Below are 72,089 nucleotides of genomic sequence, written 5' to 3' on the forward strand. Positions count from 1 at the left end.
CATTTAACAAGAGACCATCATCATACACAAGGGTCAACAACCCTGATACCGATATCCGTTCACCTATGGTCAAGGACCCGGCTGGCTGTAACACTAAATAAAGGACTCCATCGGACTACTCTTCCTCTGGAGATTCCCACATTCCTCTGTTACTTTTGCACACTGTTTATTTTTGTCTGCGATTTACTGAATTTATGTTTTACTTTTGAGTGCATTGGGAATACCTGTTAGTCTTGTTCTTTGGTAGTTCTCTACAAAACATTGAGTGGTTCCAGGGCTCTCCACTCACCCAGGTGCACCACTCCACTTGCCATACCCTATCAGTGTGTCTACTTTAGGTTGAGCACCCATTGTTCTTTCCTGACTAAAAGCCTTGAGGTTCCCACTCTCTTATTTAGATTAACTTCAAAACATATTCGTATTCACATAAATGTGAAATTTTGTAGGTGTTCTCCTACTTTTGCAGGTATGCCCTCTTCAACTACAAATCTACTGCTAACCCTTTCGAGAAGGCAGAAATTCCAAAATACATACATAGTTTCCAAATCTAAGCATCTAGAGGCACAAAATTATGCAGAAGCCCACTGAAATTATGTGATGGAGAGGACTAAATTATGTGGCAGGGTTGGCTAAATTATGTAGCAAGAAGAGGCAAATCATGCGGTGTAATGCGGCACATTTTGTGATAGTATCATTCGATTATTTTGTTTATAGCACATGTTAACACTGGGCTAAGGCATCACTGCAGTAGTATCAGTTTGACACCCAAATCCAGCAGGAATAAAAATAGTTTTTTATTCCTTCATATGACTGCGATGGTCTTCCACTGAAGAAGACATCTGCCTACTTCACCGTCCCTGTTCCTTGCACCAGTGGCATAACTAAGCTTGAGGGCTGCCCATGAAAAGTACATGAAGCCCCCGCCCCACTCCAGACCCTGTCAGGAGCTCTCAGACCCGCCCATGGACAGTGCCGGAGGGAGCTCCCTGGAGCTTGGGGACCCCCACACGCGGATTCTACTGAGGCCATTGCTTTGCACCTGGATGTAATCAGGACCCTTTATCTACCATCTTTCCCCGTATATTTTAGGATAGGTATTAGAAAGTATTTTTTCAAGTCCCATAAAATAGGGATGTATTCTTGCAAACCACCATCAAGTGTCCTTTCACTGAATTTGAAGCGAATCAAAATTCATTCATGACCAATGGAAGCCCTATAGGTCAGTCTAAAAATGTACTATTTTCTTTCAGGTTTGGATAATTTCATGGCAAGGTGTTATTTGATGGTACATCCACATTGAATGTATGTAACACAGTATGTTGTATGACCACATTGTTTGCAGTTTACAGTGTGGCTTCCAGTGTAAACATTTCTACATGCTTCCAGGCAGATTTCTGAAGGTTTTTTTTCGATATTAGGAGAGAGGTCTAGCCCACCTCCAAAGTGGATCAAAATTCTTTGTGCACTTCTGAAGAATGATTGCTGAAAGGATTATCACAATAAATCAGGTTTAGAATAATCCATTATACACATGTATGGTCCTTTTGTAGGGGTACCCTGTAAAAGTTCTTATTAGCAACTCATCATGCAGTTGTTATTCTCTGGCCTACTTTATCAAATATTTCTCTTCTTTTAAAAAATAATTCTCTGTTACATCCTCAGCAATTTTAGGATTTCAGTGCAGACCGATGTTATTTATTCTTTTTTTTTGTTAATGTAGGTTTCTACATCCTGGACATGTCACAGTTTTGCCACTTTTTTGAGAACCTGACTGCCTTAGATATAATGTTTATATAGCCCAAGAGTTAGTAAATTGGAGTCAGGGAAAGCATTCATATAGTTTTTAACCTGAGTACATCTATCAACTCTGTGTTTCTAACTTTTGTTTAAATGAAGTTAGGTCCTTGTAGGGTAATCAGTCCAGTAGTGTAGATTATGTGGCTTTATTCAGTTCCAGGTAAGGTGGTACAGCCCCACTGGGAACAGCACCCTGCTGCTCAGCCCCACTCATTCCAACTGACCACTCATCCAAACCATGCACTCATGAACATTCTATTGCATCACACTCACACAGGCTGAGCAGCAAGGACCTAGATCATAGAATACAACATATAACAACAAAGCTACAGGTTTTGTGGGGGGTGAGGTAGTGATACCAGATCTTACAGGCAGTTAGAACTAAGGGGCATATTATCAGGGGCCTTATTTCATGTGTTAGCAACTTTTTCCGGTTGCTAACGCATGAATTAATTATCGCCCTATTATCAATGCGTCGCTAACTCCGGTTAGCGACGCATTTCATGCGTTATTCATCGCCCCCACGTTGGGGGCGATGAATAACGCTAATGAGAAGCAGGGTGGGCGTTCCCACGTCCAACCACATGTAAAATGTGGTTGGAGGTGGGATTGCCTTATTCACAAGGCAGGCCTTGGGAGAAGGAGACCTGCGATACACGCGTCTATCGCAGGTCTCCCAACGCCTGCTTTTAGTACGTGTTAGGCATTGCTAACATGAGGGGGTGGATCATAAAGCTGAATCCACCCCCCCCCCCCCATATTATCAAGGCACACATTAGTGCGTGAAAACAGTGCTTGTTTTCATGCGCTAATGCGACCTATCGACGATTTCACATCGCCTGTTGGCTTTAGCGTTGAGAATACGCTGCTAACAGGTGATGTGAAATCGGCAATAGATTTTTCCACGTTATCAACGCTGTGCGATATTTTTTGCACAGCGTTGATAATATGCCCCTAAGTCCATATCTATGGTGCGTTCTCTTGATGTATTTTTCTGATTGAATTACTGTTGCACCTTGTTACATTCCACCATTTTGTCCTTACATTCGGTTGCCCTTTGGGTTGAAAGCCTCCTATTGCATTAACCTGAATTGGGGCCAAGTAATCTTTCTGGCTGCATTGATGATACATTAAGAGATCCTTGTGTCTATTTTCCATAGTTAGCAGAACAGCATAGCCTTCACTCCATATTTCTCCTGATAGCTAGATTGAAAGATAGAGGTATACATGAATAACTCAATGATAAAGAGCTCCCTGGACCGGAGGCGGCTAGGCTCTGCATGCAGTGTCGGCTTGGCTGTGCGTTACACGTTGGGCTTTGGACACCTGTGGGCAGCCCCACACTTCTGTCATTGGGAATTGGGTTGGGTAATCAACTGCGAAGTAGCTGATTGGAGGGCGCTGTATGATGTGCAGCAAAGCATCATTTCTGAAGGAAGCGACAGGAGAACTTGTGGGTGTTGCATAGGATTTGGAATGTAATCAGGAATTACAAGTAACGTAAGGGGATTCTCTTTATCCTCTGCTGCGGGCACAACATCTGAGACTGAACATCACCCTGGCCACCTGCTTTTGCACAAGCTAAAGTGCGTTTGTGAGTTTTTTGGGAAGGTGAATGCAGTCTGTGTTGCTATAGACATGTTGCATTCTGTTGTCCTGGAAAGTCTGAGCCATGCCATCAGAGAGAGCTGTAAACAATGTCTCAGAGCCGCAGAAATTGTGCCCACGTTGCTACGAGAATTACCACCATGGGAAACATTAAGAAACTAACCTAGTCTGGCCTTCCCAGCCAACCACACCGCAGCCAACCTCCCACCAGCACAGCCACATACAATCAAGGCTTTCCCTAGACATCTTTTTATATTTTCTACTTTAATTATGACCTTTGATGTGTTCTTCTTGGAATAAACCACCGAGCAGCTTAAATATCCTTTCACGAAGGTCATGTGACTTGCTAGGAAGAATGTTCAGCAGAGCTGCGTTAAGGTTTCCCCTCGCATGTCCTGATATGTAAAACATCTTTAAATGTGTTTTCTAATACTCTGAAGGGCCTTCGGTGGGAGAAAAGGACACATTTTGCATTTGCCCGTTCACAGCCCACACCCACCGGGTATTTCGTTGCAGAGGCTCACCTAAGTGTTAAAACTACAGCAGTACAACTATGAATTTTGACAGCCTGCATATTCTCAAAACGAAAATATTAAAGCCAACAGTTGGATTTATTTTAGTAATGGTATTTGGTATATGACATTATGGGGCTGCAGCGATTTTTATCGCTTAGGAACCTTTGGGCATATTACCAAGGGCCATTATCGCCGCATTAGCGGGACTTTTCCCCGCTAATGCGGCGATAATTTTATCGCCCTATTACCAAGCTGTCGCTAACACCAGTTAGCGACATGCTTGTAGGCGATAGCGGGCATTTAGGGGCCCACTTTGCATGTCAGCGATAATTATCGCTAATGACATGCAAAGTGGGCGTTCCAAGATGTTAGCGACTGAAAACAGTCGCTAACATCTCTATCTCCTATTAACAACTTTTGGAAATATTCGCGCTAAGCGCGAATATCTCCAAAAGCTAACGCCTGCTAAAAGCAGTTCTTAGCCATGTTATCCAATGGAAGGTGGATAACATGGCTAAGAGCATTGTCACGATAATGCATGAATATCGCTGATTTTTCAGCGATATTCATGCATTTCGCAGGGTTTTTACCGCTTTTGAGATAAACCTTCATAATATCAAGGTATCTCAGCGGTAAAAATCCTCGGTGCTCGGCGATATTTTTTTCCCGCTAACCAAGCAATAGCGATAATTATCGCTATTGCTTGGTAATATGCCCACTTGCTATTATCAAGGTTTATCTCCTAAGCGATAAAAATTGGCCGAAATGCATGAATATCGCTGAAAACTCAGCGATATTCATGCATTACCGAGCTAATGCTCTTAGCCATGTTATCCACCAACCATTGGATAACATGGCTAAGAACTGCTCAGGGGCAGGTGTTAGCTTTTGGAGATATTCGCGCTTAGCGCGAATATCTCCAAAAGTTGGTAATAGGAGATAGCGATGTTAGCGACTGTTTCCAGTCGCTAACATCTTGGCACGCCCACTTTGCATGTCATTAGTGATAAATTTCACTGACATGCAAAGCGGGGCCCAAGATGGTCGCTATCTCCTACTAGCTGTCGCTAACTGGTGTTAGCGACAGCTAGGTAATAGGGAGATAATTTTATCTCCGCTTTCTTGGCTTTTAAAGCCAAAAAAGCAGAGATAAACCCCCTTGATAATATGCCCCTATATTCGTAAATATACTAGCCAACAATGCAAACCACGCAAAAGCCTGACTTCTCTGGGGCAGCTGGAGACCCTATGCAATCTGCTATTTTGGCTAGATAATAAAAAGAAATGCACACTCAATGCATGTGTAGAGAGGTTTAAGTCTATGGTAAAATGTTGTAGATGCAATCCTCAAATTATTTTATATGTATCAATCAGAGTTAGGCCTGGAAAAAGTCATGATATTTCATATAGTGTATATGCATGCATGAAGGGCATTTGATTGACAAATGTGATATGAAATCTATTCGAGTAAGTGTGTTTAACATGTGAGTGATGCATTTAGTGAATGAGCCAGATTCAGAAGGGCATTTTCAGACATACACATATGTGTGTAGATGATGTTAAATCTTCTAGATATTCACAAAATAATCCGTTAAATAATACAGGAGTTACACCTAAACGTGGTGTAAAATAGATTTTTTCACTACATGGTTAGCCTTGTAAACTCTTGCTTCTGTAAGGGACTGGTGTGAATATTTTTCCACGGTAAAAATGGAAAATTAAAATGCACAAAATTCAAGAAATTGTAGGGGTAAGAGTTTCTCCATGAATAGTGTTTAATTTGTAAGAGAATAAGTGCTGGGACCTGATGTTTTTCGGAGTTACCGAATCCCATGGTTGCTTAGGGCCAGATGTAGGTAAATCTCATTTACCGATTCATAAATACCGAATTTTACAGATCCGGTATTTATGAATCTGTAAATGAGATGTAGGTAAAAATTCGGTATTTTTTACTGAATCGGTAAGATTCTGTATTTACCGATTCGGTAAATACCGAATCGGTATTTGCTATTGAATCCTATGGGCCTTGGAGCCCATAGGATTCAATAGCAAATACCGATTCGGTATTTACCGAATCGGTAAAAATACCGAATTGCTAAGGGGGACATGGTGTCACTTTGACACCCTGTTGCACCCCTGTAACTGGCTTTTGCGCCATGTGGCACACAGACATGCCCTTAGGGCATGTCTGTGTGCCACATGGCACAGGTGTACATGCACAGATGTGCATGTACACAAGAATTCGTAATTTACCATGCAATTGTATTCTAAAGGCCCTGTAGCACTGTTAGAAGTGCTACCTACATCACAAAATACATTTTCGGTATTTTTACCGAATGGTAAATTTACCGAATCGGTAAAATGTACAGAATCGGTAAATTTACCGATTCTGTAATTTTACCGATTCGGTAAAATTACCGAAAATGTACGTTTTTTTAGCCCCTACATCTCCATAGCCCTTTACCGGTCGGAAACGGCCGAAAATCGGTATTTTCGGCTGTTTCCGACCAGTAAAGGGCTACCTACATCTGACCCTTAGTCTTAATTCCACCTCATGCCTCTTTCATGCACCATCCTACCCTTCCTGCCTCTTTATCTCACTCTCACAGGTTCTCTTTTATCCCTGATTTTACCATAGTCAATGTTTTTATTCGTCTTTCTCCTTCCTTCCCCAATTTTTGCCTTTCTCTCTTTGATGATGAAAAATGAAGTCTCTGCGCCCAAAAATAAAATGAGTGTGGGTGGCCCCACCTGCAATCACTAGCTCAAATTAGGCTCTAGCCATGAGGGAAAATGTTATTGCTGTGGTGAAATAAAAACAAAAAGAAGACAATCTATAGTTACACAAAGGTCCTAGCTTTCCCCAATGCGGCCTGCTACTGTGTAAACAATTCTGCATTGTCTGAGTACCAGCTTTGTAAAATCTGAACAGATTTCCTGACGTACTACTCAGGTTGTCTGTGAATTCCAACAAAAAGCATACATGTATTAAAACAAAAGAGGAAATCTCTAATCACACTTCTTCACTTTCTTGAGAAGCAAGCTCAAAGAGTGTATGATACACACACAAAATGTGAATCTGGAATAATGTAAGACAGCTACTTGGGCTGCCTTGTGTTGCTCTGAGCTGGGAAGGTGTTACATGGGTAGAGAGTGGGTGTTTCTAGTCATCCACCCTTGTATTTTGCTGCATTAACAGATTTACCAAGTAAATTAACCTGGAACTCCATCCAAATTGCACGCCTGTCCGATGCAGGTGCAGAGAGGAGAAATATCTTTATTTCTCTGCATTTTGTAGATCGAAGTCTATTAGACAGTGCAGCTGTGTGGTTTGCCGACATCTTGGGGACATTCAGAAAGCTTACCTGGGAATGCATTCCACCCAGCCGCGGTCCACGCAGGTAACAGCGGTGGGACGATAGAGCCGGGTGGGGGGATTCTGACAGAGGGTGACGAGGGAAAATGATATATTTATTTAATTTTCCCTCTGCATCATCCCTCAAAATCCCCCCCACTAGGCCTCACTGCCCCACCACTGTTACTTGCACAGAACGAGGCTGATTCCACCAATTGCTTACTATTGGCTTTGTGGTTTGTAAGTCACATTTCCTTGCTTTCGATTTGCTGGCTTCACTTATATTAGGCTGTCTAGCTTGAGTTAGCCTATCCCATGGAGCACACCCTGTTTACTGTATCCTTCCACATACCCACTTTCTGTAAACAAGCCTTTACATTTTTTTCTTATCTTGTCACATTTGCTGTGCATTCAAAGGCAGAGGTCAAATGTCAATATCTGTATTCAAAGGGAACTTGGGGGCCGATTCACAGAACTAACTTAAGACAAAATCCTAAACTTACTACTTTTGGTATTCACAGAAGTTAGGATTTTGTCTTAAGTTTGTCTTAAGACAAACTTAAGACAGACTGTAAGACAAAATCCTAACTTAAGTCTGTCTTAAGTCTGTCTTAAGTTTGTCTTAAGACAAACTTAAGACACAATCCTAACTTCTGTGAATACCAAAAGTAGTAAGTTTAGGATTTTGTCTTAAGTTAGTTCTGTGAATCGGTACTTACTTTTCTTTCTCTGATTTAAAAGTGAGAGAATTTATGTGACAGTCCTGCTGGGTACCCATGTGAGAAGAAAGGCTGTAGGATGTATTTTTTCTAGCACACAACAAAATGTAGATGTTTGTAAATGAGCTGTTCAAATATTTCAGAACACATTGGAATTTGGAAAGCACAATTGAATCACTTTCTTTCGTACCTCTGAAGTGTGGAGGAAACAAATATTTTAATATGGTCGAAACAAATTTACACTTGGTGCTTCCATTTCCACACATTATCGTTTTGCCCTTTATAGTTTTATAGTGTTATCAGTAAAACGGTATGTCTGTGCAAATGAAATGACCATTTCCATTGAAAATGTGTTGTCTGTAATGGCAGTGCGCTCTCACATCATGCACACTCTACTCCACTCTACGCCAGTCCACTCTACAACACTCCAGTACACAATATGACACTCCACTCCCCTCTACGCTATGCCACTCTATGCCCCTCTACTCTAGGAGACCCCTCTGTATGACACTCCATTCAACAACACTCCACTGTATGACACTCTACGCCACTTTACTCCATTCTACATCACCCCACTCTATGATACTTTACTTCATACTGTGCTATGCCTTTCCACTCTGCTCTTTGGCACTCCACTCTACTCCACTGTATGACACTTTACTCCACAGCATTCTATGCCACTCCACTCTACAACACAGCAATATACTCCACTCTACGTCACTCTACTCTATGCCCCTCCACTCTACGACTCACCACAACACTCTACCGCACTCTACACCTCTCTACAACAGTCTACTCCCAAAAACTCTATGACACTCTACTGTACGACACTCTACAACACTCTATGCCTCCCTATTCCACTTTACGCCACCCCAATCTATGCAAATCTATGCCACTTTACTCCACTCTACGGCACTCCAATCTATGAAAGTCTATGCCATTTTACTCCACTCTGCGACACTCCACCCTATGACATTCCACTCCACTCCTCTCCACTCCACTCTGCAGAACTCCACTCCACTCTATGGCACTCCACTCTACAATATACAACAAATAAGGGAACTCGAGGGGCTGATATTTACCGGGGTCCAGTGCATAAGCCCCTGAACTAGTCAGAACAAAAAGGATACACTTTTCCCCCTAAGTTGGAGAGACGGAAGAACCAAGAACAGTGAAAAAAGGGGGGAAGCCCCCTTTTGGAACTAAAACCCTCCCACACCCAGCAAGCTAGGTGTCATGCTTCATCATCTGGGTTCTGCTCCTCGTCAGACTGGCGCTGCAATGTCTGACGGGCACCCGCGAAGGGGCTCTTTGTCGGAGATCTTTTGTTCCTGCCAGTTGGTGCATGTGGGTATGAGGGTTTTAGGTGAAGTGCAGGCGTGAGGAAAGGACAAGTATTACCTTCCACAGGTAACTGGTGGCCGGAGCCGGCTTCCTCTCCACCTTGCCAGTGTGCGGGTAGGTCTAACCGAGAAGTCCGTCCAGCGGACAGGTACCAACTACAGTGGTGCCTACGCTCGGGAGAAGTCCGGTGACGCCATTCTGCTACATCAGTAGGGTTCCATTAAATCGTGGTAGGACCAATTGGCCTGCCACCAGTTACCTGTGGAAGGTAATACTTGTCCTTTCCCGATATGTGTAGGACAGTCTTTGTATAGATCCTGATGAATTGCTAGTTTTAGCATGAAACATGTTGACCGCTAGGTAGAGCACACCTCACTGGATCTTAGCACCTGTGTGTGTGCCTCCCTGTTTTGTTTTTAATAAGGTAGCTAGCCACACTAATAAAAATCCCTGTGGACTGCCTAACCTTTTTTAATCTGCACTACTGCACTATTTCCTCACGCCTACACTTCACCTAAAACCCTCATACCCACATGCACTAACTGGCAGGAACAAAAAATGATCTCCGACAAAGAGCCCCTTCGCGTGTGCCCATCAGACATTGCAGCGCCAGTCTGACGAGGAGCAGAACCCAGATGATGAAGCATGACACCTAGCTTGCTGGGTGTGTGAGGGTTTTAGTTCCGAAAGGGGGCTTCCCCCCTTTTTTTTACTGTTCGTGGTTCTTCCGTCTCTCCAACCTAGGGGGAACAGTGTATCCTTTTTGTTATGACTCCACTCTACAACACTTTACTCCACTCTGTGCTATGCCACTCTACCCACCTCCACTCTACGTTACTCCACTCTACGCCACTGTACTCCACTCTATGCCACTCTACTACACTCCACTCTACAACACTCCTTCCTCGACATTCTACGACCCTCTACTATATCACACTCCCCTCCATGCTTTGCAACTCTATGCCAATCCATGCCACAACAACTCCACTCAATGCCACTCTACTACACTCTATGACACTACACTCTATGACACTCCACTCCATTATACAACACCTTAATCCACTCCACTGCACTTTATTCCACTCTAAAACACTTTACTCCACCCATGCTATGCCACTTTATGCCCCTCCTTGACACTACTCCTCTCTAAAAAACTCTATTTCACTCTATGCCATGATGCTCTATGCCCACTACTCCACGCTACACCCCTTCAAGGTAGCCCTGCCACGCTATGCCCCTCCACTTTACGCCACTCTAAATCACTCCAGTCTACAACACTCCACTCCACTCTATAAAACGACACTCCACAACACTCCATTTCACTCTAATCCATGACACTCCACTCTAATCAACAACACTCCACTCTACTCTTCAGTACTCCATCACATTCCACTCTACAACACTCCACTCTCTCAACAACACTCCACTTTACAATACTTTATGCTACTCTACAACACTCCATGACACTCCACTCTATGCCACTCCACAACACTCTATGCCACTCCACTCTAAGCCACTGTACTCACCCCTCTCCGCTAAGCTACAAACTTCTAGCCATGCTGCACAGCAGCCACACTGGTGAACAACGTGGCTAGAACCCATTGGCAAATCCAATAGCTGTTGCATAGGTGAGCCCTATCAGCTTTGCCAATGCTTGTTGCTCTTTTAAAGTGCACACTTAGAATGAGGAAAACACCTCTAAGGATTATTTTTGTGCAAAAACAAAAAGTAATCCTGCCTGCAACGCAGCCACCCTTGCACCATAGCGCAAGGGTCCCTGCTTTGGCGCAAGGCACCACGCAGTGCACCATCGCAAATAGACCGCAGCAATGTGCCATATGTTTGTAAATATGGTGCATTCCTGCTCTTTCCATTTGCTGCAGTGCAGCAGGTTGTCTTGCTGCATTGTATTGAGTCAAATGATGATGAATATGTCCCTAAGGGCCTTGGTTAGAGTTTGGCAGACTAGATACTCTGTAACAAATGTCGCGAATACCCCATCCACGGTTTTACAAATCATCCACATTTGTGCTGGAAAATACCATCCTCCAAACTTAAGTAAGGCCTTTAGTCATGCCTTTCCTCACTTACATAAACAATGGATCTGTTGTAGGTCAATCCAATGACAGCACTAATGGTAGTGGAAGTTGTGATGTCTTTAGTGAATTTAACAATCAACCATCTCGTGTGCACATCAACAATTACAATGCCAAAACGTAAACTCTCTTTCAAGCTATTCATTGGCCCAATGAAATCCAAACATATGGTGTGCCAAGGCTGACCTGGATCAGAGATATGTCCACAAGAAGCCTGAACGCCAACCCTCAGACGTTTATCACTCTCTCTGCAAGCTTCACACTTGGTAATCCAAACATTCACTTCCGAATCCATACCTGGCCACCACCAATTCGTTCTCAATCTTTGTTTAGTTCTCGTTTGACCCAAATGTCCTTCATGGGCTAGCATAATCAAACTGTTTCTCAAGGAAATCGGAGGAACAAACAAATCACCCCGCATGATCACAGTGTCATCATAGACAGACAACTCATCTAAAATTTTTACAAACGGCCTATTGGTAATTGAAACAGTGCTCTCCCTCTTGCATCCCGTTTGTATTAGTTTCTTAAGTTCAATCATAGAACTGTCTGTAGACATAGCATTAATCCACTCACTCTTGGTCAAGGCCTGAGGTTCACATATACTCAAAACATCCTGTACAAACGCAACTGCACCCTCATTCTGTTTCTATAAAACAGCTACTTCATCAACTGTTTTGCAATCCAGTGGCTATCTCGATAGACAATCTGCTTGTGTGTTTTTCCACCCCTGAATATACTCTATGTTATAACAGTACTCTTGAAGGCGAGAAGCTAATCTAGCCAACCTAGCTGAGCATTTGGCATCGCCACCTGGTAACAATACTTTAACCAGAGGTTTATGATCAGATTTCAATGTAAACTTAGATCCCCATAAATAAGTTCTAAAGTATTCACAAGCCCAAGCAACAGCTAAGGTCTCACGTTCAATAACGGAATAATTTTTCTCTGAACAAGTTAAGGTTCTTGATGCAAACGCCACGGTCTTCTCCTGACCGTTATGAATTTGCGCTAAGACAGCATCTAGACCTGTGGCACTCGCATCAACTGTGAGAACCGTTGGGCATTTAGTGTCAAATGGTGTGAGAATTCCTGCCTCGCAAATATCTTTCCTTATGTTCTCAAAACAGGTTTGCTGTGAAGCACCCCAAGAGAAACTAACACCCTTCTTCATCAAACACCTTAAATCAGCTGTCTTTGATGAGAAATCTTTGACAAACTTGGAATACTATTCTACTAAGCCTTAGAAAGACCTAAGTTTGTCTTTCTCTGAAGGAACAGGAGCTAACCTAATGGCATCTATTACATTTTTTTTAGGTTTTACTCCCAAATCTGAAATCTCGTACCCCAAATAGTCTACTTTGTCAACTAGAAATTTACATTTGTCACGCCTAAGTGTTAACCCAGAGTCTTTAATCTTCGACAAAGCCTCACGGAGTGTGTAGTTGTGTTGGACCACTGTATTACCAAATATCAAAATGTCATCTTGGAAGAAAACGATATTTCTCACCCCCTTAAAAAGTACGTTCATCATCCTTTGAAAAATGCTTGCTGCAGAACAAAGACCAAAAGGCATCCTGGTGCATTGGTAAATACCTTCCGTGGTGATGAAGGCTGTAAGGGGTTTTGAGTCTGCATGTAGTTTGATCTGGTGGTAAGCATTTTTCAAGTCTAACTTTGAAAAGAATTTACCACCACTCAACGCTAAGATAAGTTTGTTAATGTTTGGGAGTGGAAAAGTGTCTACAACCACATTCTGATTGAGGGACCTGAGGTCAATGCAAAATCTAAATTTGCCATCAGATTTTTCAGTAATCACCACTGGAGAAACCCACGATGAGCTTTCAACCGGCTCAATCACTCCAGAGGTAAGCATCTCTTGAAGCAACTCCTTAACTGCTTCTCTAGCTACTAAAGGTGTCCTTCTCACCTTATGTTGTATTGGAACAACATTGGGTTTCAACACTATCTTGTGTACATACCCTTTGAAACAACCTAATTCATCATTAAACACCTCTTTGTTCTCTTCCAAAATCTTCTCTAAGGGCAAATCATCCACCACGAGAACCTGAGTTGGAGCTCTAGGATCAATAATGATCGATAGGTCAAATTGGTGCACCCAACCTAGGATAGGTGGACCATCACTTGCCACATATACCTTGCCTACAACGGATCTGCCTTTGAACTCAATAACAGACTTCATATAACCAATAATATTTATCGTTTCACCTTGATATCCTCCTGGATTTATATCTTTAGGTAATAATGCACTATTGGGCCACAAGTTGTCATAAATATGTTTTGGTATGATGGTGTACATTGAACCACAATCAACCATTAATTCTACCGAGACATCATTAATCTTAAAATTTGCCTTAGGTCTATTTTTCCTGCCACTCTGATCACTGGGATCATCAACAAGTAAACTCCGGTCAACCTGTAAAGGAATATCATTAGTAGCACCAGATAAATAAACATTTTGAGTTAAGTTGTCATTATCATCATCTATGACTGCTACTCGTTGTATAAAAGACTTCCTACACATATTTGAAAAGTGTCCTTTACGTCCACATTTCAAGCAATTTCTTTCTAAGGCAGGGCATTTACAAAAGTCAGCATTGTGGGACGAGTTCCCACACCTAAAGCAAAATCTAACTTGTTGCCTTCCTCTTTGGGAAAATCTTCCTGATCTGGAAACAGCTGCTACGTCTGAATCTGCACTGGAAACTGAAGAGACGGTTCCGTTACATCCTTCTTTTTTATTCAATTCACGCATACAATATTGAGAGTGTTCTAGAACTTTGGCTATATCTATAGCATCTTTCAAGGAAGGGTTTTTCGCTGCCCAAAGTCGTTCTTGCGTCTTCTTACATTTGCATTGTACTATGAGTTGGTCTCTTACTAACTCATCGGTCATTGCTCCAAATTTGCATTTTAGTGATAACTCTCTAAGTTTGGACACAAATTCATCTATCGATTGATTCTCTTCTTGTCTATGGGTGTAAAATTGGTATCGGTTCATGACTATATTAATTTCTTTTGCAAATCTAACTTCCAAACGTTTCTTAGCTTCAACATAAACATCTTCAATTGCATTCCCATTAGGTAAAGTAGCTACCGGTAAATACTTAAAGATGCGTTGACCCTCTTTGCCTATGTTGTTCAGAAGTAAAGCTTTTTTTTTGCAGCACTGAATTTTGAGCCATCCAAGGCATCTAAGTAATTTTCGAACATAGGTAGCCAATCTTCCCACTCAATTAACAGTGGTCCAGGTGAAGCTAGAAAAATTGGAGGAGTAATTATTGAATTTTGACTCTCCATAATGTACTGAATAGGAGGAGTAGCTGTGGAACCTTGACTTTCCATAATATTCGTTAAATAAATACCCAAGGAAGATAAGCTATGAATACTGTGTGTCAAGAAAAATAAACAGTCCAAAATTTCAAGTTTTTTTTTTCTTAAAAAAAAAACGAAGTATTCAACCAAACACGAAGAGAATGACGCTATGAATTTCTCCTGAATGAAGCGCTGGAGCGAAAATGATACAATTGCAAAATAAATAAGATCCTAAGAGTAATACCTGCTTACACGAAGATTCTCCTCATGTCTCATGAAAGTAAACAAACAGTCTGGAGTTTCCGGGAGAAAATACCAACTTCTCAAAATGGCCACTACGTTTTTCTACGTTGGTTTCTAAGGAAAGTTGGCCTTGTTGCAGCAACGTGATGTGCGTAACGTTGTTTCTACAGCTGATTGAGCACACAAGATGCAGTAACTGTGACGTGAATACACAGCTCGAGGTCGGACACGGCGTCTTTCAAACTCAAGCGCGAGCTGATTCAAGGCAACGGTCACACTCCAAACATGACGGAGAACTTAATTTAAGGCAAAATTACTCACAACAAGTCCATTACAAAGAAGGAAGATACTGGTAAGAATCTTGAATAAAACGAAAATCTCCGTTTCAGTTGAAATTTTACCGATGTTTCCTTCGCGTATGGGTTCTTTCACCACTCTTACTCAGGAAAGTGCAATACTGGCCAAAACGTCGCCAAAAATGTTGTAGGTCAATCCAATGACAGCACGAGGTTATGGTGAAGAAATAAAAGGTTTATTCTTTAAGTAATCCTGAATAAGAAAATGTGTGGCTCTCCCCTGGCCAGTCAGACAGCAACTGCCAAGGTAGAGAACATCCACACACACCTAGAATTTAGAATACAACAACACAGAGCTCTACGCTCCATAAAGGACATAGAAGATCATAACAGGATCCTAGGCAGGAGTTCTGAAAGTGTACCAATGAGCAGTCTTTTTTCAGGATGTAATAGTGAGTGAGTGGTTGGTACCATTTGCACAGCACCAGCTACAGAGCAAACCATCTCTTTGTGTTGCTGCAGGAGCGGGCATAATTTATGGAGAAAAGTTACATTCTAATTAACTTTTTAAATAAATGTAAAATTCTGCATTGTTACTTAATTCTAAGGCCTTCATTGTGTTAGCTACAGTAAAAGCGGGGCTTTAATAGGGCACTCAGTATTACAGGGGATATCAGTAATGCAGGGATCAGATAATCGCCGGGAGATTGTAAATTAAGCCCATCCAGGACCATGTGGAATGAGGAATAACATATAGAAAAAAGTGCTCTCCCTCTGATTTCTCCACTTAAACCCCAATACTGGGCTCTCTCCTAGGCAGACTGTTATGCGGTCTACCAGGAGGATTTGTATCTAGAACTCAATTTAAGATGATTGCAGCACACAAATGCCAATTTCGGTGGAAACTTCAGTTTTTGGGCAAATTGGTAGCTATTCACCACTCGTAAGAAGGGCTTCAGCTTGTGTCGGGTTCGCATTTCGAACTTATGCAAACGTAGAATTAAAAAGTAGGCATACTATATCAATGTATGATACCAGACTGTGACATGGTAAAGCATACAATGCTTTCTTTATGCATACAGCTTATATATGCCTCTCGGAACCAGATTACTCTCGCCCAGTGTTTAGTTGGAGTCGATGGTTATAGGTGGAGCTCACCAGCACTCATTGTTGGGGACCGGCACTCATTTGTTCACCCCAAACTTTGATGTAATTTGAGAGAAAAAAAACACTAGGTGGAAGAAAAAACCAGCAAAACCAGGAAAATAACTTGCAACTTGATTGTAGCTGACTTCAGAGCAAAACTTTAGGACCTGGCACTTATTCTTTTACAAATTAAGCACTGCACACTGCTAAATTTGGAGAAGATCACTCTTCAAGGGTTATGATGAACCTTAAGTGTAGCGAAGGGTCCAGTAGGATACCTCCTCACACATATACAGATTCACGAGCCCAAAGTGTGCTCTCAGCCATCCCAATAAACCCTGCACCATAAACAAACCCAGCCATGTAATCCAGGCACAAAGTGAACCCAAAACACAAAAGAACTGTTCGCAGGCTGAGACGTCAGATCAAATTGCTTTTATAAGCATGCCAAGGGAAAGAGAGTGAACAGTGAGTACAACTGGCCCCAGCCAAACCCTGCAATAGTTTCACTGCCAAGCTTCGCAGGATTTGAGCAAGAAAGCTCATGTGTCTTATCCCACAGGTTGAATCAACCAAGGGGTTTCAGCAACTATTACAGGGAGCTGGTTTAAGAGGTGAATGTTGAACTGAACAATAGTGATCTCAGAAAGCTGTCCCGTAATGTGCTGGGTCTAAGTGGCACCAAGCCAGTGAAGCAGCATCATTTTAGGGCTGCATACATTTACTAATCATATGGTAATCCACGTGCTAACATGTTAATCAAGGTGTTAAAAGTGGTTGCACATTATTGTAACTAAGCCACATTTATGTAACTGAAGTATAATCAATGGACTGCCTACAAAGTTGTGTATTCATTTAACTGTATTTCTTAACATTGGCCAGACTGCGAGAAGGCCTGAGCCACTCGAAGTTTTTCTTTAAGAAAAGTATTGTTGATTTCTGTATAGTTTGCTGTCTCTCTTTTCATTGAAGGTGTCTTATTATCTTTGTTAGTTAGAAGAATGAGTCAGTGTTTTTGCTATGGGAAGTAGTTAGATTAGAACGTTAAATTGGAGCTTTGCCATGATTATTGCTGTGTGTGAAGAAACTGTTCTGAGCGAGAGGCGTTCACATCTGAGGCAAAGATTTTAACTCAGAAACTTAGCCACAGAGGTTACCCTTCCCGGGTTATCAAAAGGGCTAGGAAGAGGGCATTTAATGCCAACCGAGAGGCTCTTCTAACTAAAACCGTAAGAGCAGGAGTGAAGAAACCTGTTTTTGTTTCGACTTTTAGCACCTCGTCGCAGCACATTAGGCGAAGGGTCATGAAGAATTGGAAGATTCTGAATTCTGGCAACCTGAACATCGAGAAACCGTTGTTTTCCTTTAGGAGAAGTCAAAACCTTAAAGACCTCCTGGTACATACAAAACAACTGACATCACGAAGAATGGGGATGCCTACTACAGCTACTGGGCTCCCTCCAGTCGTAGGTCATTTTAGGTGTGGATCTTGCAGCTGATGCCTTCTAACCTCTAATACTAAAAGTATTGACATTGGACTGCAGACTCCATGGGACCAAAGGAAACACACGAGTTGCAACTCTCAAGGCGTGATTTATTTAATCGCGTTCCCCTGCAGAAAACAGTACGTGGGAATGACGAGCAGGAAGGTCAAGACCTGCATCACTGAAGACCGCAGTACTATTAGATGTGGCAGATCTAATACGCGGTTAAATACTCATTTCAGGGATGCGGGTCACTCGGAAGAGTACCTCAGATGGACAATCATTGAGAAACCACACCTCCAGGGCTCTGATGTCAACAGGGCTTTATTTATACGAGAGCAGAAGTGGAGGTTCCGCCTTAAGAGCCACTTGTATGGCCTTAATGACGGCATCCCGTGGTATTCATTGAGCAGATCATTACGTTTATTCAGACCATAACTGTACGTGTTTTAACATCACAGTAGAGGGGGCCCCTAACATTGTAATACAATTTGGTTACCTGAGACATAATACTTATGCACTGAGTATACACATTGGTACAGGATGTATAATAGACCCTTTTTTAATGACCGGTTGTATCTTTGGGGACCTCCCATCCTGGGGTAGTGTTTTGTTGTATGAATAAATGTACATCTTCCTGAACAGTACTTAGTACACTGGTATGATCGCCTTTAATAGCCGACGTATCTTGTCCTAGAATAATGTATTCAAATACGTGAGCCTTTTCCTCATTGCACACTACTGAAAGGGTACACACTTCAATTATTAACTTCCCCTTCTTCTGACACGTGTTGTAATTTTTTTAACTGAGTGTGGAGTAGGAATATACCACCATAACAATAAGAGAACTTTTTTATAATCTCTTCGGTACGCACTATTTTTGGGGGATAGGAGTCTTGAACTTGCGAAGCAGTTGTCTCCCGCGTTTGTTTTCCTAGGAACTCCATCTCCCATCATGCCCGCGGAGGGGAGGGGCTAGCGTACGTGAGCCTGTGAACCTACGCTCACATCACGCAGCATATGCCATGGTTCCTCCTTCAATAGGGACAAACACCGAGTGCCGGCATCGTCGTGGCACATGAACGAAGGGCACGACTTGTGAAGGACTTCCCACCGGAACAGTAGGGGGCCCGGATGGGTCATCTGATTGAGTGGTGGAGTGTGTGTATAAAGGTGTTGTGTAATTAGCAACTACGACCTCAGAACCTGTATGTTTTTCATACCGGGATATGTCTCTGATACCGCCATTACGAGACAACGTTTTTGGGAGGCAGAAGTCTTAGCCTGTCGAGTGTGTGAGATTGGGGCAAGGTGTTTTTTAAGCTCAACCATGCTTGAATGAATGCACTCTTGGGCAAGATGGCATAAGATAGCAACGATAACTTTGGGATCATGATCTATACCCTATCTACCTATTGTGGATGGGTGACTTGCGGTAATCAAATGGGGCGCGCTTTACCACCAATGTGGGAAATGCATAACGTCAGTCCTTTGCAGGGGGCAGACATCCATTGACACATTGGGTGAAACAACATATGTAAATATGTATATGCTTTGTTTTTGTTACCTTGGAACATAGGTTGTGTTCTTTGGGACTCCTCCCTCCATGTGCCAGGTCAAGTGATTGATTTAGGTAAACTCGGTGAGTTACATTCATTGTCATACCACTTGGGAGATTTCTTAAATCATGATTGCCTTTGATGACATCGTTGGTATATGGTTGAGGTGACGACTTGAATGTCTTTCCAGGGTGGATGATGACAGGTGTATGTGTATATATGTGTGTATATATATTTGTAGGCACACGTATATATGTATATATATATGGATATGTACATTTCCTAATAATTGATACACTGAAGGAATTTCTATTGATGTTGTGGAGCTAATGTCTACACATTATTGTTTTTAGTGGGTGGAATTATGAATTTCACCAGTATGGCCAATGAGTTGTCCGATGGGGGCACCAGTGGCTATATGATCTAGAGGGGTTTTCCATAAGGCAAAGAGCATTTCTAACCTAACTATTAATGGGAAGTGGGTAGCAATGTGGCTGTGTACTAGGATACTTGTAATGCACTTATGATTTATTTCACAGTTATGTCACTGTGTTGGCGGAATTCCCTCCACATAGCCAAATACTGATGGGTGAGAGTGACCTATACCCTTTCTAACACCTAACTGAGGTAAGAGTGGTACTACTTAAGACTGGGACAATAAGACATCCTGAAGAAGACCAAGGTGACCCATTTATTAAGGGCTAATAGAGGTCGAAACATGTTGACTAAAGCAGTAAAGGAGGGGTGCTAGTGGACCTTAACATCCCTTGGTAGCACCCCCATCCAATTTCCTTTTAATCCTGACATTGGAACCTACCAATAAAGTCTACTAGGTTATCCAGGTGCCAGTTTTAACTATTCTCTACTGCGTATTGTTTGTCTATTTTTGTACTCAGTCTTGATTTGTTGTTTGTGGACACTGCTGTCACGTTCAACTTTGTATTGCACTTTGTCTGTGTATTTCTTAGTTTCCCCCCCTATGCTCCGCCCGGTGTGTGGCTACGCCCGGGCGTTGTAGCAGACCCGATGATGAAGCATGTCACACACAGTGTGTGTGAGTGAGGGCAGTTTTTCATCACTCATGAGTGTGCCAATGCTTGCACACTCTTGTTGCGTTTATGTTCTGTTTTGTCGTCTCCACCCCTTTTTGTGTGTAAATTATATTGATATAGGGCGGTTCAGGGTGGAAGATTTGTACATAGACTTTTGTGTGTGAGAAGAAAGCCACCTGTACCAGGCAGACCGAAATGCATATATTCTCATGGCCGTGTAGCTGTGTACTTTTTTGTTTGGTGATGGGAACATAAGGAGTCTACCTGCTTCCAGAAGGTGGTGTATCTTGAATAGCCTATTTTGTGGGATTTGGTGGACGAACTTTTGGAAAATCATGATTGATAACATTGTGTGTATCTTACAAAAGTTTAGCAGACCCTGTCCTGACTTTGCTGAGGAAAGACCTTTCCCTAACTTTGCTGCTGGAGACCTCATACTTTTACTTATTGAGTTACAGCCTGATTCATGAAAAACGGATTCTGCGATTCTCAATTAGCGATTAACTGCGAATCGCAATTGAGAAATCGCAGAACGGTATTCATGATGTTTAGCGAGAAAAAAAAGCGAATCGCACGCGGCCGCAAAAACCGTTTGCGATTATCGAAAATCACAGAAAAATCGCAATTTCCGGCTACATCCGTGTCGGATTTGCGATATCGCAAATAGCGATATCGCTAATTGCGAGATCGCAAAAAGCGAGATCGCAAAATCGCGAGATCGGGAAAACGGGAAGTCGCATTTCGAGCACAGTGATGACATCACAACCAGGAAGCAGCTAGTTCCCACCCCCATTCACCACAGTGAGGCAGACCCCGAGACAGCTCCTGCAAGGACACCTTGGATTACCACTTCCAACTACACTGCAGCTATGGCTGAGGAGGCAGTACCTGGGCCCAGCAACACCACCGGGCGCAAGAGAAAACTAAAGTTCTCCGAGCAGGAGTTGGAGCACTTAATTGAAGGGGTGGTGGAGAACCACTCCAAACTGTTTGGGAGGGAGTCAAGGAGGGTGCCCAAGCAGGAGAAGCGCAGGATCTGGGTCGGGATAGCGGCCGCTGTGAACTCTGTGGGTGTGGCCAACAGGTCACTCAATGAACTGAAGAAACGGTGGTACGACCTCCGAGGTCGTGCCAAGGAGAAGGTAGCCGAGAGGCTTGGAGAGTCCCTGGCCACTGGAGTCACCTGATTGGACTCATCCCGCCCCACCCAAGAGAGCCAAGGTAAGTGGCATGCGACTGTGACCCTGTCCCCTAAGAATGGCCATGACCCTATAGCCTCCCATAATGTTCCAAAGTTATGCCATTGGTGCACATCAGGTAATGCCCTAAAGCATTGTGGGACATGTAGTGTGGCCACAATGTACAAGTACCCCAATGCAGCCAGACAGGTTCAAAAGTATGCAATGCCATAGGCAGTCAGGGAATGTCACCCAGCATGCATGTAGCAACTGCACATGTGACAGATACATGCAAGTAATGAACGTCCACTTCCCCTCACAGGTGGCACAGACAGCAGCGACAGCGAGAGGCTGCACATAGATGAGGAAGCACAGGATGACGAGGAGGTGCCGTTACAAACACAGCCTCCAGCCTCTGCCGCAGCACCAACCCCTGCAGCCCGGCCCACTACCACTGTGCCTCCAGCCTCTGCCGCAGCACCAACCCCTGCAGCCCGGCCCACTACCACTGTGCCTCCAGCCTCTGCTGCAGCACCAACCCTTGCAGCCCGGCCCACTACCACTGTGCCTCCAGCCTCTGCCGCAGCACCAACACCTGCAGCCCGGCCCACTACCACTGTGCCTCCAGCCTCTGCCGCACCAGCAATGCCTAGCTTGACTCCACCAGCAGCTGGCGCAACCACATCAGGTCCCGCGACAGCGGCGACACAGCAGCCACCCACTGTGGCAGGCCAGCAGAGCAGGCGTGGCAGGGCTCGCCTGCAAACCAATGCTCACAGCACCAGGAGGGGGAATGGATAGCGGCTGCCGGGCATAAGTGTGGAACGTCAAATGCTAAGGATTCACCAGCTGCAGGCACACCGGCAAGGGGCCATACAGCTGCAGCTTTATAACATTGGCCGCAATGTGGCAGGTGTGGGGAACTGGATGGACCACATGACGGCAGCCATGGCAGGTGTGGGAGAGGAGATGGCCCGCATGACTGCAGCCATGGAGGCCAACACAGCTGCGATGATTTCACAGCGCAACCCGGCTGACGGCTTACACCCGGTCAAACTAAGTTATTGGCAATGCTACCTCGCAGCTATCGCGCCGGTCCCTGGCGCAGCAGCAGCAGCTCATTCAATGCTGCGAGGATGTGGCCAGGGTACTTGAGCACCTGACCACTGCCGTGACAGCACTTCACCCTGCTCTACCTGCCACTGTTTGGGGACATCAAGTGTGAGCAGCCACTCTGCCTCACATGTAGGGGCGCTGAGACGTAGCACCAGGCCCACTGCAGGGACACGTGCGGTGGCTGAGGAGGAGCCGGAGAGGCGCTCGGGTGCTTCACGCCGGAGGCGCACCTGACTGAATTGTACTTGTACAGGCACAGGCTGAACATAAGCCTGCCCTGTGTATTGGACGCAGCAGTATGCTGAAATACTGTTTGCAATGGAAGGATGGCACCTGGAACCATTATTGTGATTCAAACAATAATATTTAATTTAGCATCACACATTGGCGTTGTGTCATTATTAAATTTTGCATGCAATTGTGATTTGTTGGGTGAGGGGAGAGGGTGCACTAGAAACTGTTCATTGTGATGTGGTTGCGGCGTCTGTGGTCTTCAGCTGGGTTCTCCCCGCGTGCATGGCGCGCATGTGCAGGTGGCCGGTCGTCCCCTTCCGATTCACTGCCAGAGATGTCGACAGGTATCCGGCGCTTGGTGGCAATGTTGTGTAGTATAGCACACACAGCCACAATGCGGCAGCACACTTCAGGACTGTAGTACATGGCCCCACCTGTCTTGTGAAGTATGCGGAATCTGCTCTTCAGTAGCCCAAAAGTTCTCACAATGCAATTCCTTGTGCGTATGTGTGCTACGTTGTAACGCCGTTGCTGTGGTGTAGCAGGGTTGAGGTATGGGGTGAGGAGGTATTCACGCAGGGCGTAGCCACTGTCACCTGAATGAGAGGAGCAGAGGGTGAGTGCCTGTGCAGCGCAGCTACTTCATCGCACTGTGACATTGTGGGCAAAGTGTACTTACCAAGTAGGTGTCCTTCCCCAAAGTCTCCTCGTGTGTGGAGGCCGCTGTGCCGGAATATGAATGAGTCATGTGTACTTCCCGGGTACTGTGCCACTATGTCCGTGATGTATGTCTTTGCATTGCAGACCATCTGGATGTTGAGGGAGTGGTAGGACTTGCGATTGCGGTACATGTACTCCGTTGCAGCTGGTGGGCAGATGTGGATGTGGGTACAGTCAATGCATCCTATCACGTGTGGGAAATGCGCAACATTGTAGAATTGAAGCTTGGTCTCATCCAATTCCTGTTGGCTTGTTGGAAATTTGATGTGGTGGTGTAGCTGGGTCAGCATTGCGTCAAGGAAACTCCCTAGGCAGCGGGACATGGTGAGCTGGGATATCCCCCCAGCAGCCGCAACTATCCCCTGGAAGCTCCCGGAGACCAGGAGGTGCAGGCTACACAATACCTGGACATGTGTTGGCACGGCATTGGTCCGCCTTGTTGGGTGCTGCATCAGGGAGTCAAGGTCCTGAATTAGCTTGATCATCATTGCCCCATTCAGGCGGTACTTTGCGTAAATTTGCTCTCTGGTTTGGCCCAGCAGGGTGACCCGCTGGTGGAAGATCCTGGCCTGGATTCTGCGTCTCCTCCGTGCTGCTCGCTGTAGCCTTCGCCGCCTGACCACCATGTACATTCCTGGCATTGTGACGCTCCTTATGCTGATGCTGCTTCTCCTTAAGTGTGTTTGGGCAGGCCAGCACCAGTTGCTGATAGGCCAACGGTTTTTCAATTTTTTTTTTACTATGGTTTTGATGGTTACCACCTGCTTTGGGTTGTCCTTAAATTGCGCCTCGCAAAATGCGATTTTGGGGTTTTTCGCTAATTGCGATTTGTCATGAATCCCGATTGCGAGGAATTCGCAATTTCGCTAATATTTTCGCAGAATCCGTGATTTCTCGCTATTTCCGAATCGCAAATGGTCTACTGCCGGGATTCTGCGAATCTTTTAGTGATTTCGCAATTATGTGTTTGCGAATTCGCATTTTTCATGGTGAATTCCGATCATGGGAATTGCGCCCGCGATAGCATTTTCGCAGCTATTACGAGCGCAATTTAGCTTCATGAATCAGGCTGTTAGACTCTTGAGCTTTTTTTGCCTCTTGCCCTGAAACTTAACTTGGTTCATCTGACACTGGCATCTTCATCTTAGAATTTTCCCTTGCCACTTTTGGTGCTTATTTTAGCTTAGGAAAGTTCCTTTATTGAACCAATATATTATCTGTTTTGCCTCTTATTTTTTGTTATGATTTGCCTATCATTTATTTAAGATACAGTTTCAGAGTTTACATCCGAATTAATATATAATCTTTCTTTGACTGTTATACTGAGTGATTGAAATTTGTAACTTTAACAAATTTGCTAATAAACTTTCATGGTTAGAAACCATCCTCTTTGTCGTTCTTAAGGAGTCAAATCGGGTTCACTGTAACTTGGTTTGGGTTGCTGATGTTAGCCCCTTTCATACTCTTGCAGTCGATAATCAAAGGTCCATACGACCAGTGGTGCAGCTCATTTGACAACTACACCAGAACTTACATGTATAAGAAAGTGCCCCAGACCATCAGCCATGCAAAAAGTTGGCTTTGTCTCTCTCTATGACTTAATTCAACAATACATAATGTCCTCAAGGTTTGGGTATCTCAGGGTAGAGCATGGACAGGGTTAGAGAGGAATGATAACACATTTAATTCATATTATCCTCTAAGCAGTCTCCTGTTCCTCAGGAGGAACTAGGGGGAAATAACCAGGAGTTAAACTACAGAGAGTAAACATGGCCTGATTACATCTCAATCACTTTTGGATATGAAAGTGCATGCTGATTATTTATCATTTGCACGAGGTGCGATAACTAGTGGATTTAAAGTTGCAAACTCAAAGGAATAACGATAATTGTGTGTCTTTGCTCATTTAAAGATGTGAAAAATTGGATTGTGAGTTATTGGCCCTACTGATTTGTTAAAGGTTTTACTTTTTATATAATTGGAAGGTAAATAAATAAAAATGTGCACCTAAAGCAGAATCAGCAATCCATTTCTAACTATGGCAATGAAGTCCTGTTTACTTCCCAGTGGCGGCTGCTCCGGGAAGCAGCAGTGAGGCAGGGATGGGGCGGAGTGGGGGGTTAAAAATAAAATTCACTTGCCTGTGGCTGGCAGTTCTTCCCCTGCCTCTCCTCTGTCCTCTTCCTGGCTTCTTCAGTGCAAACAGGAAGCCGGAAGCACCCGGGCTCCCCATAGTCAATCACAGCGCTGCAATACAATGTTGTGATTGGTCTGAGCGCTGTAGTTTGGCATTCAGCCAGAGTATCGGAGCCTGGGCATGTAAATGTAAATCCAGTACTTGTATAGCACACAAATCTCCCCTGAAGGGGTATCTCGGCGCTAGGGGCCGTTGGGAAGATTAAGCGAGCTATTGCCCAGAGTCGCATGGTGCTAGGCAGACCCCTGCAGCCGGAGCCAGGGATCGAACCGTGATCCCCAGCGTCAGTCGCCCTGGATGAGGCACCACACCTCTCCAATGTACGCATGACTGTTTGGCCAGCCCAAGAGGATCAGGCAATCAGTCATTGCCCACTCACAAAGTGCCCTCAACTCGTCCCCCCTGCTCTGAGGGCAGAGCAGATTTGCCCCGCCCCTACAGATGCCACAGCAGGAACAAATAAAATGATATTAACGCCAAGTTATTATCCTTTTATTTTTCCTTTTTTTTCACTGTAAAAAGCAGTGAGGTGACACCCCTCCACCTTAGCAGGGGGGCAACCACTGTTACTTTGTGTTCCTACCACTGCACTCCTGACGTCTGATATCAGGCTTAGCAACTTGGTGCTAGAGGTACCATGGACAAAGCAGAGGTAGCAACTTCCACCCCTAACTACTCCTATTTTAGGTCAATTGGAGAGCACTTGTAGAGTATAAGTGTATATGGAAATTTGTTGCAGGTAGCACAACAACAGCTCACGGTACTGCAGACTGACAGAAGATTGCACCCTGAATAATTCACTTGTAAGGTACTTTCTGAATTTCAGACGGTGCTAAATTTTGCGTAACTGAATAGGGAGACCACATCATATGCTAACCGCTGCCACAGAGAAAGAGTGGCCAACTCATGGATCACTCTTAAAACATGCAACACACAGAAGATCAGCATTAATACATTGCAACTAGAAGTAAAGCCAAAATCTATAGCTTTTCATATGCACAAAGCATAGCATAAAAACATAAACAATACAAAAACATTATATCAATTAAATTACTTGCAAGAGTCCTGCCTTTATTGCTAGAAAAACACATTACATACATCATGTTATTGCATTCTAATTTTCATTCTAATTTTATATAATTCTTGACAAGTTTGCAACAGCACACATTGTGGACAGTTTGCATGAAATGGCCACAATGCATAGCCGTTTCAAAAGTTTTTCCAGATAACTATAAAGAGCAGACAAAGAAAAGATGTGCAATCATATTCTCCAACTCCTAATAGTTAAACACAGAGTGTGTCATTTTAAGGCAATTTCAATTCAATTAATTTCAATTCAATTCAGTTAAAATGAATTCTATTCAATTTCGTTTGTTTATAGAGCAGTAAAGATACAATCTGCAACACAACGCCACTCATGTGGAGCTATTTCAATCTTCCACTTGATAAAACACTTCTTTTCGAAGAACCTAATTTGCTAAGTACTTGAATCTCCACTGATGGGGAACCCCCCATGTCCTTCTGCTCCTGATTTAAGGAAAGCGAACTTGTCTTTCCCTCAACAGCCTTTTTAGGTCTACGTGCAGACAGCTCTTGCTATATGCCAATGTCTCTTGTCATCTACCCCAACTAAAAGTTTTTAGTCTGCCTCATTCAGCAGTTGGTCACTTTGGACCCACCTTCTTGAGCCACTGCTTATGAAGAGTTTTCAAAATTTAAGTCCGCCCACATGATTATTGTGTTGCTTTGATTGTATGAAAATGAGATAGCTCTAAATGAAATTAAGGAGATAGGTGCCTGGTTGGGATCTGCATCAGAGCATGTCGCAAGCATCTGCACAGAGTTTGATTGCTGCCTGCAATATACCACCTGAAACACACTCAACTTGAGCCTGGTTCCCCAACCAGAAAGAAGGAGCAATTATTTGTCCTATTGCTTGGCTGTAACGATTGTGAGGACATTCCTCTGGGCTGTCAACAAAACACATTGGTTGGAGAGGGTGATTCCCTGATCTAAGACAACCGATGCATTTTTTTCTGTTAGAGAGAAAGGAAAGAGAACATAGCTCGAAGGGACTTGACTTGTGATGTATTCATTCATGGCCTTCTCTCAGAGAAACGTATTTATATGCAGCACTGTTGAAAATACATTTCCTGAATCACATTTTTATTTCTCTAAATCATGTCGATTCTTGAAACGCACAGTGTGCTTTTTAGAATGCTCTAACCTTGAATTTTGAATCCAATTGAAGGGTTTTGTGTTTCTGCACTTCCATGCACAGTAGCAGTATGTGGGTTAGCAGTAGACAGTTAATGGAATTAGAGAAATCAGAAACTAGGGATATTGCCACTTAGATTCATCACACTGCTGGGCATTGACGTCTACTGGTGGTGGTGGAATTCTAAAGACAAGATTACTATCCATATTATTTTGCTGCCGCTGTGAGTCATATACACTAAAGGTTGTCTTTTTGTAAAACTAAAATATAACAAACATTATTCAGAACTAAACAGTTACCCCTGAAACAATGTAATCACCTATCTGAATAGCACCATAAACTTAAATGGAACTTATACACCTTGAATATATTCGCAATCTATAAAGGTTAAGCAAATCCTTTCTGTTTCCTCACGTAATATAAGATCCACAAATGTGCAACAATATTTACTCCTTGAAGTTAACTCAAAACATCCATCAAAAAATTTAAAGGTCTATTCACAAACTGCATTTTGTAGTACATTTAAGGGCCAATTCCGATTTCGGCCGGAAGGGCTCCGGACCATGTTTGGAGCCCTTCCGACTGAATCGGTCAGTGCCGGCCTGATTTCTTTCTGACCAAGCCATTTCGATGGGCTCAGTTGGGAAGGAATCTGACTCGGATTTCCGGATTGCAGATGACAGGCTCGGAGAGCCTGTCCGCAGTCCGGAAATCCCTCAGTACTCCCCTGGTCGCCTCTTTCTGACAGAGGGAGTACAATGGCAGCTTTTCACTGCCTTTTCGTGCCGTTCTGCCCGGCACGGATGAACTGCACCCCTGCTTTCAGCAAAGCAGGCATGCATTCTGGTCGGAAAGCATGCCTGTATTGTAAAGTATACGAATGCAACAGAACCCTGTTTGGTCGCATCGTACTAGCAGGGCTGTAACCGACGACAGCAGGTCGGTCGGATTACAGCTCCTGGCCGATGTCGGACAAACTCAGGTCCGTCCGACATCGGAATCGGCCCCTGAGTACTACTACAATAAATAGTACTACTAAATTACTGCAAAATGCCATTCAGAAGCGTACGTGTAATTCTCCACCTCTACCTTCAACATTTTTATGGTGACGTGCTCACATATGCCAGTTTACTACTTAGGGCCCGATTCCGATGCAGTTAGGAACATTGCTGACCGCCGGCAGGAGCCATTCAGAATTGCCCGTTCGGATTCCTTTCCAGCCGAGCCATTTCAATGGGCTCGGTTGGAAGGGAAACCGAATCGGATTACCGAATGGCATCCAACGGGCTCAGAGAGCCCGTCCGCCATTCCGGAATCCTTCAGTAATCCCTCAGCTGGCTCTCTCCGGCCAAGGGATTACGATTGCAATTTCCTCCTGCCTTTTTGTGCCGGCCATTCCAACACTGAAAGGCATTGGGAAACTGTCTTTGGGGGCCCCAGCAGGGCCCCTATGTGGGCAATACCGCCAAATGGTGGCCTAGGGGGCACCTATGATGCCCTCCTGTTGATCCCATGATGCCCTCTTGTTGATCCCTGCACCCCGTGGCAGGCACCTTGAGGTGCCTCCCACGGAGTGCAGGGATGAACTGCACCTCTGCTCTTTGCTATGAGAGCATGCATTCCGTTTGCAATGCATGCTCCCATAGCAAAGTATAGGATTGCGACCAAACAGGGTTTGGTCACATCCTAATTGCTGGGTTGGAACCGACGACAGGAGGTCGTTCGGTTTCATTTCCAAAGCGATGTCGGATGGACTCCAGCCCGTCCAACATCACAATCGGGCCCTTAGTGGTAATTGTGAGAGGGACCAGGGCTGTGGCTGGTTAAAGGGGCATGCTTACTTTGGGGTAAACAAAGTATTAGGAACGGGTTTAGGGGTGGGCATGCACCCACCCACAAAATAGTTAGCTCAATGCTATTCGCAAACTGCATTTCTTGAGTTACTACAACTAAAAGGGACACAAACAGTAGTAAATGACAGCAGGCCAGAGGTGGAATAAGATCAGCACCAAACATGGCCAACCACTGAAACTGTAAAGCCCTTTAATAGAAAATAATGGTGGTAGGTGCTAAAATAAAGCTCCATGGTATTGTTAAATTAAGTTATCTAAAATAGTTAAAGTATATAAAAATATAATTCAATGGTAAAAGGCATCTAAAAAGAATACATATTTAATCAGAAAATATTTTACTAACCTTGCAATAGAAATAAAAGTAGCAGTATTTGTAAATAAAATGTAATGAAATTACCTGTAATTATTTTTATACATCACTTTTAATTATTAATAATGCACAATGAATGTATTTTTTTACTTTAGGCGGAAATGTATTTCTTAATGTAAACTTTAGTAAAATAATTTGAACTTAATGTAATACATATAACATATTTACTATATATATAAATCAATTAAAGAATTCATTCAAAATTATCTTAATATGGTTGTAACATTTTGTTCTTTTAACTACATTCAAAATAAATCCATAACATGAATGTATATTAATATTCAACATAAAACTGTATTTATTATTTATTGTCCCAAATTAAAAAAACACTTTTTACTTTTTCCTATACTTCTCTGCAGTCGTATTCATATCTGTATATGGCAAAGTAAACATTATTGTAAATTAATTTATATATTTATTTTAAATGTAGAGCAAAATAAAAACATGGGTCAGCACTATTTACAAAATGTTGAATTACATATTTGAATAATATAAATATATTAAATTCAAATTATTTTGCTGATTTTGTAAAATTAATAAATAAGTACCCTTCAGCTTCATCCATGTCAGTCTACTCTTTAACTGCCCCACCATCTTTCTCTCTGTTTTCACTCACCCCTTTATTTCCCTTTCATTCCTTTCTGCTCCAATCCACACTCATCCATTCCCTTCCTTTACATTACCTTCTTTCTACCCTCCCATTCCCCTCCCATCTTTTCCTTTCCAGTTCGTTCTCTTCCCAATTTATCCTAATTATTGTTCATCCACTTAATTTCCATTCCCCTCTTCTAGCTTCCATTCTCTTTCACTGTCTTCCATTTCTCGTTCCCCTCTATAAACCTCAATTTTTTTATCACCCCCCTTTCAGTCCTCTCTTCCCTTCACTTTACCTGTCTTCCCATCCCAACACTTCTATTTCCTCCTGTTTTATTTCTTTTCCTTTTCTTCTCCTCCCAGTAAATTCCTTTCCTTCTTCCCATTTCCTCTCTCCATACCCCCTGAAACCTCTTGAGCTCTTCACCTCACATCACATTAATTTCATATCATTCTATCCACCTATCACCACATCTCTAGCCTTCCTCTGTATAAACGTCCCTACCATTTCTCTCCCTTCCTCTGCCTTTCTTGTCTATCCTTCCTCTTTTGTCTTCTTTCTTCATTCTGTTCTCCTCCTATCCCATCTCTTCTGCTCCCCTTTGTAGTTTTGCTTTCCCATAAATGTTTCCATCTTTGTTCTGATCTGATTCCTTCCTTTATCTTTTGGTAATTCATTCTAGACTAGTGAGTAATGCAGTAGATAATATATGCCCGCTGTAACCATAAATCCACTTCTTGCTCTTTCCCGCCCAGGAATAAACATGGAGGGCTTGAACGAAAAAGCAAAACAAGCCACTTCTGCAGTAATGGCACAGTTTGTTTTATTGGCAGACCTGTTCATTGCTTTGGAGTCACGACAGAAAAATCCTCAAAAAAGAGGTAGCAAATACCTGAGATTTGGTCATAGCATAAATTTACAGTTTATGTGGTGTATATATATTTTGATTGCAGACAACTATGGACCAGATGCATCAAGCGTTTTCCCTTCGCAAAAGGGCCGATTTGCAGAACGGAAAAAAGCCTTTTGTGATGCATCATCCTAAAATTCATTCACAAAATAGGTAATCTCAATTTTTGTGATTACCTATTTTGCAAGTGTATTTAGGGAATTGCTATTTGCGATTCCTTAAATGCAATGCAGGAATCAAGAAAAAATGGTGACCGGGCTTTAAGGAATCGCGAATTACCACCAACTTCTAGTTGGTGGTAATTTGCAAATTCCTTTAAAAATGCACTTTTTAGCATTTTTCTATGTTGCATGTTGCGCACATGTGGCATGTGGCATGTGGCGCTCATACACATGCATACACATGCATAGTTCAGGGGTGCAACCTATTTGGTACTCAAATTGCGAATGCAATTCTATTCATTCCTATGGGCCTCTAGGCCCATAGGAACGAATTGGAAAAGGTATTCCTTAATAGCAATTCACAATTTGCGATTCGCTATTAAGGAATAAGTAGGATTCACAATTTTTTTTGCAAACCCTACATACATTGCGATTCTTAAATAGCAGATCGGTAAAATTAGCTATTTAAGAAATGCAAAAGTAATTCTTGATACATCTGTGTGGTGTCGCGCTCTAGCCTACGGCCGTCAACGCGATGACGCGACGACACACGTGGCTAGAGCGTGAGACGCGCGCATGCGCAGTGGGCAAAGTTTGAAGGCGCGAAAGAGTTTTTATCGGCAGTAGCGACCGGAGCTGTCGCATTTAGACGCTCGGCGCTCTATGGCATTTGTAACTTCATGTTCTTGTTGAATAAATAACCAAGCAACATCAGAGAGCCTCAGTGTACTGTGTGGGGACCACATACATCATTACAGTGGCGACGAGGACTGGGAGCACCCCACTGTCTCCACACTTCCTCACTGGAGATCGGCGTCCTGAGCTCCTGGCAGCCGATCCAGGCCAATGATGATCCAGCACATGTAGAAGTGCTCTTGTGACCCATAGAGCGTGGCAGCAGCATCTAACCGCACGTCGTGCAAGCGTGTGCACCCACTTTCAATCAACTCGGCAGGGAACCAGGCATAGACCACCGAAACAAGGTCAGTGCTGTCCCGGAGTGCAGAGGGTCCTTAAGCCAATACCCTGGCAGCAAAAGGAGACACCCAGAAGACGGAGGAGGGCGAGCATTCCCTCAAAACCCCACAAGGTACCATGAATAGCACGCCAGGCAGCCCCAGAGGCCCGGGAGATTCCACTAGAGGGTCAGGATCCCTTAGTGCACCAGGCAGCCCAAGACACCAACCAGGGGCGCCCAGGATAGAACCCAGAATGGCCAACCAGGCTTCTGCTCTGACAGCTCCCGTCCCCTTCCTACCCAGACCAGGTGAACCCCTCATGAAGTGGAAGACTGGAGGGAGTACTTCAAAAACTATGTAGAAGCCTTGGAAGATGAGAATGGGGAACCATATCCCCCTGCTCGGAAAAAGAGGCTGTTACTGCACAACCTAGGCCCGGAAGGTGTGCGTGTATTTGCGAACATTGTGCCAAAAGAACGAGACGCAACAGAAGATGACGTCTTCAAGAACGCGTTGGAAGACCTAGATAACCACTTTCGACCGGCAGTCTGCGTCTCCATTGACCGTTATAACTTCCAGCAGAGAAAACAGGAAGCGGGAGAATCGATAGATGACTACGTGGTGGCTTTGCGACGTCTGGCCATCACTTGCAAGTATGGGCAACTTCAAGACGAGTATATCAAGGACCAGATTGTTATGCACACAACCAACAAGTCTGTCCAGGACAAGCTTTGGGTGCAGGGCGAAGCCTCGCTCAAAGACGTCATTGCCATGGTGAAGAAGGCTGAGTTGTCCAGGCGCTGTGCTGATGCCGCCAAAAGGGAAAACGCGCATAAGCAAATGGTTAACAAAATCGACGACGCCTCAGCGGCGTACAAGCACAAAGGACCCACAGGAGAACAAAGGCATGAATCGAGATGGCCAGGGAAGCAAACTGGGCCAGGACGACAAACCACAGACAGCTTTTTCACATGTTACAGGTGCGGAAGCACGGCCCATTCAGCTCAGGACAAACGGTGCCCAGCGTTTCGCGCCAGATGCGCGTTCTGTGGCCTGGTCGGCCATTTTGAGATGGTGTGCCGCAAGAAGGGGAAGAAGTCCATGGTCAAGTGCATGGAATCTACGCAGTTGGAAACTGAAGCAGAAGATGATCTGGAGGATGAAAACTGGGTTCTGTGTGTGGAAGGTCAAGTGCTGGATGTAACTGGCAAACGCTCAGACAAGCCACGCACGGACATGTTCATCGGAGGGGTGAAGGTGCACGTGGCTGTTGACTCAGGATCCCCTTGGACAATAGTACAGCGATCTGTGTGGGAGGAAGACTTTGTACCAAAGTTAGGACCGAAGCTACACCCACCGGACATTCGTCCCATCTCCTACACCGAAAATGCTATCCCCATTGTGGGTTTCCGCCCCCTGATGTTTGAATTCAGAGGTAGAACAGCCACCTGCAAGCTGTATGTGGCGGCGAAAGGGCCCTCAGTACTTGGATGGAGAGACGCTGGAGATTTGGGGATCAAGTTAGATCCTGGTGGCAAGGAGCAGATCCTGCTGACGGAAGACAGCCAGTCACCCCAAAGAGAAGAACTAAAACAAGCTTACCCCAATGTCTTTGGAGGCACAGTAGGGAAATTGGACAAGTTTGTAAACAAAATACTACTCAAGGAGGGAGCCCGCCCGGTCTCGCATAACATAAAGTCAGGAACATTCCCATCTCCATAAAAGATGCTGTACAAACGGAACTCCAGAGATTAGAGCGACAAGGTATCATCGAGCCGATAGACAGATCTGAATGGTTGGCCCCATTAGTTGTCGCCAAGAAACCAAATGGGAATGTCCGTCTATGTGTGGACTTACGCGAACTCAACAAGTGCCTGATAGTGGAAACGTTTCCTCTTCCGAGGATCGAGGAAATGTTAGCGAAAACGAAAGGAGTTTCATGGTTTTCCACCATCGACCTCACATCGGCATATCACCAAATCGACCTGCACCCAATGAGCAGGAAATACACCTCGTTCATCACGCCTTTCGGGTGCTATCAGTTTCGCCGCATGCCCTTTGGTTTGGCCTCAGCAGCCGCTGTGTTCCAGAAACTGATGCATCGTCTGTTCAAAGACCTGCCAGGAGTCCAATATTTTCAGGACGACATCCTTATAATGGGAACCAACCAAGATGACCACGACAGCAAACTTACCAAAGTGCTCACCGTACTGCAAGACAAAGGCCTCACGGCAGAGTGGAGCAAATGCAAGATAGGAATGCAATCCGTCACATACCTAGGACACGAGATTGGGAGTCAAGGCATATCACCCAAACGACAGAATGTGAGGGCCATCAATGATGCGAGAGCCCCCATCAACAAGGAAGAAGTTCGGTTGTTCCTCGGAATGGCCGAATACTACAGTAAATTCGTAAGACACTTCGCCACCAAGACACATAAGCTTCGCCAGCTCATCAGGGATAAATCAAAGTTTGAGTGGGACGAGGAAGCGCAAAGTGAATTTGACGGACTGAAGAAAGACATCAGTGAAGCAGTGCCCTTACGGGGCTACGACCCTACAGGTAGCACCATCCTAACGACGGACGCCAGCGACAAGGGGTTAGGGGCAGTGCTCGCTCAAGAAATAGAAGATGGCACAGTGGAAACAATTAGCTTTGCATCTCGCGCCTTGTCCCCCACCGAACAAAAATATAGTGTCATCGAGAAGGAAATGCTGGCAGTCACGTGGGCCATGGGAAAGTTTAGGCAATTCATCTGGGGCACCAGGTTCAAACTACAAACCGACCACAAACCATTGGTCAAGGTCCTGACGTCGTCCGGGGACGATACAGCCACACCGCGCATTGCAAAGATGACGCTCAAACTGCTGGACTACACGTATGATGTGGAGTATCTACCAGGGACACAGAACAAAGTGGCAGACTACTTAAGTAGAGCTTCCGCCATGGAAGACGCTCCGGAAACCTCACCAGACACAGACGAGATGGTAGCGGACATGGTCGACGTGGAGACGACAATAAGCAAACAGGAATGGGCCGAGGCGTACATGCAGGACTGTGAGGTGGTAGAAGTCAAGCGATATCTCACCTCCGGTTGGCCTGACAAGAGGAACCTAAAAGCAGAATTGAGAAAATACTATGAGATTCGGGAAGAGTTGTCGTTAAGTGACTCAGGCATATTCCTGTACCGAGGAGACAGAGTGATACCCCCAGAGACCATAATTCCTACACTGTTGAAACAACTTCACGAGGGGCACCTGGGCATCGTAAAGACAAAAATTAGAGTGAAACAGATGTACTGGTGGCCAGGCATGGACAGTCAGATAGAAAGGCAAGTAAGAGAATGTGTTCAGTGCCAAGGAGCTGACAAAATTCTCAGGCCGCTGAGGCCTGCGCTGGGAGAATTTGACCGTCCCCTAAACCCGTGGGAGGATATTGCTGTGGACATCCTAGGACCAGTACTTGACAACAGAGGCATCAACAAGTACCTGTGCGTAGTCATAGACAAATACTCCAAATGGCCCGAGATAGATGTGCAGGAATCCATGGACACAGACACAATACTAAAATTCCTCACCACACTGTTCTTGAGGGAAGGAATACCAAAGACAATACTGAGTGACAATGGACCACAATTCGTCTCCGACAAATGGACCAGGTACATGGCTAGGAATGGAATAAAGTCAAAGCACACGGCAATTTATCACCCAGCATGTAATGGACAAGTGGAGCGGTTTAACCGAGTACTGATGGGGTCGATACAAGCCGCTATAATGCAAGGTAAAGACTGGGAAACCGAAGTCCAGAGCATGTTGTGGGCATACAGGATTACCCCGACAGTGCTAGGGTACAGCCCTTTCCAGATCTTAAGGGGCCGTTTCCCCTTCACGAGAGACAATGTGGTGTGGAGAGAGAAAACTGTGACAAGTAAATGGTCTCCAGCGGTGGTACAGCACAACTTGGAAAAGGCTCAAAAGGTGTATGCCACTCACTACAACAGACGGCACAACACCAAAGAGGTGTTGCTGGAAAAAGGAGAGTGGGTCAGGGTCAAACTCCCAACTCTTCAAAAGAAAGGAGAAAGCAAGTACAGTCAACCCTTACAAGTTATAGAAGTGTGTGGGAGAGCAGCCCTACTCAGTGACGGTAAAGTGTGGTCCCAAGACCGCATGGCAAGAGTCAACAGGATCATGAAATGGCCAGCGGTCAAGGCAGAGGAACAGCCATCCGGAGGTGTAGAGGAAATACAAATAGGTGAAAGCATCAAGGAGGAAGAGCTCGCGGAAAGGCAAGAGGAAGAGAATGAAGAATCACCGGCACCGGCGGAGGTAGGAAACAACGAGTGAGTAGTAACCAGGTGGACACCAGTAGTCTCCCCGACGGAGGCAACAGTGAAGAACACAACGTGGTAAGGCGCACCCGCATGGGGAGGACAGTAAACCTGCCTTCCAGATTCAGAGACTACGACATGAGTGAACATTGAATTTAGACTCTAGCAGTTGTTAATGTTTGGATTAAAAAGGGGGATATATGTGGTGTCGCGCTCTAGCCTACGGCCGTCAACGCGATGACGCGTGACGCACGTAGCTAGAGCGTGAGACGCGCGCATGCGCAGTGGGCAAACTTTGAAGGCGCGAAAGAGTTTTTATCGGCAGTAGCGACCGGAGCTGTCGCATTTAGGCGCTCGGCGCTCTATGGCATTTGTAACTTCATGTTCTTGTTGAATAAATAACCAAGCAACATCAGAGAGCCTCAGTGTACTGTGTGGGGACCACATACATCATTACAATCAGGCCCCATATGTTTTCTGAAGGTCCTACTTAATTGTCTCCATTCAACGATACAAAAACATAATGGCATCTTTGTTGCATATTTGAAAAATGTTACACACAAAAAATGGAGGATTTAGGCAATACTGAATAAGTGTTTTGTTCAGTTTTAGGTTCCGTTTATTGTCATATCGAATTTTAAAATGCATTAACAAGTACACACAAACAACAAATAAAATATCAGTGTAAATCAAGCTTTAAAATACACTAGCCTCAAATCCGAACAATTACAACATAAACAGTTAAAAGCAGTAAAATCAAATATAAAAAAATGAATACAAAATTAATTTCCTTTAAAACCCAAATGCATCACTCATTCAAGATAAATACAAGACATGCAATGGGGGAAAGCAGCCAGTATAAGCAGCCTATTAAACCACGCAGCATACAATAGGTTGGTACGGCAGTGACCATGAGCTTGATAGTATGGGTTTTGCAAGTTATTAGTGCAATGGCTGTTTAGTGAGCCCCAATACGCGACACTGGGCACAATCCACATAGATCTAGTTTGGAAAAGGCCGTTTCCTTCTCATTGCAACATAGTGGGCAAGCCTTAGAAACAGTCGCAGAAGACCGCCAAGATGAAGTACTGAAGGTGTGTTTTGTTATTTTCATTGTTTGACTCCACTATAGAAGGTCAGATATTGATCCAGGGCCTTGCTATATCAAGACTGGACTAGGGTAACACCCTATATCTAGGTGCACCCATAGCTACCATAAAAAAACTGCAGCACACCCAAAATGCCGCATCAAGACTACTGACTGGAACAAAATCGAGATGCTCAGCCAGACCCTCCCTCAAGGCTCTTCACTGGCTCCCCATCCAAGAACGCATCTCCTTTAAAGCCTTGTGTATCTCCCATAAGATCCTACAAGGCAAGGGCCCACCAATACTGAGACCCCTAATCAAGCGATACAAATCATCCCGACAACTCAGATCAGACACCCTGTTTCTAGCAGACATACCCAGAATAAGGAAAGCTCGTGCTGGCGGTCGCAGCTTTTCATATAACGCCTCTAAACTCTGGAACAGCCTTCCCCTTAACATCCGGAAATAAAACAATCTTCTCGCATTCCGCAGACTGCTGAAAACCCGGTTGTTCCCCAAATAAACCACCCCTAGGAGTAACGTCAAGCTTTATGATAGCGCTGGGACGCCCAAGGGTAGCTACGCGCTTTAGAAATCCCAAATCAAATCAAATCAATCTTTACATTCTCATCAGTGCAGAAAAGGACTTAGTACTCCTAGGTCTTGGGACCCGGTCCTACTTTAGCCTGCCTGCGCGGGATGTAGGTAGCTAGGGGGATGGATGGATTGCCAGCATTGAACTAAGGGAAAAGAAAATGGGTATGATGAGGGATGTCACTGAATGGTGAAGCAATCCGAGTCCAGGGTAGAGGACACTGTTGGGGGCACTAGCTGTTAAAGGAATGAGACCCAGGAGAATATAGGGTCTCATGTACTAATGGTGTTGTGGCATACACTTAATGCAAATTAAACTGAAATATTTTAATCTGTTCAGCATTTTTCAAAACTTCCTACCTGATGAATATTAATGAGCAGGGCACATTTTATAATCCTCTACAAATGGTGGCAAATGGAAGAATAGAGGCATGTAAAGGACAGCAGACCACCATGACTGTGCTTGCATTCTCTGGATGCATATTTTTCTAAAATCAGTCCATGCCCTATAAAGGGGCATTTCTCTTATATTAAAAATCATTTTCCCAAGGCCCACAACATAATTCTCAGTTGGGAACGTGTCCCACAGGTACACCTCCCACATTCTGACTCAGTTATGACTGCAAGTTGGATGTTGATTATTGATCTATCCTTTGCCAGGTGGAAATCCTGTGTCGACCCAGCAGAACCGAAGAACTACCGGCCCATTTCCCTGCTCCCCTTTCCAGCAAAGGTTCTCAAAAAGGCAATAAACCAGCAAGTCACTGAACACCTGGAACACAACAACCTCCTGGACTCCTCTCAATCTGGATTCTGAGCCAACTTTAACACCTAGACAGCCCTGATTACAGCCAATGACGACATCAGGGCCCTCCTGAATCATGGTGAAATTGCAACCCTCATAATCCTGGACCTATCAGCCACCTTCAACACCATGTTCATGTTAATCAAAGGTTTATAGAGCGCACAGCTACTCAACAGAGTGTCCCGGCGCTATGACAGAAGAGACGAGAGAACTTGGACCCAAAGACCGAGAGGAGGAGCTAATAAGTTAGGGTAATTGTTGAAACATCCAGGTTTTTAACTGCTTTCTGAACTCCAGAAGGGTTGTAGTCTGTCTAAGAGATAAAGGCATGCTATTCCAAGCGCGAGCCACTTGCACTTGGAATGACCGACCACCGCAGCGGGCTCTACAAAAGTTTGGCGTCATGATCAAATATTGATGTGCTGATCTAAGCAATCTGCGAGGCATGTAGTAAAAAAAAAAATCGGATATAATGTGCCCCAGACCATGAAGTTCTTTGAAAGCAAGAGTTAGGGCTTTGAAGAGAATTCTAGACTGAACCGGAAGCCAGTGTAATTTCTTCAGATGGTGAGAAATCCGTTCTCTGGTCCCTAACATCAGGACCGCTCTGGCAGCTGGCAGCCATCTCCCATTACATCTTGATCAACAGAGTCCACCACATCGGAATCCAGGGAAACACCCTCAGATGGATGGCCTCATACCTCACTGGAAGAACCCAGATCATCTATCTTCCACCGTTCACCTTGGAACACAATAAGATCATCTGCGGCATCCTCCAGGGATTGCCCCTCAGCCCTGTCCTCTTCAACACACACATGACACCCTGGCCAACACCATCAGATCACACTGACTCAACACCATCTCCTACACCAATGACACCCAGCCCATCCTCTTACTGTCAGAAGACCTCTCCACCACCAGAGCCAACTTCCACAGATGTAAAATGAACATCGCCGACTGGATGAAGGACAACTGTCTCAAGCTCAACTCAGCCAAAACGGAAGTCTTCATCTGTGGGAATAACACCTCACCATGGAACGGCACATGAGCGCTGAATTAGGCCCAGCCCCCGCCCATTGGACCCCGCACGCAACCTCTACATCATCTAGGACAGCAAGCTATCTATGAAAAAACTGGTAAACGCAGTCTCATCTACATGCTTTCACATCCTACAGATGCTCCCCAAGATCTTCAAGTGGCTTCCAGTCAACACCAGGAGAACTGTCATGCGGGCCCTCATCACCAGCAAGCTGGACTATGGGGACAAACTCTACGTAGGAAAACAGCACACCTCCTGAAGAGACTACAGACGATACAAAACTCAGTGGCAAGAATTGAGGTGTGATCTAACCACATCACATCACAACTCAAGAAGCTACACTGGTTCCTGATCCAGGAGAGATCCCAGTTCAAGATGTTGACCCATACATACCAAGCCCTGCACAATGAAGGGCCAGCATACAGCAACAAATAAATGACCTTCAACCAACCAACCAGACACCTGCAATCAACCTCCCTCTTCCTCGCAGACACCCCCTGGATCTGCTGAGGAAACAGAGGACAGCCTCCTTCTCTCACGTGGTAGTCAAAGCATGCAACAAACTTCCCCTGCACCCTAAGACCACCTCATCACTCTGGGAATTCAGGAAAGGGCTCAGGACCTGGCAGTTTGAACGAACAGAGCACCGCGAAGCAGCTAGCAACTCCAGCACCTTATGTCACTCATGGGTGATTTGCCATGCTCTATAAATACTGATTGATTAATTGATTGATTGCCTCCACAGTAGGATTTACACTCAGCTGATACACAAGTACGATCTGTGACACTCTGGGAATGTTATGCTCCACTCAAACAGAGCATGTGGAAGCTGTGTGCACAGTGTGTTCTACCCTTGGAACCTTTTTGCAATGTGATGGAAGCACAGGCCGAGGAGCTGTGTGCAGATCAGAGCTCACAGGTGTTTATGCTCTCTCCCCGTCTCATTGTTGCCAGTTAAACTTACAAGAAAAGCAGAAGAGCTTATAATAAAACATACCTGGCTGTTGCTCCCAGAGTGAGAGGCACTTTGTCCCTTCACTGGGCATGTGATGCTAAATCTATTGCCCATCAACATGCTGGTGCTGTGCTTGAAGGGCTGCCCAATTAGGAACTCAGGGGAATATTATCAAGGGATTTATCTCTGCTTTTTTGGCTTTAAAAGCCAAGAACGCGGAGATAAAATTAGCTGGCTATCAGCAACAGGGTGCTAACACGCAAATTCGCATGTTAGCACCCTTTTTCTCTACGCTTCCCCTTGCATCTCTAATGAGATGCAAAGGGGGCGTTCCAGAGAAAAATAATAGGAGAAATGTTGTTAAGCGACATTTCTCCTATTATCAAGGATATCGCTAACCCTGTTAGTGATAAAAAAAGCAGTGCTAACCGCGGTTAGCGCTGCTTTTTTTACACCTGGTATTTTCCTGACTTAGCCATCATATCCTATGGAAGGTGGATATCATGGCTAAGTTTGTGAGCCCCTATCGTCAAGCTAACGACAAACTTCAAGAGATTATCATTGGTTTTCCAGCGATAATCTCTCATTTGGCAGTTAGCGTGAGGATTTTTATCACTTCTGAGATAAGCGTTGCTAATAGCAAGTTATTTCAGCGATAATTTCCGGCGATGCTTAGCGATAAAAAAATCGTTGCAAAGCCTAGTTAGCGATAAATATCGCTACTCTTTGGTAATAAGCCCCTCAGTCTGGTGAGTGGTTGTGAAGGGAGGTGGAGAGCAGATCCATTATACAACACCCTCAAACACACGCCAACAACATTCTGAATCTGCTCACCTCAAATGTTTATGAATTATATCCTTTCTGTCAGTTTAGATGTTATCAATGATGTCATCAATGATGTCATACAACATGTCTTGAGTAATGTAATATGTGAGGTCGTAAGCAATGCATGGCGGAGGCACAGGTTATTGTTAGCTCTGATAACTATGACTCTTGAATTTCTGTGTTTTTTTATTTTTCAAATGTTACTTGCTCCATGAAATTGTAACCTAACTATAATACCACTCTGCCTTTGATTTTTTTCTTGTATGACATAAACACACTTACAATATTTGCCTTATTTTCCTTAACCATTAGGTTTTTACTGTAAGTTTGTTTCTCAATAACATTGGTATTTACTATTAAGTATCAAAAAATGCCATTTATTTCTTTGGGGCATTTCATCATGCTAAATGTTTTTTGTTAGAACTTTTTCTCCATTTATATTATTGAAATGAAATTGCATTACCCAAAATTAATGAAAAAGTTACAAGCTACATCTAGGGTCTGCGAAGCCACCATGGAGCCCAAAATGCCTGGCCCAGATTGTCTTCATGCTCTTCAACCTTCTGTTCCAGGACTGGTATGTATCCATGATTCCTGTATTGTTTCCCAAAACACTGTGCTGGTGAAGTAAGAGCAGGTTATAATATTGGCTATTTAAGGTAGAGCTTTACTTGAAGTCACACCAAAATATATTATCATGTGTCAGAATTTCTTTTGTTATTCTTACTCGTGAATCCACAGCAATTCCTAGTGCACATCCAAAGAACACTTCTCTTTGGTTAAATGAAGTCTCTGCTTTGTACAACAGGAAGTTCCCAACCATGACTCTTTGGGTGTGTCACTAGCCTTATCGCAATTCAGTGCAATTGACTGTGCTTTATTTTGTTTGAAGAGTTGTATCACTTAACAAAAACAACTTTTAATGACTTCTGGAGAACAGAATGAGAAGGAGAAGGAGCGCGAAGAGGTAGACCAGGACACTAAACAGCCACCCCTGAAGAAGCAGTCCCTGTTCTGGGATTTCTTCTCAGTTCTAGCTGGGGAGAAGAAGGTGGTAGCAAAATATGTCGAATGCATTTTGTGCAACAAGCAGCTTTCACAACAAACCTCCACGGTACTTCCAGTATGACAAGCGGTTATGGACCCTCGATCCATGTCTGATTGAAAGAGCTGAGCTACAAAGTAATGCTTCACTTGACTACACATGTGCTGGTGTACCACCCTTGGCACCGGGCGCCACAATTCCTCCCCAGCTAACTCAGCCTTTCACTGCACAGCTGCCTCAACTGCAGAAAACACCTACATATTGCACCATATGAAATAAAAGTCTGAATGCTGGGGAGAAAGGGGTGAACACTCTTCTCCATGCTGTGATTGACCGTAAATGTTGTTTTTTTATGACGACCAAGTTGTGAAGCCTGCTTTTTTCATCCCACTTTTTGAAATAGTAATATAAAACATAAAACACGTTTTTTTAAAAAAGAGGTTATTTTCAAAACTGCATATCTTGGTAAACAAACAGAATAACTAAATGTGATATTTTTGTATTGTAATGTATTTCTCTGGGTGTCTGCATGATAGAGTATGTGATTGTCTATGAGTATATGTCTCTGACGTAGTGTGCCTGATAATATTGCAATTGTGACTGTGTGTGAGTAATATGTGTGGATGTATGAGTGCAAGAGTGCTTCAGTGTGAATTTCATTGTGAACATGTGTATATAAGTAATTAAGTGCATGTAAGATGTGAGTGCATCTGTCTCACTGAGGGTTGAAGGTATGTATGTCTGAGTGCAGTTGTACATGGGCATGACTGAATGTGAGTGTGTAACTGTGGTGTTCTGAGTACATGTATGTGTATGTGACAGAGTACCTTTTTATGTGTGTGACTGTAAGACCTGTCTGGCCTTTGCGTAGCCCCTCCTATTAATTATTTAATTTGTCCCCCTTTTGCCCCTCAAACCTTTCTTTTTATCTTTTTGTGCCCACTAGATTTTTATGGTGTTGTCCTGGGGGATAGATGCTCTTTTGCCCTCATAGATTTTTACCTCAGACCCAGGTGCCTATCTTGACTAGAATTCACCCAGACCTACAAAATGGTGGCCATCAACTGCCACAACTGCCATCCCCTGAGGGAAATCCCATAGGATAGCATTGAGGCCTTCTAGAATCTTCTGGATCCTGCTGGACCCTGGGTGGCCAGCCTATAAATAGGGCAGGGGCAAGGTAGCCATTTTGTAGTAGAAAGTGACCAGAGGAAGAGCGTGGTGGACAGGGACAGGAGGGAGGCGACCTTGTAAGGAGGACAGCGCTTCTGCAGGAATAGACCGACTTGTGGGCCGGCTAACTTCCCACACTGACGCTGCCCCTTGTGAATTGACAAAACCCTGACCTGAGTGTGCCAACACTAAATCTCGGAAGAGCTCTTGCATCGGCCTTCCCTGAGTCTTGTGAAGGGAGAACTAGAATCCAAGTACTGACCAGCGCTGTAAAGTCATCACCGGAAGGTCGCTGTGGTCTAAAAAGCAATTACCCCACATAGAACTGTCTGAGGAGAGAGCCCCCTTTATCGGCGGAGATTGCGCAGTGTGCGCAGGCACAGAACTCACCGGTGGATGACGTGAGGCGTCAGCTGACATCACTTCAGTGAGTTAGTTGCCCCATCGCGACGAGTCAGTTTTCGTCTGTGGAGAAGAGGAAGACGCGGCTGGGCGGAAGCCGCCTGCGAGGAGGTGGAGTCCTGTGGTGACGTCGAGAGCGAAAGGCGGAGAGACGCTGAGCGAAGCCAAGCGGAGTCCAGGACCTCTCCCAGGAAGTCCCCGTCATCGTCTGGAGAGGTGAAGCCGACATCGGCGGAATCCCTGGACGTGAGGCAGCGTGAGCAAGGGAAAACGGCCCCCGTGATCCTTAGAGGGGCCTTCCCATCTCCCGCGGGAAAGTGAGTGACCGGAGCAACGGAGAACCGCAAGCCGAGCCAGTTCCTTCGTAAAAAGTAAGCTGGGAACTGGTGGGGAGCGGGAGGCGGCACAGCGCAAGACCGGGGACCTGTGAACTGCCGGAGCCCAAAGTTCTGCTATAAGACTTACCGGCTTGGAACTGTGACTGCTAGTAAGCGGGGCTTTTCTACAAAAGAGCGGCACAGTGACCTGGGTGCACTCAGAAACATCCTTCCCCCCCCCCCCCCCTCCTCTTCCTTGAGGGAAAGGGGTGTTGGATCGTAGGATTACACTAGAGACCAAAAAGCAGTAATTTAGATATTCCCCAAGTGGTTGAAGTGTTCCGTGGAGCCAGAGGTTCCCCACTATAAATGAAGCTCAAGTAAAGCCATAAGAATTGAACGAGTAATCTGTTTATCTTCTTTTGATTGTGCAGTGAGCTGGATCTTCGGCTGGGGACGCTGCTGTGGGTAGAACATGGTGCAGCTGTAATCAAGCTTACTTGGCCCCTAAGCTCTTGTGGGTAATGTACTTGACTGGTTACATGACAATGAGCCTTAATCTAGTGTTGTGAACTAACCAGACTATATTGTTCAGGTTAAAAGGGGATGGTCATTGCTGTGAAAATTGCTGTTTAACCTAAACTGAATGTTGCTTTAATGAAATGAAGTAGTTGATGAATATTGCCAATTGTTGTTACACTTCGCCAATGAACTGAATGTATGTACTTATCTTTGAACTGTGAAAGAAAAGAAAAGAAAAGGTACAAAGAGAAACTTTTATAAAAGTTACTGGTATTTTTCTACAAACGTGTTGTGTCTTTTATTTTTAGTGGTGGGTCATTGAGTCACTGTGAGTGAATTGTAAGCATTACACTTAAGCCTCGGAGGTTAGCTGTTTCCACTCTGTGCCAGGCTACCCTATGCAACCTGGGTGTTCCCTAGGTCCAACATAATTGGTGCTTCAGCGGTGGGACACAGGTTTGTGCTTACAACCACTTATTAGTGACACAGTGTTTACCACGGGCCCATACCTGGAGTTTTCTCCAAGCGGACTCCCTGATTAAAATGTTGCTTTTTCTAAATTTATTCCTGGTGGGTGGAGGTAGCTTCAGAGTGCCCCTTGTAAACCTATCCTTTTTGTGTGCTTGTTTCTAAATTGCCCTTAGAAAAATGGAATTTGCATTGGAAGAACTGGACACTTATTCTGTGGCCCAGCTTAAGAACTTTTGTCAACAAATGGGAGTGTTCTTTAAGCGTGGTGCCAAGAAGGGGGAACTCCAGACCAGTTTGAGGACTTGGGTGGAAGCACATAGAGAGGGGAAGGAGGAGGATGAGGGGACAGACTGGGACACGGTCATAGAGGTAGAGGGATTGTTCCATCCTGAGGTGGGAAACCTACTCCCAGGACCAATGACCTACTCTAGGAGGGGCAGTAGTGTCTCCGGAGGAAGCTTGACCGAAGCGGAACTCACAGACAGGAGGGAAAAAAGGCAACTGAAATGGGAGTTGGCCAGGCTAGAACAGGAGAGGGAAGAACGGAGGATGGCACATGAGTTTAAACTAAAAGAGCTAGAACTCCAGGCCCTGCAATTAGGACCTTCTCCTACTCCAAATGGTGGCAGCAAAACCAGAGAACCAACCAGGGAGTCCAGACCCTACCTGCCTAAGGACATAGTTGCCAGCTATAGTCAGGGGGACGATATAGCCAAATGGCTGGCTGCCTATGAGGTCTCCCTAAGAGCCCATGGGATCCAGGAGAAGCACTGGGGGGGGTGGGTTGTACAAATATATACCTCCTACTAGTCGGGACACCTTGTTAGCCTTAGAACCGGAAGAGCAGACCAACTACCCCACCATGAAGTTAGCATTGATCAGAAAGTTTGGGCTAACCCCGGAAAAGTATCGCCAAAAGTTTAGGGGGAGCCACAAATTAAGCACCCAGAACTGGGTGGATTTCCTGGACTATGCGAGGAAGGCATTGGAGGGCTGGGTATAGGGCAGTGAGGTGAAGGACTATGAGGGGTTGTATGACCTTTTTCTTAAAGAGCATCTACTCGAGAAATGTTTTCCCGAGCTGCGCCAACACCTGGTGGACAGCAAGCTGACCAACCCCCGGAAGCTTGCAGAGGAGGCGGACATCTGGGCAAGTACCCAGGTGTCCTCAAAGGGTACTGGAGGGGATTCCCAAAGGGTCGGACAGGGCGCCCCTCAGAAGAAGGAGGGGGGAGATAAAAAGCGGGAGTTCTCTAAAGGTCCCCAAAACAGTTTCCAGGGAAAGGGAACAGGTTTCACCCCTAAGGCTAACCCGCCCAGAAACCCTCATCCTGGCCAGAGCCAGCAGCCAAGGGTTGTCCACTGCTTCGAGTGTGGTGGTGTGGGACATTATAAAGGAGATGTCAAATGCACAAAGAGACCACGCCCTCCCACCGGAGGAAAAGCCCCTGGAGTAGCTAGTGTAGTGCTCGGGGAGGAGTTGCCCTTAGATAAGGGGGGTGAGTGGGCGGGTGTCACCTTAGTGTCCCTGGGAGAACGGGAGATGGTTCCTAAGATCCAGGTGCCCCCAAATACTACCAAGTATGGGCAATGGATCACCATCAATGGCCAGAGAGGGGAGGCTCTGAGAGATACAGGAGCCAGTATGACTATGGTGAGAAGTCAACTGGTGTCTCCAGAGCAGGTGATTCCCAATGCACTCCACCCCGCAGCGATGGCTGACAGCAGAATGGGCCACTACCCTGTGGCCGAGGTTCCCTTTGAGTGGGAAGGGGTTGCAGGTTCACTTCGAGTTGCCATAAGCCCTGCCGTGCCAGTTGATTGTCTGCTGGGAAATGACATGGAGCACAATGCTTGGAGAGAGGTGGAATACCGGACATATTCAGAAATGCTGGGTACACCTGACTGGGCCTGTGTAAGCACAAGGTCTGCAACTGCCTGAAGAGGGAGTTCGCCTGGGTTGGAGCCTGGAACAATGGCCCAACCCGCTGCCAAAAAGGGACAGACCTGAAGACAGGAGAAGCCTGTTTCGGCTTCCACACCCCATGTGACAGATCGGCCACCTGCGGTGGTGGATCAGGAGTCCGTGGAGGGGGAAATAGTCTCTCTGGAGGACCTACCCATCCCTGCTGAGTGGCATGTGGAGGGAGGGCCTACCAGGGAGGAGTTCTGTAAGGGCCAGAAGGAGTGCCCTACCCTTGAGGGACTGAGGCGACAGGCCGAAGCCCAGGCAGCAAGGAACGTTGCGGGACACTACCACATTTACTGGGAGGATGGACTCCTCTACAGTGAACCCAAGGTACCCTTACCTGGTTCATCAAGGGCCTTGGTAGTCCCGCAACGGTACCGAGCCTTTCTGCTGGAATTGGCTCACGAAATACCCTTGGCAGGACACTTAGGTCAGGACAAGACCTTTGCTCGGCTTGTTCCCCACTTTTACTGGCCTCAAATGAAAGTGGCGTCTGACACCTACTGTCGGACATGTGTATCCTGCCAAGCCAGTGGGAAAACAGGGGTGAAGCTGAAAGCTCCCCATGAACCACTTCCTGTCGTTAGCACCCCCTTTGAAAGGGTGGGCATCGACATTGTGGGGCCATTGGATCCCCCAACAACAGCTGGTCACAGGTATATCCTGGTTCTGGTGGATCACGCCACACGGTACCCAGAGGCAATTCCTCTGAGGACTGTCACTGCACCAGTGGTGGCTAGGGCCCTGATGGGGATCTTCACCCGAGTGGGTTTCCCCAAAGAAGTTCTGTCCGACAGGGGGACCAACTTTATGTCAGCATACATGCGGGCAATGTGGAAGGAGTGTGGAGTGACCTACCAGTTCACCACTCTCTATCACCCCCAGTCAAATGGACTGGTGGAAAGGTTCAACAACACCTTGAAGGGCATGATCAGAAGTCTGCCTGAAAGCCTGCGGAGGAAGTGGGACGTCCTCCTACCCTGTTTGCTATTTTCCTACAGGGAAGTGCCACAGAAGGGAGTGGGCTTCAGCCCCTTTGAGCTTCTGTATGGGCACCCTGTGCGCGGTCCTCTCAGCCTGGTGAAGGATGGATGTGAAAAGTCTCCCAGGAAACCCCCCCAGTATGTGGTGAGCTACATGCTGGCCTTCAGGAACCAAATGGCGAAGTTGTGGAAGCAAGCTTCTGACAACTTGGAGGCCAGCCAGGCGGTAATGAAAGAGTGGTATGACCACAACGCTCACCCGGTAGAGTTGGAGCATGGCCAAAAAGTGTGGGTGATGGAGCCTGGAGAGCTAAGTGCCCTCCAGGATCGCTGGACAGGCCCCTTTGAGGTGTTAGAAAAGAAGGGTAAGGCCACATACCTGGTGGACCTTAAGACCCCTCGACAGCCCCTTCGGGTGCTACATGCTAACCGCCTCAAACCCCACCATGAGAGGCACGAAGTCATCTTGATGATGGTGACTGATGGGGGAGAGGAAGCAGAAAGTGAACCTCTCCCAGACTTGTTCTCGTCTCAGGAAAAGGATGGGTCGGTGGAGGGAGTGATTCTCTCCCCATCCCTAACTCCTGAACAGCGGGAGGACTGCCGCCAGATACTGGAGCAGTACTCTACGTTGTTCTCCCTTGTCCCGGGAAGGACCCACCTGTGTACCCATGATGTGGACACAGGAGACAGCCCACCAGTGAAGTCAAAGACCTACCGGCTGTCCGGCAAGGTGAAGGCTAGCATCCATGGTGAAGTTACCAAGATGCTGGAGCTAGGAGTTATTGAACCTTCCAGTAGCCCCTGGTCCAGTCCGGTGGTTCTAGTGCCAAAAGCAGCTCAACCAGGCACCACTCCAGAACTGAGGTTCTGTGTGGATTACCGGGGACTGAACTCAGTTACCAAAACTGACGCTCATCCGATCCCTAGGGCGGATGAATTAATTGACCGGCTGGGAGCTGCTCAATACTTGAGTACCTTTGACCTCACTTCAGGGTACTGGCAGATTTCCCTGACAGATGGAGTAAAGGAAAGGTCAGCCTTCTCCACACCTGAGGGACACTTCCAATTTTGTGTGATGCACTTTGGGCTCAAGAATGCCCCTGCCACTATTCAGCGGCTGGTGAATCAGGTCCTCTCTGGAATGGAGGGTTTCTCCGCTGCTTACCTGGATGACATTGCTGTCTTCAGCAGCAGTTGGGAGGACCATTTGCAACATTTGCAAGCAGTTCTCCAGGCCCTGAAACAAGCTGGCTTGACAATCAAGGCCAGCAAATGTCAGATTGGGCAGGGGTCGTTGTGTACCTAGGCCACTTGGTGGGTAGGGGAACAGTGCAGCCCCTCCAGGCAAAGATTGAGGCAATCATGGCCTGGGAACCCCCTAAGACCCAGACTGAGGTCCGAGCTTTCCTGGGCCTCACAGGTTACTACCGTCGCTTTGTGAAGGGGTATGGCACTATTGTAGCGCCCCTCACAGAGCTTACCTCAAAGAAACAACCTCGACGGGTAGTTTGGACAGAGGCTTGTCAGCAAGCCTTTGAAAAATTGAAGCAGGCAATGTGTGCAGCACCGGTCCTGAGGGCCCCAGACTTCTCCAAGGAGTTCATTGTCCAGACGGATGCATCAGAACATGGCATTGGGGCAGTGTTATCGCAACTAAATGAAGAGGGTCTGGATCAGCCTGTAGTTTTCCTATCCAGGAGACTGCTTCCCCGGGAACGGAAGTTGAGTGCAATTGAGAGGGAAGCTTTTGCAGTGGTGAGGGCTCTGAAGAAGTTGCGGCCATACTTGTTTGGTTCGCACTTCCTGGTTCAGACTGACCATTGACCCCTTCGTTGGCTGATGCAGATGAAGGGGGAAAATCCCAAGTTGTTGAGATGGTCCATCTCCCTACAGGGAATGGACTTCCGGGTGGAAGATCGGCCTGGAGTGGACCACGCCAATGCAGACGGTCTCTCCAGGTATTTCCGCCTTAGTGATGAGGACTCCCAAAGGGTTGGGTAGCTCTCCCCACTTTCAGCTGGGGGGGACGCGTGTTAGACCTGTCTGGCCTTTGCGTAGCCCCTCCTATTAATTATTTATTTTGTCCCCCTTTTGCCCCTCAAACCTTTCTTTTTATCTTTTTGTGCCCACTAGATTTTTATGGTGTTGTCCTGGGGGATAGATGCTCTTTTGCCCTCATAGATTTTTACCTCAGGCCCAGGTGCCTATCTTGACTAGAATTCACCCAGCCCTACAAAATGGTGGCCATCAACTGCCACAACTGCCATCCCCTGAGGGAAATCCCATAGGATAGCATTGAGGCCTTCTAGAATCTTCTGGATCCTGCTGGACCCTGGGTGGCCAGCCTATAAATAGGGCAGGGGCAAGGTAGCCATTTTGTAGTAGAAAGTGACCAGAGGGAGAGCGTGGTGGACAGGGACAGGACGGAGGCGACCTTGTAAGGAGGACAGCGCTTCTGCAGGAATAGACCGACTTGTGGGCCGGCTAACTTCCCAAACTGACGCTGCCCCTTGTGAATTGACCAAACCCTGACCTGAGTGTGCCAACACTAAATCTCAGAAGAGCTCTTGCATCGGCCTTCCCTGAGTCTTGTGAAGGGAGAACTAGAATCCAAGGACTGACCAGCGCTGTAAAGTCATCACCGGGAGGTCGCTGTGGTCTAAAAAGCAATTACCACACATAGAACTGTCTGAGGAGAGAGCCCCCTTTATGGGCGGAGATTGCGCAGTGTGCGCAGGCACAGAACTCACCGGTGGATGACATCACTTCAGTGAGTTAGTTGCCCCATCGCGACAAGTCAGTTTTCGTCTGTGGAGAAGAGGAAGACGCGGCTGGGCGGAAGCCGCCTGCGAGGAGGTGGAGTCCCGCGGTGACGTCGAGAGCGATAGGCGGAGAGACGCTGAGCGAAGCCAAGCGGAGTCCAGGACCTCGCCCAGGAAGTCCCCGTCATCGTCTGGCGAGGTGGAGCCGACATTGGAGGAATCCCTGGACGTGAGGCAGCGTGAGCAAGGGAAAACGGCCCCCGTGATCCTTAGAGGGGCCTTCCCATCTCCGGCGGGAAAGCGAGTGACTGGAGCAACGGAGAACCGCAAACCGAGCCAGTTCCTTCATAAAAAGTAAGCTGGGAACTGGTGGGGTGCGGGAGGCGGCACAGCGCAAGACCGGGGACCTGTGAACTGCCGGAGCCCAAAGTTCTGCTATAAGACTTACCGGCTTGGAACTCTGACTGCTAATAAGCGGGGCTTTTATATAAAAGAGAGGCACAGTGACATGGGTGCACTCAGAAACATCCTTCCCCTCCCCCCTCCTCTTCCTTGAGGGAAAGGGGTGTTGGATCGTAGGATTACACTAGAGACCAAAAAGCAGTAATTTAGATATTCCCCAAGTGGTTGAAGTGTTCCGTGGAGCCAGAGGTTCCCCACTATAAATGAAGCTCAAGTAAAGCCATAAGAATTGAACGAGTAATCTGTTTATCTTCTTTTGATTGTGCAGTGGGCTGGATCTTCGGCTGGGGACGCTGCTGGGGGTAGAACATGGTGCAGCTGTAATCAAGCTTACTTGGCCCCTAAGCTCTTGTGGGTAATGTACTTGACTGGTTACATGACAATGAGCCTTAATCTAGTGTTGTGAACTAACCAGACTATATTGTTCAGGTTAAAAGGAGATGGTCATTGCTGTGAAAATTGCTGTTTAACCTAAACTGAATGTTGCTTTAATGAAATGAAGTAATTGATTAATATTGCCAATTGTTGTTACACTTCGCCAATTAACTGAATGTATGTACTTATCTTTGAACTGTGAAAGAAAAGAAAAGAAAAGGTACAAAGAGAAACTTTTATAAAAGGTACTGGTATTTTTCTACAAAGGTGTGGTGTCTTTTATTTTTAGTGGTGGGTCATTGAGTCACTGTGAGTGAATTGTAAGCATTACACTTAAGCCTCGGAGGTTAGCTGTTTCCACTCTGTGCCAGGCTACCCTATGTAACCTGGGTGTTCCCTAGGTCCAACAGTGACTATATATGTAAGTGAGTGAGGTTGTTGAGAGTGTGAGTGTATGTGTCTGACAGCATATGGCGGTATGGACATCTGGGTGCAGGTATGCTTGTGTGTGACTGAGTGTGAATGAATGACTGGGGTCATGTAAAGACATCTGTATCTGTGTGGGTGTCACAGATTCACTAGTTATGTGTGTGTGAGAATATATATATATTCACTGAAAAAAACACAGGTTTCAGGGACATTATAGTTAGTTGGATATTTGAATCATATAAAATCAGAGAAATTCACCTGTTATAGTTAATTGAGCTAACTATAACTCGTGCGCCCGCAATGCACTGCTCATGACATGGTCAGTGACATCACTGATGACATCACTGATGACATCTCAAATTACATCACTGATGACATCACTCATGACATCATCCAGTGAATGTGTGATTTCTGTAAAGGGAAAATATGTGTCTAAAGGAATTATTTCATATGTTTGTGACTGACTGTATAAGTGAGTGATTGAACGTGTCTTACTAAATGTATGGGTTAGTAACTAAACTGTGTAAAAGTCTGTATTAGTTTTTCCGTTGGTGTGTAAGCAACTGCATGGGTTGCTGAATAGCTACTTGAGTGTCTACATAGGTTATTGATTTGTTGTCTGAGTGTCTGTATGGGTCCCTGAGTGTCTGTGTGGGTGGGTGCATGGGGAGTGTATGAGTCTGTGCATAGATGTTTGAGTGGGTGATTCAGTGGTTGTATGGAATCAAAAGTGCATTTAGGAAGGCCTGCATGGGTGAGTTAGTGTGTGTATGGGTGTGTTGGTGAGTGAATGAAAGTCTCAGTGGTATATCTGTGACTAACTACATATGTTTTAAGGCACTATGGGGCATATTATCAAGAAAGGGCCTTATATTATCCCCGCTTTTATCGGCAGGAAACTGCTGATAAAGTGGCGATAATGGGCTTGATAATATGCTCTATGAATTCCAATCGAAGCCCATGTTAGATGTAAAGACATGCAATATGGGCTTCGATTGGAATTCCATAGAGGATATTATCAAGCCCATTATCGCCGCTTTATCTGCAGTTTCCTGCCAATAAAAGCGGCGATAATGTAACGCCCTTTCTTGATAATATGCCCCTATATGTAAGTGATGGAGAATATAAATGAGTATACATGAGACAAAGTTATTTGAAGAGTGCATATATAAATAACTGCCTGCTTCTATCAGTGATTTAAATACGTGTTAGTATCTGTATAAATAAGTAATGTGGTATGTCTAAAAACAACAAAGTTGGTGTGTATAACTGTATACATGAGTAAATAGGTATGTGATTGATTCTCTGCTTTACTGACTAGGTGTGTGAGTAACTCCTTGGATGAATGGCAGAGTGTGACTGCATGTATAGATTTATGAGTGCATATTAAAGTCCTGTATTGAAGAGTGACTAGAAGTATAAGTGACTGGATGTGTGTGTAGACCTAGGAAATAGTGAGTGTTATGTAGTATATGGCAATCTTGTGTGTATGGTTTCAAAGATAGTAGTCTGCATTTTAGAATGGGTGTATCAAAGTTTATATTCGACCATCAGTATGTGCATCAGATTATCATGTGGATGTCATGAGTGATGTCATGAGTAAAGTCACTGACCATATCATGAGTGATGTAAAATGTGATATCATCAGCAGTGCATTGCGGGCGCACGAGTTATAGTTAGCTCAACTAACTATAACAGGTGAATTTCTATGGTTTTATATGACTCAAATGTCCAACTAACTATAACGTCCCTGAAACCTGTGTTTTTTTCAGTGAATTTCAAAGGTTTTTTCAATGCTAATTCCTAACTATAACGTCTGTAAAACCTATAGTTTTTTCAGTAAATTTCGAAGGTCTTTAAATGATAATTTCATGTTTTAAAACCTATATTTTTTCTATTACTTTTTAAAATATTTATGAACTCTATTATACTTTTTTTTAACTTTAAAAGGTATGTAATGTTTTATATCTTCCCCCAAAAACATGTATATATATATACATATATATTTTTTTAGAAAACTGCGCTCCTATACCGGTAGCGTAGCAATCTCCATCAACACGCAAATCCAATCCACCATATTGCTAAACTTGTAAATGATGCACATTTCGAATCCAACGAGTTTGTGGCACTGCGTCCCGCATAACATCATTTACGCATGAAGTCGCCCGAGCTGCTACTTTGGTATCTGACGGGTACGCAGTACCAAGCCACGTGTTACGTCATGTACGTATGGGGGCGCAGCCGCTGCGTGTTGCGTATGTGACGAGTACACACTGCCAGGCCCTGTGTTACATCACACACATACAGTGTGGCGCCGGGTACGCCATTCCCTCGTTTTTTTTGTCTCAAAAGTATATCTAAATAACTTTAAAGTGTATATTAGAGCAAGCGATAATCTAAAATATTTTAAACATTTATATATTTCTACTGTAATAAACTAATATTATGATAAATATATTTTGTCAAAATCACGTCGAGTGCGGCCTCCTTGCGCGCTCGGTGCGCAATTGCCCTGTGACATTAAAACAAAGCATTTGATTTATTTATAACCTTCCCCTTTGTAACAGTTAGAAGACTGCACCCATTTTAGTCATTCTCTCTACAGCATTTGATGAGAGACACCTCTTCTGCTTACAGAGCTTTTTTGAAAACTTTTTCCTGTATACACATATCTTATACTGCACACAACGTGCAACGATCATTTTGATCAATATTCATGGTCTGTACAATAACTTTCCACGTGTGATGGCCATGCATCTCAAACGTTACATCAAAAAACAAATGTGTGTTACACAATGCCCCTGGTGTGTGTGTGTGCACATTATTGTGCTCCCTTTCAGCCTGGATATTGGTGGCACTAAGAAGTATCAGAAGCCACGGGTAGAGTCAGTGCACATCCTAGATCACATGTGACACACAGTAAACAGCAATGTTCAGCTTTCTTTTGCTGTACGCTCTGTTGTCAAGCTTTACCAGTATATGTGTGATTTGTGAGACTTTCAGATTCACGTTTGACATGCATTGCTTGACTGTAATGAGCATTATCACTGTGTATGACGTAGCCTCGCTGCTGATCGTCCCGAGCACATTCACATGTGTACGCTTTGTGATACCAACACTTTCAATAATACCGCACACCATTGACGTGCGTGTCTGTGCATATCCACAACCTTGACAATGACATGTGATGTTCGCCATTCAATCTTTTCGAACGGTATCTCATTAGCGATACTTGCCACACTTCCGACGCATGCTACATTAATGTAAATTGCACATTCTGCGAGGTCAAAACTACAAAAGAAACACACATAAGTACACTTCCTGGCCAGGAAGGAACTGAACAATGCCCAGGTCCCCGGAATAATTATTCACACCCCTACGCTTGCCTGGCGTACGAAAGCCCAGCCCACTTTGCGTACATATCAATAGAATAACGATGACGCCACATGTCCCAATTCTTCCACACTGCCTCAGGTGATATGGCCGCATCCACCTCGCATTTCATAATGCACACTAAAAAAAAGGGATCCATGAGTTGTACACCATCCTGGTAATCAACACTGGCTCTAAATTGTGAGCCCTACTGCCCGTCGTCTTCTAAACGGATCCATGAGGTGTACACCATCCTGCAATCAACACTCCATCTGAATTGTGAGCACTGCTGCCCATAGTGTTTTCTCACACAACAATGACAGCAGGTGAGCAGTGGGGCCTGGGTGCACAGGGGCTCCAATTGAGCCCGGTGCTGTGGGAGGGGTGGGGGCATCACCCTGGCTGCGCAGGTGCGAACAAGCGATGCAGTGTGTAATGATATGATCTCTGACCTGATTCATTCTCATCTCTGTCTTGTTTTAAAGACCTGCTGGACCATACTGTAGGCCTGAGCCAGCAGGCAGCCCTGCCCTACAGACACGTGTTGAGCACGGTGCTGCGGGAGGGGTGGGATGCAACAACCTGAAGGCGATTTTCTCATAGCTAATAATGTAATATCTGTCCTCATTCATATGTTTCATTTTAAGGACTTGCTGGACCACACTCTTTGTCGCAGATCCCAGCGTCCTAGACAAACGGGTGACGGGAGGGTAAACACTGAGGGCTGGGTACAGTAGACCGACGCACTGTCTTCTCTTCCCTCTGTTCTTTTGACTCTCCTTCCCCTTGTCCCTTCCACCCACCCCCTCTCCCTCCCATTCTCAGTATCGTCCTTTTTTTTTTGTACGGAATGAATTCAATTTGGTTTGTAGACCCTCCCCCATTTTTTCTACATATTTGAGTATATAACAATATTCTTCTATTCTTCTTGTCTTAAATCAGCAGGTCATGTTTTTCTTAGATATTTATTTAACATATTATGATCCGTGGTTCATTTTCTTTGAGATTCTTGTAATAAAGTAATCTCAGGTGCATAGAGTCAAACCAATGGAATATTGTATATCAAATCATTTTTTCAGATGTTTTGTTTAAAAAATAGTGTCTTATTGTATATATTGTGTATGTGTATTTTTTTGTCAATTTTTTCTTCTGTGTATATTGTATATAGGACATATTGTGTATATATTATCTAAAAGATTGTGTTTACAACGAGTCCAGAACGCGGCGGCTAGGGCGGTGGTTGGTCTGCCTCGAACCTGCCCTACCTCTAACACCCTGCGGTCCTTGCACTGGCTACCGATATGCAAGCGTATCCAATTTAAGGCTCTCTGCCTGGTTTTTAAAATTCTGAGAGAGTTGGCACCCGGAATACTGAATACACTGATCTTTCCCTATGTCCCTTCCCGCTCACTACGTTCCCTTGGACAGTCCTTGGTGGTCGTCCCCCGCTTCAGACTTAGTCGGATGGGGGGTCGCTCTTTCCGCGTGAAAGCCGCAACCCTCTGGAATGCGCTCCCCTTGGAAATCCGCCTTTTGAATGACCTAATGTCTTTTCGTAGGGCCCTGAAAACCTTCCTGTTTTAATTGTTTTCTAGCTTTTACTGTTTGCCTTTTGTTATCGGACCTAGTGTTGTGTTGTGTTTACCTTTCCCTGCGCCAGGACGCTCCTTCGCTGGAGCAGCTGTGCGTATTAAAATGTAACTAACATAACATAACATAACATATAGGTATCTGTTTGTAGCCCTGAAGAAGTCCGTAAGGACGAAACGCTACTCCATGTCGTAAATTTTAAAGAAAAGAATACCGAATAAAGAAGTTACATCACCACCTGCTGATTTCTTTTTGAACATTTATTTGTTATAAAAATTGATACCACTTGTTGGAGTGCTGGATTATTTTATGTACCTAATTGTGTATTATGGAATTTTCCATAGGGGATGTAAGGGTATTGCATCCCTGATCCTTGGCACCCAAACTCATATCTGTAACCTGATTAGGGGATAGTTGCAGTCATCTATTACCCCATACCCTTTGTGCTTTTATTAAGCTAATAATGTAATATCTGGCCTCATTCATATGTTTCATTGTAAGGACTTGCTGGACCACACTCTTTGTCGCAGACCCCAGTGTCCTAGACAAACGAGTGACGGGAGGGTTAACAACTGAGGGCTTGGTACATTAGGCCGACGCTCTGTCTTCTCCTCCCTCTGTTCTTTTGACTCTCCCCCCCCTTGTCCCTTCCACCCACTCCCTCTCCCTCCCATTCTCAGTATCGTCCTTTCATTCTAACTACCTTTCTTTACCTCTTCCACATGGCACACATATTTATATTTCATTTTTGTCTTGCAGGTTTTGAACGCAGCTTCCACAGGAGTCCAACCCACGTATTTAATTTTATACTGTTGTTTGTTCCAATAAACTTACGTTTCCATTTATTTGTGTTTTAATAAAGGTTATTTTTTTTCCAATAAATATCTGAGTGTATAGGTCTTCTTTTTCTGGCGACACTTGTCTATATTTTACTGTGAAAATTGTCTGTTTATAGGAGATTATGAGGGCCAACACTTTTAATTTGTAATTTAACGGTGCACCTACCAAACATAATCCAACTGACTATTACACAAATGAAGCCTGGGTAATTATACAACTACCAGGGTTCTATCAGTGTATCACTTTATAACACCATGAGTACTGCCCGTGTGATTACAGAACCAATAAGGCACTGCCTAGGACCACCGAGGCTTCAGGGACTGCATAGGCCCACCCTGCATATTTTAGTAAAGCCCGGAGCATGGCAATCCCCGGACTTCCGTTGGCCTCGAACCCCCCGAACAACTACAAAACAATGCCCAGGAAGGTGATGGTCCCATAGGCTGCGAAACGTCTCTGTGCCCTCCCGCGCCTAATTTACATGTGACATTAAGATCCCTAGTCCTACAGAGACCCCCCAATATAATAATAGGATTAGCCACAGAAACATTACCCACCAGGGGCCTCTTTTAAATGAACGGGTGAGACTCCCCTTTTTTTTTCTTCTCTCCCATTTTTACCATCTGGATCCGCTTTATTAAAGCAATACGAGGTTTTCCCCCTCTCGCTTCAACTAGTCAAACAAGGATTTGCTATCAAAGGGTGGAAGCCATGCACCCACCCTCTAATAGCATACACACATGTCCAGTGGATGCACACCCCGGGGCATTGTATGAGCTGCGCCTGGGAGGTGGCGCTCCCTAGGACCATGATGCATTGAGTACTGCATAACTACAGAATTAGTATAAATGCATACTAACACTACTTGCACACGTGTAGTACAGCGACCAGAGTGTAGTGAAGAGGCAGAGGAAGCGCAAAATCTAAAAATATAAATCCTACCAGAGGTCGGATGACATAGATCAATGAGCCGACGACCCTGGGATGAGTAGAAGCAGCTACACAAAGAAAACGGGTCTTCAGCACCACGCAAGCAACTTTGAAATATTGGTGAGTGCTGCCTTCTTTTTACCTTCTCCCGCTCGTCCCCAAATTTATGTAGTGAAGAGGCAGACAGCGGTGGATCTGATAAGTAGATTTATTGCAGGAAAACAAAACACCTTAAACAGCCACCAACAGGTGCACACAGCAAGGCAACCGTCTTCTCCAGCACTGTGTACAAACTCCCCAAGGTTCCCCTCATGACAGCCCTACATTCTAACATTACATACTTACATTCTAGTAGAATACATACTAACATTCTACTATGACTTACTTTGGAATAATACACAGAGCACATAACTTTATAGCAATGAGCTCATGGTTTCATCCTCGAGTCTTGAGAACGGTAGGGGTGAGGAGTTACCTTCCCACTCCCTGTATTGTATAAATGCACACTAACATTACTTCCACAGGTATGCTACAGCACCCAGAGCACATCACTTTACAGCAATGAGTTCAAGATTTAGGCTCACAGTTTAATCCCTGAGTCTTCAGACCAGTAGGAGTGACTACTTCGCTTCCCACTCCCTATATACTATAAATGCATATTAACACCACTTACATAGTTATACTACAGCGGCTGGTATCCTACAGTGCCCAGAGACCATCACTTTACAACAATCAGCTTGGTTTCATCCCCGACTCTTCACACCGGTAGGCGTGTGTACTTCACTTCCCGCTTCCGGTATACTATAAACGCACTGTAGCGGTAAGTAGTTTGCTTCCCACTCCATGTATGGTATAAACTCCTACTAACACTACTTGTACACATATACTACAGCGCCCAGAGCCCATCCCTTTACAACAATCACCTCGGTTTCATACCCAAGTCTTCACACCAGTAGGCGTGAGTACTTAACTTCCAGTAAAGTATAAACACACAATAGCGGTCAGTAGCTCGCTTCCCACTCCCTGTATGGTATAAACGCCTACTAACACTACTTGCACACATATACTACAATGCCCAGAGCCCATCCCTTTACAGCTATCACCTTGGTTTCAACCCCAAGTCTTCACACCGGTAGGCGTGAGTACTTTGCTTCCCACTCCCTCTATGGTACAAACGCCTACTAACACTACTTGCACACGTATGCTACAAAGACCAGACCACATCACTTTACAGCAATGAGTTCACGGTTTAGGCTCTCGGTTTCATACCCGAGTGTAGCAGAATATCATCTCAGCACCATGTCACACGGAGCAACAACGCACTTTCAGACCGGTAAGAGTGACTACTATCTCGCTTCGCACTTTCCCACAGACATTACAGTGCTTCTACCCTCCTTTCCAACTTTTTGTTGCTCTTTTTTCCCCTTACTCGCTTCAACGGAATCACAAAATGGCAGCCAACTACTTCGCTTCCTGCTTCTGGTAAAGTATAAACACACAATAGTAGTTCGCTTCCCTCTCCCTGTATTGTATAAACGCCTACTAACACTACTTGTACACGTATACTACAGCGCCCAGAGCTCATTCCTTTACAGCAATCCCCTCGGTTTCATCCCCAAGTCTTCACACCGGTAGGCGTGAGTACTTCACTTCCCACTTCCGGTATGGTATAAATGCACGATAGCGGTCAATAGTTCGCTTCCCACTCCCTGTATGGTATAAACACCTACTAACACTACTTGCACACGTATGCTACAAAGACAAGATCACATCACTTTACAGCAATGAGCTCACGATTTAGGCTCTCGGTTTCATACCTGAGTGTAGCACCATATCATATAAGCACCATGTCACTCTGAGCAATACCGCACTTTCAGACCGGTAAGAGGGACTACTTCGCTTCGCACTCCCCCACAGAGGTTACAGTGCGCCTACCCTCCTCTTTCCCACTCTTTCCGCCCTTTTTTCCCCTTACTCACTTCAACAGAATCACAAAATGGCGGCCAACTCTACCTAGTTGCAACCGCTCGCAGCGCTGCAAGCCAATCAGCATCAAGCTTGTGCTCGTAATGCCTCTGCCCATCAGATGGCAGAATTCCCAAATATCGATATCTCTAAATTTCGATATTTCTGAAAAACCACTGAACGTATTTACACCAAATAAACAAACGCGGGCTCTCTAGACCAAGACCCTTCTCCCTGCCAAATGTGGGGTAATTCTGGTCACCCATTCAAACTGTCTAAAGTTTCCTATGGAAATTAATATGCCGAAAACACGTTTTGGAACCCCTTTTTTTTCGGCCCACCCCTTGGCGAATCACCCCCAAACGTTCAACATAGGAGCTGATATGTACAAAGAATTAGTTTTAAAAACGCCAAAGTTATAAGCAAATCTAAAAATGCTCTTCCTATCGAAACTAGGTCCTAACTATAACTACCTACTGGCGACCGCCAGTAGGTGATATATAAATATATATTTACTAAATAAAACAAAGGTTACAGGGATGGTATAGTTAGATAGCGTAATTAAAAAAACCTTAGAAATTCACTGAAAATTCCAAAGGTTACAGAGACGTTATAGTTAGGCTCGGGTGTCACTCGCAGAAAACCAGAGAAATTCACCCCACGCAATGCACTATTTTTGAGCTCACATATTACATCACTCATGACATCTTTTTCAAGAAGACCATGGGTGGGCCAAATCCCGGGGGCAGTGTTCCGAATTATGGGCGAGTACCCATGCAGCCCCCATATAGTCTGTGGAGCACCACCTTTATGGGCAAAACAATATAATGATGTGGTGGGGCCTGTATGGCCCCCTGCAGCCCAAGGACTGTCACCTTCCTAGGGCTATGTGTAAAATTAGTGTGGGAAAGACCCATATGCGCACTCCCCCACAGCCCTGGTAACTGCCACCACTCCAGGGCAAATATTAATGCAGGGGGTCTGCAAGGTCCTCCTGGAGCCCCGGGGGCCACCACCTCCCTGGGGCAATGAATAATAGAAATATGGGGTTCCTGCTAGGCCGCCCCACAGCACTGGGTACCACCATGTCAGAGGAGCTTTATTTATAATGAAAGCAGGGGGCTGCGTGGACTCCCCTGCAGCTCCTGGGACCACCACTTCCGCAGGGCTTTAAACTTAAATAATGTGGTGGCCACATGTACCCCCCCCCCCCATAGCCCTGGGGCTGCCACCTCTCCAGGGTTTTGTTAAAAATAAATGTGGGAAAGTGCAAGTGCTCCCCCGCAGCTCCAATAACTACCTTCCTGGGGCTTTAACTTTTATTAATGGGGGGTGCGTGGACCCCCCCACCATGGGCACCACCACCACCCCAGGGCAATTACAAAGTAATGTGGGGGGCCAACATAGCCCCCACTGCCCCGGGGACCTCCATATCCCCAGGGCTCAAATAATATAATCCATGTGGTCTGTTGCGGACCCCCGGGGACCATCACCTCCCTGGGGCTCCCCGGGGCTAATGTGAAGATTGGAGGGGGGCCGTGCAGCACTACTGCTGGAGTCAAAGATGGCCCTGGGAACTGCCACCTAGCTGTTTTCTATGGCTTGATGGCAGCTTTACCGCTGCTGCCAAGCAATAGAAAACTGAGCATGCTTACAACAAATGAGAGCATAGAAAATGCTCTTGCTTGCTGTAAGTGAGCACAATTGTTTTCACACGGAGGGAGCTGCATGTTAGCAGCTCCCTCCAAGTCAAAGCAATGCAGGCTCCTGCAGGAGGCAGAGAGCTGGCAGGGACATATTCCCTGTGATGTCAGCGATGTCATTTGAGATCTCATGAGTGATGTCATGAGTGATGTCAGTGACCATGTCACAAGTGATTTAATGCATGAGATCAAAAGCAGTGCACTGCGGGGCGTAAGTTATGGTTAGCTCAGGTAACTATACATTCTGAATTTCACTGGTTTCTTACGAGGGTATTGTGAGACTAACTATAATGTCCCTGTAAAAAAGATTTTTTTATGTGAATTTCTGTTTTTTTAATATAAATATTTCCTAACTATAACGTCTATGTAACCATTACTTTTCTCTAGGACGATATATATATATATATATATATATATATATATACATATTACCTACTGGCGGTCGCCAGTAGGTATATATAGTTAGGATTTTTTTCCCTATGGGATTTCTGAAAATTCTATGTCTAATAACTTTGGCGTTTGTGGACGGAATCGGCTGAAATTTTCAGGAAAATGGCACATTTTGTTTCTGAGCAGCTCCTGGAAATTTGGGGGGGGGTTCGTCAAGGGGGGGCTGAGAAAAAAGGGGGGTCCCAAAACGCGTTTTTCCCATGTTAATTTCCATAGGGCGGTTGGACTCACTTTTAGCCCGAACGGCTGAATGGATTTCCACGAAACTTGGCAAAATTGTAGGGACTGTTAGCCCGATGTGCCTTTGCTAGGTCTCAATATATGTGCTTCAGTGGATTTTGAGAAATTAACGTTTAAATCAAGATATATATCTGTAACAGCGCTCCGGGCAGCGACCCGGTTAGCGAACTTTTCGCGTATCGGAACTTTGCGATGCGAAGCTGATTGGCCCTCCGGTGTCTGTCAACATTCTAAACAGTCCGGAGCGGCCGCCATCTTGTCTTACTTTCGCCGTAGAGATGCGTCTTGGTAACCGGGCAGCTAACCGGGCAGCTAACCGGGAAGCTAACCGGCAGTGTAACGGGAGTCTGAGGAGTAGCTGATTGGCTGTCAACATTGTAAACAGTCCGGAGCGGCCGCCATCTTGTCGCTCGGTAGGATCAAGAGACAAGAGGAGACCAAAACAAAGGGGGAAATGAAGGAAAGAGGGCAAGGTAGACCCCTTCTGACCCCATAGGATTGATGAGGGGGATATTATAAAACCACGCGAGGCCCAAAAAAAAAAAATCCTGAGGAGTAGCTGATTGGCTGTCAACATTGTAAACAGTCCAGAGCGGCCGCCATCTTGTCTCTCGGTAGGATCGAGAGACAAGAGGTGGAAAAAAAAAGGTGTAAATGAATGAAAGGGGTAAGGCAGACCCCTCCTGAACCCCTAGGATTGATGAGGGGGTTATTAAAGTTCCCTGCGGGGCAAAAGAAAAAAAAAATTGCGATTTTTCGCGGTAAAGGTGCTTCCTGGTACGTTAACCGGGCAGCTAACCGGCAGCGTAACGGGAGTCCGACATATTGTGTTTTTTGAACGTTTGTGATATGTGCACGTGTGGATTTTGTCTAATTAAGGTTAAAAAAATATATATATATCTTTAAGCGTGTTCTGGCGCGCTTACGTTTTGGGTTTGGTTTGCGCTGCAGAGACGATACCTCACGGTTATGAGATGCATCATGAGGCGTCTCACGGGCTACGTGATACGTCACTTAATAAAGAATATATTTTACAGCTATAGATATTAGCTTTTAAAAAACCAATGAAATTCACAGAAAAAACCATAGGCTATAGACCATATATAGTTAGGAATTTGCATTTACAAAACCTTGAAAATTCACTGAAAAAACCATAGGTTATAGACCATATATAGTTAGGGATTAGCATTTAAAAAACCTTATTTTATTTGCACAAAACCATTGAAATTCCATATATAGTTAGTTGCACTAACTATATATCGCGGACCCGCAATCCACTGCTAATGATGTCACATATTACATCATTCATGACATGGTCAGTGACATCACTGATGACATCACTGATGACATCTCAAATGACATCACTGATGACATCACTGGTGACATCTCAAATGACATCACTGATGACATCACTGACATCTCATTTGACATTACTGATTACATCACTGATGATATCATTTATGTGATAATACATCTTCAGACTCTAATATAACCTTAGATACACTCAGTGTAAACAGGCACTCACAGACTGTCACACATCCATGGAGTTACTCACACACCTAGTCAGTCATGCAAAGAATCAATCACATCTCCATTTCCTCAACTATACAGTTATACACACCTTACTTATTCAAACATATAGTAACACATATTTACTCTCTTATACAATCCTTGATACAAGTTCACAATGATTCATACAGCCACTCACACATTCACTGGCTCTTATGTTCAGTTATTTATATATGTCAACTCTCACATGGAGTGTGTTTTACATATGTACTTACTTTGACATGTAGCACTGAGATATCCATTCACTCACCAATATACTCATGCACACAGTCAACTGTCCATACAGCTGTTTCTACATGCACTTTTGAACCCATACACCTAGGGAATCAACTGCTCACACATCTATGCACAGAGTTATACACCTCCCAGCCACCCACACACATACTCAGTCTCCCATACAAATACTTGGGCAACCATTCAATAACCCATATAGTTACTGATATAGCTACTGATTTAAACATGCAGCAGTTTACAGAACAACATAAATAATGATTGCCAAATTAAGACACTTTAATCACTAACCCATACACTCAGTGAGAGTGAGACACATTTAATCATTCTCTCATACAGTCAGTCATGCACCTACTAAATCCTTCATCCAGACACTTATACATCCACTCATTCTTCAATATGTAAGACATATTTTAACTTTACAGAAACATACAGTCACTGGGTGTTGTCATCAGTGATGTCATCAGTGATGTCATTTGAGATGTCATCAGTGATGTCATCAGTGATGTCACTGACCATGTCATGAATGATGTAATATGTGACATCATTAGCAGTGGATTGCGGGTCCGCGATATATAGTTAGTGCAACTAACTATATATGGAATTTCAATGGTTTTGTGCAAATAAAATAAGGTTTTTTAAATGCTAATCCCTAACTATATATGGTCTATAACCTATGGTTTTTTCAGTGAATTTTCAAGGTTTTGTAAATGCAAATTCCTAACTATATATGGTCTATAACCTATGGTTTTTTCTGTGAATATATATATATCTGCGCTCCTATCGTACCATAGATCTCGGGTCACTCGTGAGCGGGTGCTTCGAACGCGATGGTACACGCGTTTTTAAAATCTTGGCTCGGACTCCATTGTCATCAAACAAAGTTCAGCACTCCAGGGGTACAGGCAAGAGTTTCTTTATTTCGCCATTAGCTGTTAGACAGACGCGTTTCGGACATGAGTACTTCGTCAGTGTTTACTCAAAATGCCGTAAGGCGGGCACTTTAAATACATCATTGTAACATGCTAATCACCCTTTGATGACAGTGTCGAGATCGCATATGTGCACAAATGAATGTGGCGGCCATCTTTGAATGCACAAATTAATGCGATTTTTAAATGCAGCTTAATGTTACTGCAGCTGATCTTGCCGTGTATCGGCATATCTTCCGCTCTAGCTGGTGTGACCTTATTATGAAGCCGTGGATCGGCATTTCACCAGCTACATTCAATTGAGTATTGTGATTTCAACACCCGTAATACATAATTACTCCTAATTATACATTTATCATTTCCATAAGCATGTCTCAAATAACATAATTAGGATTACTCTCAGTACAGTTTCATCAATACACATAAAGTAGAGGGACAGACGTCTCAATTCATATTTCATAATGTTAAGTAGCATAATATCCAGAAGAAAAGAATCAAAATTGCAAAGGGAAAAAGCAACAGACCATTAAAAATCAGCTTCACAGAGGTTTAGGGTAACATGTCCATGATTCATTCATTTTCCTAAGTGTACCATAAGTTCTTCTCCACTATTCATCCCATGTGGATGTTTAGTTTGCATGTCAATGATATAACAAGATTCTAGTCTACGTAACCTCATCAATCTGTCCCCTCCCCTTAGATAAATATGAATTGAGACGTCTGTCCCTCTACTTTATGTGTATTGATGAAACTGTACAATTAACAATGTAAAAATGCGAATTTTGTAACATCAGCGTGCTATCAGTAATAAAGATGTAAACTATCCGGTAGCCCGGCATTTTGCCAAGGAACACCAAAGTAATATAGACCTATTACAATACTTCGGTATAGATCATGTTCCGATCAATCTAAGGGGAGGGGACAGATTGATGAGGTTACGTAGAATAGAATCTCGTTATATCATTGACATGCAAACTAAACATCCACATGGGATGAATAGTGGAGAAGAACTTATAGTACACTTAGGAAAATGAATGAATCATGGACATATTAGCCTAAACCTCTGTGAAGCTGATTTTTAATGGTCTGTTGCTTTTTCCCTTTGCAATTTTGATTCTTTTCTTCTGGATATTATGCTACTTAACATTATGAAATATGAATTGAGACGTCTGTCCCTCTACTTTATGTGTATTAATGAAACTCTACTGAGAGTAATCTTGAATATGTTATTTGAGACATGCTTATGGAAATGATAAATGTATAATTAGGAGTAATTATGAATTACGGTTGTTGAAATCACAATACGCAATTGAATGTAGCTGGTGAAATGCCGATCCACCGCTTCATAGTAAGGTCACACCAGCTAGAGCGGCAGATATGCCGATACATGGCAAGATCAGCTGCAGTAACAATAAACTGCATTTAAAAATCGCATTAATTTGCGCATTCAAAGATGGCCGCCATATTCATATGTGCGCATATGCGATCTTAACACCTTCATCTAAGGGTGATTAGCATGTCACAATGACGTATTTAAAGTGGCCCCCTTACGGTATTTTGAGTAAACACTGACGAAGGACTCATGTCCGAAACGCATCTTTCTAACAGCTAATGGCGAAATAAAGAAACTCTTGCCTGTACCCCTGGAGTGCTGAACTTTGTTTGATGACAATGGAGTCCGAGCCAGGACATATATATATATATATATATATATATATATATATATATATATATATATATATATATATATATATATATATATATATATATATATATATATATATATATATATATATATATATATATATATATATTCCTTCGAGTTCCCAGCGTTTGTCCAGAGCATACACAGCAAACACGGAAAAGAGAATAGAGCCACCAAATAAGCGCGTTCCAATTTCAGTGCATTTATTCGTGGATAAACAGCCCACCAGTCGTCATGACGCGTTTCGCCTCAGCCGAGGCTTGATCACATATATATATACAGGACGGCACACAAAGCATAGGCAGGCAACGCATACGCGTTTCAGCTTGAAAGTCTTGTTCATATATATATATATATATATATATATATATATATATATATATATATATATATATATGATTCCAAGGAAAACAGGTTAACGTTGCGCTCTCAGGAAAGAGACAAGCGACTCCAAAGTGTAATAGTAGCAGTTTATTACACAACGCGTTTCAGCATAAAAGACACGTGAACAAGGCTTTTATGCTGAAACGCGTTGTGTAATAAACTGCTACTATTACACTTTGGAGTCGCTTGTCTCTTTCCTGAGAGCGCAACGTTAACCTGTTTTCCTTGGAATCATTTGAATTACCGGACTGCTTCGCCGGCATTTGCGCCAACTCCCACGGGTCCCAGCACTCCAGAAGAAGCGTCTTTTGGTCCTCTATATATATATATATATATATATATATATTCACAGAAAAAACCATAGGTTTTACACATGTTATAGTTAGGAAGTAGCATTTAAAAAACCTATGAAATTCACTGAAAAAACCATAGGTTTGACACATGTTATAGTTAGCTGGAAATTTTACTGATATAAAACCAATGAAATTCCACGTTATAGTTAGTTGGACTCACTATAACTTGCGGGTGCAATGCACTGCTGATGACGTCACATATTACATCACTCATGACATGGTCAGTGACATCACTCATGACATCACTGATGACACCATCCTTGTGACATAGTGACAGACCTCCTTTCACTGTAATGTAACCCTTGAAACACATATTCAAAAATAGAAACTGAAATTTAAAAAAAAATGTAGATACCCATATCAGTTACAACAAGTAATTCAGTAATTCCACCATCTATATACACATCCACTCATTCACCAACAGTTTTATATAGTCACTCATACATATACTCACTCATCATATGAAGTGATACAACTATACATCCTGTTACACACCGACAGTCATCCAAAAGTTACTCACACACATACTCACACGTGCAAATAAACTATTGAACATCCATTTATTTGAATATAGAGTTATACACACACTTCCACCTTACTTCTATTGAAAATTACACATATTTATTCTCTTAAACAATCACTTATAGAAACACATACTTATTTAAACAGGAACTCTTACAATCTCTTACTCTCACATATACTCACTTATATACATCAATATTCACATATACTAGATTAAAACATATGTCGTTACTGATAAAGACACTAGTGAGACAGTCATTCACTCACTAACAAACACATATACACACTCATCCACCCATACAGTCCTGCACATATGCTGTCTTCAAAACACATACAAACAGAGAGTCAGTCACTCATGCATCTATGTGCTAAGTAATACCCCCATCAAACCATATAGACACTCATACTGATACTAAGAGAAACATCTAATAACCCATATACATACGCATGTAGCTACTTACCAACACATGTAGCCACTTATACACAAAGTGAAACACTAATATATATATTTAAATATTTAAACATTACTCACTAATATTTATTTTTCAGAAAGACACATATTCACTGGATGGTGTCATCAGTGATGTCATGAGTGATGTCACTGACCATGTCATGAGTGATGTAATATGTGACGTCATCAGCAGTGCATTGCACGCGCAAGTTATAGTGAGTCCAACTAACTATAACGTGGAATTTCATTGGTTTTATATCAGTAAAATTTCCAGCTAACTATAACATGTGTCAAACCTATGGTTTTTTCAGTGAATTTCATAGGTTTTTTAAATGCTACTTCCTAACTATAACGTGTGTAAAACCTATGTTTTTTTCTGTGAATTTCATTGGTTTTTAAAATGCTAATTCAGAAAAATGTCGTGTATGCAACCTATACTTTTGTCAATAAAGTTCTGGCAATATTTTTTTCGAAAACAAGCCGTTTTCTTCACTGTTCAAGTTGCATAGAGACTCCTTGTAAAGCAATACAGAATTCGAAGGTCTGTACCTTGCCTTTTTTTAAACACATTAAAATTTGTCTGTAAATAAAAATAGCCTTACTAAACTTTCGTGCGCGACCCGGTGTGCGCACTCTCGGCAACAGTTGTCAATAAAATGGATATCGCATTTCCAGGCTTTCGTGCGCGACCGAGTGCGCGCACCTGCCTATATATTTCGTGAAAACTTTGCAATTTGAACTTATTGAATTTCTTCATACACCCCTCAAAGAACTTATAGTACGTCAAAGAGACTGTACTTAGACTTCTTTTTTATTCTTATGAAACTTTTCAGTAAATGGAGCCGAATGTCTTTTTAAACTTTCGTGCGTTACCGGATGTACACACCTTGGTATTTTTTTTAGAAATATAAAACGTTTCATACTTTAACAATTGTGTGCTTAAATCCAGCTCAGAAGATATACAAAATCAGGATGGTAGTTGGTTCAACCCGGACCGTTTATTAGAGGTAGATCGTCCGACTCCACCGGAGGACACCCCTAATAAAAAGGACATATATATAAAATGCGGACTAGCCGCTGTATCGTGCTAGCAAACTATAACATATAAATCGTTAGAAAAAACAAAAGAAATCGAGCAAAATCAGTAGGCCACTGATGGGATCTTTTTTTGACCTCGCTAAAATAGAAAAATTAGGAACAACCCCTCATGAGAAATATGAAACTAGTGAGAGGAACCGAGCT

This window comes from Lissotriton vulgaris, chromosome 12 (genome assembly GCF_964263255.1).
Source record: "Lissotriton vulgaris chromosome 12, aLisVul1.2, whole genome shotgun sequence".
NCBI lineage: Eukaryota > Metazoa > Chordata > Amphibia > Caudata > Salamandridae > Lissotriton > Lissotriton vulgaris.